This window comes from Salmo trutta, chromosome 18 (genome assembly GCF_901001165.1).
Source record: "Salmo trutta chromosome 18, fSalTru1.1, whole genome shotgun sequence".
NCBI classification, from domain to species: Eukaryota; Metazoa; Chordata; class Actinopteri; order Salmoniformes; family Salmonidae; genus Salmo; species Salmo trutta.
Window position 1 is genome coordinate 34,436,004 of NC_042974.1, and position 61,161 is coordinate 34,497,164.

General features: G+C 43.0%; 2 protein-coding genes across 3 annotated transcripts; one reads left to right on the forward strand and one right to left on the reverse strand.

The window, feature by feature from the left end:
* The first annotated feature begins 3,067 nt into the window (after positions 1-3,067).
* Positions 3,068-32,471, forward strand: LOC115153220 (tumor necrosis factor receptor superfamily member 6). Its single transcript, XM_029698430.1, has 9 exons — positions 3,068-3,207; positions 5,494-5,638; positions 5,889-6,023; positions 19,049-19,166; positions 26,735-26,808; positions 26,942-27,037; positions 27,238-27,281; positions 28,043-28,061; positions 29,826-32,471. Exons 1-9 carry the CDS (start codon positions 3,169-3,171, stop codon positions 30,131-30,133), a joined length of 978 nt encoding a protein of 325 aa, XP_029554290.1. The 5' UTR covers positions 3,068-3,168; the 3' UTR covers positions 30,134-32,471.
* A 4,378-nt stretch (positions 32,472-36,849) lies between these two features.
* Positions 36,850-47,553, reverse strand: LOC115153221 (glutathione S-transferase omega-1). 2 transcript variants are annotated; one of them, XM_029698431.1, is made up of 7 exons: positions 47,405-47,553; positions 47,256-47,311; positions 46,422-46,530; positions 46,068-46,290; positions 44,337-44,438; positions 37,844-37,950; positions 36,850-37,401 (listed from the first exon to the last, which is right to left on the reverse strand). In XM_029698431.1, the coding sequence occupies exons 2-7, from the start codon at positions 47,281-47,283 to the stop codon at positions 37,251-37,253; spliced, it is 720 nt and encodes a 239-aa protein (XP_029554291.1). In that variant the 5' UTR covers positions 47,284-47,311; positions 47,405-47,553; the 3' UTR covers positions 36,850-37,250. The 2 variants fall into 2 exon arrangements, with proteins under 2 accessions (XP_029554291.1, XP_029554292.1); XM_029698432.1 differs by having other exon boundaries at positions 47,256-47,307; positions 47,405-47,543.
* Positions 47,554-61,161: the final 13,608 nt, after the last annotated feature.

Below are 61,161 nucleotides of genomic sequence, written 5' to 3' on the forward strand. Positions count from 1 at the left end.
GTTCCAGATTGTGTTCGCTCTGATGTTCTTCAGTGGGGCCATTCTACCCACCTCAGCTGTCACCCTGGTATGAACTGGACCCTCGCCTTCCTGCGTCTGCGCTTTTGGTGGCCTACCATGGAGAGGGATGTCAGGGAGTTTGTGTCAGCCTGTTCGATTTGTGCCCGGAACAAAACCTCCACTAAACCCACTTCTGGTCTGCTCCACCCTCTTCCCATACCCAGTCGCCCCTGGTCACACATAGCTCTGGACTTCGTCACTGGCCTTCCCCCATCTAACAGTAACTCCATCATTCTCACCATTTATGACAGGTTTTCAAAAAAATGTCTCACTTCACTCCCCTCTCCAAGCTCCCGTCCTCCAGCCTGCTTACCCTGTCCCAACCCCTCTCGCTCCAGCCTCAGCCTCCGCACCTGGTTTCCTGCAACCCACCCAAGCTTCCCCTGGCCTGCACTCCATCTTCCCCGTGTTTCAATAAATACCTTGATTACTTCATCCCAATCTCCTCGTCTGAGTCTGCTCTTTGGGTCCCCTGTTCCACTCTGCTTAACAGTACTATCCAAATGATATGTCTGTGTAGGCTATAGGCCTACCTAAAGGTACTCATTCATGGTGAATATGTAGTAGCTACAGCAAACACACATACGCACAGCTTGTGCTTAAAGCTGATGATGAGATGCTACAATTAATCTAACCTTGTAGCCATGATGTCACTGTCAATTGACAAAATTAATATCAGATGTCCGCCTTCATCAGGGAGAGTGTGGTGAAGTGCCAAGGGCAGATACATTATTATCCAATAGATGTGGTTGCTTGAAAATATTACAAATATTTCCTTACAGAAATGTATATAGATATTTGATTACAAATGTTCATCAGCTGCACAGGTAGGCCCATAAGAACAGACATTGTAGGCTAGCACAAAGCTGTCTGCACTTCCAATAATCAGTGAAACTACAAAAAAGCTGAAATTTGATACTCTTGGATAAAACAATCAAATCCCACAGGATGTCTGCTTGAAGGAAGTTCCAGCCCAAAATTATATTTTAAGAGAATTTAACAAGCCTTTTTGTGGAAATGATGAAGCCCTCGTTGACCACTTTGCAGAGATCAAACATATGCTTCGTTTTTTTATGCTTGTAATTTTCTTTACGTACCAGGAGACATTGAAAGAATTCACTGCAACATACCTAGATGATTGTATAGCTGATCTTAGTTCATAGCTTTATGGGAAACCCCCTCCCCAGAGGCATTCAATCAGACAACCATTGTGTCCATTTGTTCAATACTATTTCTATGAGAATAATTGAAGATTCTACCTCTTTTCTGATTCAATAGCTTGTCCTTTGATGCTGATGGAGACTCCAAGTATCCACTGCTGGCCATCAAGTATCTCAATTAACTGCTGAATATAAAGTAATCCAGAGGTCTAACAGAGGGACATAGCACAGCTGCCCCAGGTGTGCATTGAAGTGCACCGCTGTGCACTTATCATGTCTACTCTGTATTTCAAACCTGACTGATCACTCTTGGAATATCCATTATTTCAGTATCCTTTCAGTGATCCCACACATTGTACACTTTCCACAAATAGCCTCCACTCCCTCCTGTCACATCTATCTGAATGGGACTCACAGGAAACCAATGTGAATGAGCACATTTCCTCTCACCCACTCTCTCTCACGCTCACTGTCTATCTATCTGCTTTCCCTTTCACAAAAATGGCAATAAGCGATTGAAGGGCAGGGGTGATATCATGTAGCTCAGTTTTTTATTTATACTGAACAAAAATATAAACGGAAACATGTAAAGTGTTGGTCCCATGTTTCATGAGCTGAAAGAAAAGATCCCAGAATTGTTCCATTAGCACAAACTTTCTCTCAAATTTTGTGCACAAATTTGTTTTCATCCTTGTTAGTGAGCATTTCTCCTTTGCCAAGATAATCCATTCACCTGACAGGTGTGGCATATCAAGAAGCTGACTAAACAGCATGATCATTACATCTCTACTGTGATAGCATGTGATATAGTGATTAGAGTCATGGCTACAGTAAATGCACATGCATACTGCACATCTCTAATAGAGATAGTGTGGTGACTCTGATTGATGTGACAATCAATGCTGTGCATCACCAGTAGGGATTACTCCATACATATAGTATGCAGACTATTGGTCTGTAGGGATCACTGGATTGCATCAACCTTTATTAATGTATGGACAGGGTTGATGATAACTGTTATTATTGCTATAGGACCAGGAGTTTTTCCTTACCACCTGATTTGAAGAAAGTCTCTGGGCCATATGGGTCACTGATGAGTGTCACTACAATGAAATGCAGACAACACACTGGTTTTTAATATGTTTTGTTTAACCTTTATTTAACTAGGCAAGTCAGTTAAGAACAAATGCTTATTCTTAATTAGAATGACGGCCTACCCCGGCCAGAACCGGACGACGCTGGGACAATTGTGCGCCACCCTATGGCACTCCCAATCACAGCCGGATGTGATGCAGCCTGGATTTGAACCAGAGACTGCAGTGACGCATGCCTCTTGCACTGAGATGCAGTTCCTAGAAGTCCTTACCGTTTTTGAAGATCACCAAGCAATGATCTCTATTGCACTGCATGATAGAACGAGAACTTGACACTATAATATGAAACAATCTGCCTCGGAGCTTGGAGTGTTTGGAAAATGACCATTACACACATCAAGTCCTGACGGATCGCTGCAATAACGGACCCCAGAAAGGTTGTAGAAAGAGGAGCAACTCAGGCGGGCCCGCGCAAAGGCCATTCGCTCCCCCTAGTGGTACATGGAGAGATAGGCCTGTCTCATAGAACAATGACGAATACAATACATGTACAGTATCTAATAAACTTACTCCAACAACTCATTGTATGTATCTCATAAGATAACCATTTTCAATTGTGAAAGACATTTTTACTGGATGTTTTTCTTGAATAAAACGGTTGGAATAAAACCCGCACGCATTGCCGGTTTGGCATTGCTTGTCTATGCGCCCTACAAACATGCAGCAATTTGACGGTCATTGTGCAATTGTGGCCAACGTACTGTCTGTAATTCCTCCAAACCTCAAACAGAGGGCAGATTTTCAAACATCACACAGGGCGCAGCAATCTCTTCTTGGAGGCATCAATTCGGAAAATGAACAAATATACTTTTTTATATATCCTGTGCATTTTGGTGAGTTGACTATCAACATCTTATTGTTGACATACTTTGTATAGGTTAAACTCAGATATTTTATTATTGTCAGAACTTGGGCTAGCTAAACTAACTTTCCCATATTTGTCAAGTCAGTCTCAACTCTGCTCTGGTATATTGCATGGATGAAATACAGTATATATATCTACCAAACACGATGTATAAATATCTGATATTTTTTATTTAATCGACAGGTAAAAGTTCCTAAACTGTCTGTGCTGAAGTAGTTTCACTTTTGATTTTGACTTGTTGGGACTTGCCACTCCAGCCTTGTCTCATAGACTAGATGTAAACATAGCAACGCAAAAGTTGCGTATTCGAATCTCATCAAGGGCACCTTCAGCATTTTAACTAAATAGCAACTATGCAACTACTTACTACTTTTGTAGCTACTCTGTAACTACAAAATGCACTATATCAGTTGTATTTCTGTATTTTGAAAGTTGTATATCTTGAAAGCTTGATTGCTGACATGCAAAACATTTTGTGACTATATCAACAATGGACTAATGAAACAAATACCAGATTTGGCTGGAGATTTCCTTTATGTGCAATATGCAGAAATCTCTCTGCCCATTCCTGGTTGCTAAAAGCCTAATAGTTTGCCTAATTTCTGTTTATGTCACAAAACAAGCAAGTATAGTGTAAAGAATCATTGTATTTTATTTAAGCTGGTGTAAGCACTACAACTCCTTACACCATGGCAACCCTGCCTCCCTACAGGCTATGGGTATTGATCATATCCCGGCCTCTATTAGAAAAGGGGACCATCTTAAACAGTTAAACCAAAGGGAAAGTTTTTGGATTTACAAACTACAGGCCACTAAATACCCGGGTTTAAATGAAGATATGGATTTCTCACCCTTCCTGTAGGGTTGTGGTGGGTCCATTTGCTGTCATCTAGTGGACATTTTGCTCAATTGCCCTCAGCTATGTTTAGACTCTTGTTGTTCATGTTTTGCTATGTTCTAGTGTACTATGGAATATATTGCTTTCTTATTCTTGACACTTCTCCCAGCCATATTTAAGGTTAGAACTACCTTTCTAAGTGTTCTGATACTTCTAGCTTGGAGTTACATTTTTATGATAACATAGCTACAGTATTTCACTTTAAAGTGTGTATAGTATTGCTTACTAGGTGTGTCCAATCAATTTTATCACTCCCTCTTCAAATTAGGGTTAATTGGAAAAGCTGTTAAAAAGAGAACATTGTATTATTTCTTTGTACTCCCTGACGAAGGCCATGCAGCCGAAACGCGTCGGATTTTTAAAAACATTGTTTCTATTGAAGATGCCATACTAATAAAGGCATTTTAATCAATTATATGAAGAGTGCCTTGGTCCTCCTTTCTTTTTGATTTTATTTAAGCTGTTTGAAGCTGGTGTACAAAACCAAAAGGAAAAGACGCAAAAACAAAACTTATAAATGGGAAGCATAGAAGTAGTGCACATAGAACAGATACTGCTTCTTAGACTTGCTTTCAATGAGAATGACAGATCTATAACTCATATTTCTACGTGAATTAGGTCAGGTCGCCCAAAAAGTTACATATTGCAGCTTTAACCCTAACCTTAACCCCTAACCCTAGTCCCTAGCCTAGCTAACTTCAGCCACCTAGCTAACGTAAGTGTTAGCCACCTAGTTAACATAAAAACAAATCAAATTTGATTTGTCACATGCACCGAATACAACCTTACCGTGAAATTCTTACTTACAAGCCCTTAATCAACAATGCAGTTTAAAAAAAATAGAATTCAGAAAATATTTACAAAATAACTATAATGAGGCTAAATACAGGGGGTACCGAGTCAATGTGCAGGGGTACAGGTTAGTCAAGGTAATTTGTGCATGTAGGTAGTGGTAAATTGACTATGTATAGATAATAAACAGTTACTAGCAGCATGGTAAAAACAACATATCAGACATATGGCACATTTTTTACATACTGTAAGAATTGTAATTCATAACATGTTACACGAAATGGATGATGGACATCCACAAATTAATACAGGTTTACCTTTACTATGTTACACTTACCACACATAAGCACTTTTCCTTAATAATAATTATTGACCTTCCAATGTCTCATACTTATATCACTGATAAGTCTCACGCACGCACGCACACACACACACACACACACACACACACACACACACACACACACACACACACACACACACACACACACACACACGCAGCTACTGTAACTGCCTACTGCTGTCTGTTTTAATAACACTCCATAATGTAATTGCATTTAACAGTGTACCGTTCGTTTAACTACACCATTGAAAGCAGAGCGGAGTTCCCAAGACATCTTAATCACTAGCAAATTGCGCACCAAAAGGCAGAGTTGTCAAGATGGCACTTACCAGCATGAGGGAATGGCATGCTGTCTCTGTGCGGCTGGTAAGCATCTAATGTTTAACATTATCTGTACTAAACTATCTCACATTAGCATTCTTTTGGTCACCACCATGACAGCTCAATACCATAATAATTGTGCAAGCACATTTACATTGGAGTGAGAACTGAAATGTTGATTAATTAACAAGCACTGTTCTAGTCAACTCCTGTAAATTGCATTAATAAAATTAATGTATGCTATGTAGGCCTATGTCTTTCCCTCTGATTATGTCTTGGTACTCTATGTGTCCAGGCCAACATCTGGAGAGCCACTGCAGTGTGAGCCCAGAGGATGGAACCTGTGTTATCTGTGAGGAAGATAGGACCTACAACAGTGACCCCAACTCCCTGGACTCCTGTGAGCCCTGCACTTCCTGTGACCCTAAAGGTAGGCCTACACACACAACAGGTAGAACTGACACCTTATAGGTAGGCCTACCTACTGTAGCAAATTAGGTTCTCTGTTGTTTTCGTAACGGGGTCGCCAAACAACCTATGGGAACTCTTTTCCCTTCATGCGATATGATCGCGATGCCTAATATCAAAGATGTTTACAGTCACGCCTCACCCTTACTGACCTGTCACTATAGAACGCAGTGTGGCGTGGCATGCTGTCTTTTGTTCTCTGTCTTTTCTTCAAATCGAATGAAATCAAATGATATTTGTCACATGCGCTGAATACAACAGGTGTAGACCTTACAGTGAAATGCTTACAAGCCCTTAACCAACAATGCAGTTTGAAGAAAAATAAGTGTTAAGTAAAAAATAGATAACTAAAACATTGAAAATAAAAAGTAACAAATATAATTAAACAGCAGCAGTAAAATAACAATAGCTAGGCCATATACAGGGGATACCGGTACAGAGTCAATGTGCAGAGGCATCAGTTAGTCAAGGTAATTGAGGTAATATGTACATGTAGTTAGAGTTAAAGTGACTATGCATAGATTATAAACAGAGAGTAGCAGCAGCATAAAAGAGGGGTCTGGGTAGCCCTTTGATTAGCTGTTCAGGAGTCTTATGGCTTGGGGGTAGAAGCTGTGAAGAAGCCTTTTGGACCTAGACTTGGTGCTCTGGTACCGCTTGCCGTGCGGTAGCAGAGAGAACAGTCTCTGACGGGTCGCTGGAGTCTTTGACAATGTTTGGGGCCTTCTTCTTACATCGCCTGGTATAGAGGTCCTAGATGGCAGGAAGCTTGGCCCCAGTGATGTACTGGGCCGTACGCACTACCCTCTGTAGTGCCTTACGATCGGAGGCCGAGCAGTTGCCATACCAGGTGTGATGTAACCAGTCAGGATGCTCTTGATCGTGCAGCTGTTGAACCTTTTGAGGATCTGAGGACCCATGCCAAATATTTTCAGTCTCCTGAGGAGGAATAGGCTTTATCGTGCCCTCTTCACGACTGTCTTGGTGTGTTTGGGCCATGATAGTTTGTTGGTGATGTGGACACCAAGGAACTTGAAGCTCTCAACCTGCTCCACTAGAGCCCAGTCGATTAGAATGGGGGCGTGCTCGCTCCTCCTTTTCCTGAATCCACAATCATCTCCTATGTCTGTATCACGTTGAGGGAGAGGTTGTTATCCTGGCACCATATGGCCAGGTCTCTGACCTCCTCCCTATAGTCTGTCTCATCGTTGTCGGTGATCAGGCCTACCACTGTTGTGTCATAGGCAAACTTGACGATGGCGTTGGAGTCGTGCCTGGCCATGCAGTCATGAGTGAACAGGGAGTACAGGAGGGGACTGAGCATACATCCCTGAGGGACCCCCGTCTTGAGGACCAGCATGGCGGATGTGTTGTTCCCTACCCTTACCACCTGGGGGCAGCCCGTCAGGAAGTCCAGGATCCAGTTGTAGTGGGAGGTGTTTAGTCCTAGGGTCTTTAGCTTAGTGATGAGCTTTGAGGGCACTATGGTGTTGAACGCTGAGCTGTAGTCAATAACATTCTCACATAGCTGTTCCTTTTGTCCAGGTGAGAAAGGGTAGTGTTGAGTGCAATAGAGATTGCATCATCTGTGGATCTGTTGGGGTGGTATACAAATTGGAGTGGGTCTAGGGTTTCTGGGATAATGGTGCTGATGTGAGCCATGACCAACCTTTCAAAGCACTTCATGGTTACAGACGTGAGTGCTACGGGTCTATAGTCATTTAGGCAGGTTATCTTAGTGTTCTTGGGCACAGGGACTATGGTGGTCTGCTTGAAACATGTTGGTATTACAGACTGTCAGGGACAGGTTGAAAATGTCAGTGAAGACACTTGCCAGTTGGTCAGCGCATACTCGTAGTATGTCCTGGTAATCCGTCTGGCCCTGCGGCCTTGTGAATGTTGACCTGTTTAAAGGTCTTACTCTCTCATTGGCTATGGAGAGCGTGATCACACAGTCGTCCGGAACAGCTGACGCTCTCATGCATGTTTCAGTGTTACTTTCCTCGAAGCGAGCATAGAAGTAATTTAGCTTGTGTGCTCCCCTTTGTAGTCTGTAATAGTTTGCAAGCCCTGCCACATCCTACAAGTTAAGTTTCCCAGCATTAAGGTCCCTGCTGCCTCTGGATGAACGTTTGCTTATGGCCGCATACAGCTCATTGAGTGCGGTCTTAGTGCCAGCATCGGTTTGTGGTCATAAATAGACGGCTACGAAGAATATAGATGAAAATTCTCTTGGTAAATAGTGTGGTTTACAGCTTATCATGAGATACTCTACCTCAGGTGAGCAAAACCTTCCTTAGATTTCGTGCACCAGCTGTTGTTTACAAATATACATAGAGTGCCACCCCTTGTCTTACCAGAGGCCACTGTTCTATCCTGCCGAAAAAGTGTAAAACATGCCAGTTTTATATTATTCATGTTGTCTTTCAGCCACAACTCGGTGAAACATAAGATATTAGTTTTTAATATCCCGTTGGTAGGATATACGTGATCGTAGTTAGTTTATTTTATTATCCATTGATTGTATGGTTCAATCTCACATTTGTGTTTTACATTATGAGATTCTGAAAGTTTGCATGACCACTGTGCTCAGAACATGTGTGATAGACAAAATGTAATAGAATTCTAAAGTTGGTTAGCTGGTCCGTACTCAAAAAGGTGATTAAAAGTTTCATTTGAGTATTTATTTCATTCAGGGATAGGTAGATTGACAAAAGTGTCATTTTAAGCCTTTGTCAGTGTTATTCTTGTTTCCTCTGAAGGTGTGCTTCTTTATTGTGGGCTCGTTAAGGGTAAAGACCGACAGGTGCGTTCATTTGCACGCTCCTGGAACAGACTCATGTCAATAATGCATGTCAAATATACTATAAAAAGATTGCTATTAATCCCCTTCAGATTACTTCTTTACGGAATTACGATTCTTCAACAAGTCGAGGAGGTGCTGTGAGTAGTTGATTTTAATATAATCTTCTTCCCTTCTCTCGTTATTGTGCCCATACTAGCTAACTTGTATTGCTTATTGTCAGGATTTTTGAAATTGTATTTATTTAACCTTTATTTAACTAGGCAAGTCAGTTAAGAACAAATTCTTATTTACAATGACGGCCTACCCCGGCCAAATCCGGACAACGCTGGGCCAATTGTGCACCACCCTATGGGACTCCCAATCATGGCCGGATGTGATACAGTCTGGATTTGAACCAGGGACTGTAGTGACGCCTCTTGCACTGAGATGCAGTGGCTTAGACCGCTGCGTCACTCGGGAGCATCCATCCATCCGTTGTGTGTTAGCTAGCTAATTAGCCCTCGGGTCTATCCTGTTACCGCCGAAGTTAGCTCGTAGCTAGCTAAATAAGCCACACATAGCTACCTTAATTAGCTTGTTGTTGGCAACTGTTGTTGGCACTTGTTTGCCCGCGGTGTCATGCCAGTCTTCACTTGACTGGCACGTCAGCCCGTTGATCTGGCGTTACCACTCGCTCACTTGGAGTTTTGCTGGGATCACAGAGCCCAGCAATGCTGTGGGCTATCAGTCCTCGCTTGACCGAGACTGACAGTCCATACTTGACTGTGCCAGTTAGATAACTTTATATAGAAGGGAGTTTCAAGCCGGGACCTTGATACATATTTAGGACAGAGTCTCGACTCCAAAGCATAATGGATCGGAGTTGACGGTAAGTGTAACTATTCTCTCGCTGATGCCAAGGCAATCGAAGCAGACACCGAGACACACCTAGACAAAAATCTATTAATTTTATTAATAACCTTTACTTGGAACAAACTTTCTCTTGTGTGGAAATACATTCTTAGCAGACTGATTTAGTGCTGTACACAGTTGTCATTCCACCGGTGTCAACAGTGTGAGAAACAACTCGCAGTCTCGGATGAGCAAAAAACTTTATTTACTTGGGAGCTGAACCACACTGATCAATGAGCATTGTTAGGTTCTAATTTTTAGAGTAAATAACTCACGGACACTAGAGAAGCTTAACCAAGTATAATTCTTCCCAAAGGGTCGATACAGCTGTAATTCAGACACAGACATGGCTTCCACCATGGTAGTATTCGTACCTCACTTTGGGTGGAGTCTCCTCCTTGCATCATTATTGCTAAGCAGGGAGCTAAGTGATATGGGCCTTCAACGGTTTCTCCCCTTATCAGTACTGTCACATGCAATCGTGTTCCCTGCACTCAGCCCCTCCCAAGCTTCATTATTGCACCCCTCATGTCTCTTTTGTAACTAATGTTCCCAGAATCCAACAGCATAGACCTTCCTTTGCAGATTGTTCCAAGCGCTCCAGGTAGCCTAGCAGTTAAGAGTGTTAGGCCAGTAACCTAAAGGTCACTGGTTGAAATCCCCATGCTGGCACTGTGGAAAAAGTTGCCATTCTGCCTTTGAGCAAGGCAGTTAACCAACAACAACTGCTCCCTGTCAATTAAGGCAGCCCCCTGCACCTCACTGATTCAGAGGGGTTGGGTTAAATGCTGAAGAAACCTTTCAGTTCAATGCATTCTGTTGTGCAACTGACTAGGTTTTCCCTAATGATGGGTCTCACTCCCTTTGTGATACACCATCCAATAAACACCATTGCCAAGGCACAAATCTTGACTCACTTAGATGTTCAAGGAGATTAAGTCACTGGACAGTTGAATGGCAACCGAGTCTGCCCTCATCCTGGCCAGGCTTCCCCTGCCGGTATCAACCCCTACCTCTGAACATAGTGTGGTTTTTGAATCGGATGACACTGATGTACTGTCCACAAGAGCCTGGGGGGACTATGTACAAAATGGGGGGACTATGTACAAAAAGTACTGTAATTTATAAAATGTACTTTGACTTGTTTAACACTTTGTTGGTTACTACATGATTCCATATGTGTTGTTTCATAGTTTTGATGTCTTCACTATTATTCTTTAATGTAGAAAATAGTAAAAATAAAGAAAAACCCTTGATTGAGTAGGCGTGTCCAAACTTTTGACTGGTACTGTATATCAAATGTATTTATAAAGCCCTTTTTACATCAGCCGATGTCGCAAAGTGCTATACAGAAACCCAGCCCAAAACCCCAAACAGCAAGCAATGCAGATGTAGAAGCACGGTGGCTAGGAAAAACTCCCTAGAAAGGCCAGAACCTAGGAAGAAACCTAAAGAGGAACCAGGATCTGAGGGGTGGCCAGTCCTCTTCTGGCTGTGCCAGGTGGAGATTATAACAGTGCATGGCCAAGATGTTCAAACGTTTATAGATGACCAGCAGGGTCAAATAATAATAATCACAGTGGTTTTAGTGGGTGAAACTGGTCAGCAACTCACGAGTAAATGTCAGTTGGCTTTTCATAGCGGAGCATTCAAAGTTAGAGACAGCAGGTGCGGTAGAGAGAGAGAGTCGAAAACAACAGGCCTGGGACAAGGTAGCACGTCCAGTGAACAGGTCAGGGTTCCATAGCCACAGGCAGAACAGTTGAAACTGGAGCAGCAGCACGACCCGGTGGACTGGGGACAGCAAGGTCCCATGTCTCAGGTCCTCCGGGAGGGAAGGGAGAGATAGAGAGAGAGAATTAGAGGGAGCATACTTAAATTCACACAGGACACTGGATAAGACAGGAGAAATACTCCAGATATAACAGACTGACCCTAGCCCCCCGACACAGAGAATCCCGTGGAGAGAGGGGAACTGGCCAGGCAGAGGCGGTTCGTCGCTCCAGTGCCTTTCCATTAACCTTCACACCCCTGGGCCAGACTACACTCAATCATTGGACCTACTGAAGAGATGCGTCTTCAATAAAGACTTAAAGTTCGAGACCGAGTCTGCGTCTCTCACATACAGTGAGGGAAAAAAGTATTTGATCCCCTGCTGATTTTGTACATTTGCCCACTGACAAAGAAATGATCAGTCTATAATTTTAATGGTAGGCTTATTTGAACAGTGAGAGACAGAATAACAACAAGAAAAAATCCAGAAAAATGCATGTCAAAAATGTTATAAATTGATTTGCATTTTAATGAGGGAAATAAGTATTTGACCCCCTCTCAATCAGAAAGATTTCTGGCTCCCAGGTGTCTTTTATACAGGTAACGAGCTGAGATTAGGAGCACACTCTTAAAGGGAGTGCACCTAATCTCAGTTTGTTACCCTGTATAAAAGACACCTGTCCACAGAAGCAATCAATCAATCAGATTCCAAACTCTCCACCATGGCCAAGACCAAAGAGCGCTCCAAGGATGTCAGGGACAAGATTGTAGCCCTACACAAGGCTTGAATGGGCTACAAGACCAACGCCAAGCAGCTTGGAGAAGATGACAACAGTTGGTGCAATTATTCGCAAATGGAAGAAACACAAAAGAACTGTCAATCTCCCTCGGCCTGGGGCTCCATGCAAGATCTCACCTCGTGCAGTTGCAATGATCATGAGAACGGTGAGGAATCAGCCCAGAACTACACAGGAAGATCTTGTCAATGATCTCAAGGCAGCTGGGACCATAGTCACCAAGAAAACATTTGGTAACACACTACGCCGTGAAGGACTGAAATCCTGCAGCGCCCGCAAGGTCCCCCTGCTCAAGAAAGCACATATACATGCCCGTCTGAAGTTTGCCAATGAACATCTGAATGATTCAGAGGACAACTGGGTGAAAGTGTTGTGGTCAGATGAGACCAAAATGGAACTCTTTGGCATTAACTCAACTCGCCGTGTTTGGAGGAGGAGGAATGCTGCCTATGACCCCAATAACACCATACCCACCGTCAAACATGGAGGTGGAAACATTATGCTTTGGGGGTGTTTTTCTGCTAAGGGGACAGGACAACTTCACCACATCAAAGGGACGATGGACAGGGCCATGTACCGTCAAATCTTGGGTGAGAACCTCCTTCCCTCAGCCAGGGCATTGAAAATGGGTCGTGGTTGGGTATTCCTGCATGACAATGACCCAAAACACACGGCCAAGGCAACAAAGGAGTGGCTCAAGAAGAAGCACATTAAGGTCCTGGAGGGGCCTAGCCAGTTTCCAGACCTTAATCCCATAGAAAATATGTGGAGGGAGCTGAAGGTTTGAGTTGCTAAACGTCAGCCTCGAAACCTTAATGACTTGGAGAAGATCTGCAAAGAGGAGTGGGACAAAATCCCTCCTGAGATGTGTGCAAACCTGGTGGCCAACTACAAAAAATGTCTGACCTCTGTGATTGCCAACAAGGGTTTTGCCACCAAGTACTAAGTCATGTTTTGCAGAGGGGTCAAGTACTTATTTCCCTCATTAAAATGCAAATCAATTTATAACATTTTTGACATGCGTTTTTTGTTGTTGTTATTCTGTCTCTCACTGTTCAAATAAACCAACCATTAAAATTATAGACTGAACATTTCTTTGTCAGTGGGCAAATGTACAAAATCATCAGGGGATCAAATACTTTTTTCCCTCACTGTAGGCAGACCATTCCATAAAAATGTAGCTTTATAGGAGAAAGCCCTGCCTCCTGTCACACCCTGATCTGTTTCACCTGTCCTTTTGATTGTCTCCACCCCCTCCAGGTGTCGCTTATATTCCCTGGTGTATTCATCCCTGTGTTTCCTGTCTCTCTGTGCCAGTTTGTCTTGTATGTCTTGCGTGTTTTCCCGTACTCCTGCTTATATTCTCTTTTTGCTAGTCCTCCCGGTTTTGACCCTTGCCTGTTTTCTGGACTCCGTACCCGCCTGCCTGCCCTGACCTCGAGCCTGCCTGCCACTCTGTACCACCTGGACTCTGAACTGGTTTTGACTTTTTTCCTGTCCACGACCATTCTCTTGCCTTCCCCTTTTGGACTGATTTAATAAGTATCAAAGACTCAAACCATCTGCATCTGGGTCTTGCCTTGTGACCTTATACCTCCAGCTGTTTGCTTAGAAATTCTAGGGACAATAAGGAGGCCTGCGTCTTGTGACTGTAGCGTACGTGTAGGTATGTACAGCAGGACCAAAACGGCGAGATGGGTAGGAGCAAACCCATGTAGTTCTGTCCTTGAGCTGTCCTTGTCTATTGATGTTCTGTATTATGTTATTCTGTATTTTGTTTCATGTTTTGTGTGGATCCCAGGAAGAGTAGCTGCTGCTTTTGCAACAGCTAATGGGGATCCTATTAAAATAACAAATACCATGTAGTGCATTGTAGGTTAGCAGTAAAACCTTGAAATCAGTACTAGCCTTAAAACCTGTTGGGGCTAGGGGGCAGTATTTGCACGGCCGGATAAAAAATGTACCCAATTTAATCTGGTTACTACTCCTGCCCAGTAACGAGAATATGCATATAATTAGTAGATTTGGATAGAAAACACTCTAAAGTTTCTAAAACTGTTTGAATGGTGTCTGTGAGTATAACAGAACTCATATGGCAGGCCAAAACCTGAGAAGATTCCATGCAGGAAGTGGAAATCTGATTTGTGGAATCACCTTCAACACTTTGCCTATGAAGCACACCGTGAGTTAGGATTAATTTAGCACTTCCTAAGGCTTCCACTAGATGTCAACAGTCTTTACAAAGTGGTTTGAGTCTTCTCCGGTAGAAACTGACCAAACGAGAGGCCTGGAAAGTTGGTCATAAGGGGAGGGCCATTACTACTATGACGCGGGCGCCCGTGGGTACCCTCTCGTTCTGAAACATTTAGTAAGACAATGCAATCGTCCGCCTTGAATATTATTGAAGGTCTGATTGAAATCGGGCCCTAAAGATTTATGTTATACAACGTTTGACATGTTTGAACGAACGTAAATATATATTTTTTGCACATTCGTGACGACAAGTCCCGCGCGCCTCGTACATTATGAGTAGCCTTCGGAACGTGCTAACAAGGAGCTATTGGGACATAAATTATTAACTTTTTCGAACAAAACTACATTTGTTGTGGACCTGGGATTCCTGAAATTGCCTTCTGATGAAGATAATCAAAGGTAAGTGAATATTTACAATAGTATATTTGATTTTAGATGGTTCCAAGATGGCGCTAACATGTATCGCCTAGCCTATTTTTCTGAGCATACCACGTCGTTTATTGCAAAGTGTGATTTCCCAGTAAAGTTATTTTTAAATCTGGCAATGCGGTTGCATTCACGAGATGTTAATCTATAATTCTTTGAATGACAATATTACATTTTAACAATGTTTTCAAATAGTAATTTTGTAAATTGTAGCGCTGATTCACCGGATGCATTTGAGGGAAAATATTTTCTGAACGTCACGCGCCGATGTAAAATGCTCTTTTTATATATAAATATGAACTTTATTGAACAAAAAATGCATGTATTGTGTAACATGATGTCCTAGGAGTGTCATCTGATGAAGATTGTCAAAGGTTAGTGCTGCATTTAGCTGTGTTTTGGGTATTTGTGAGGCATCTAGTTGCTTTGAAAATGGCAGTGTGATTTTTTTTTGGCAGGGTACTCTCCTGACATAATCTAATGTTTGCTTTTGCTGTAAAGACGCAAACGTCCCACCTTGCCCAGACAGGTTAAGGAGGTGTTTATCTTTGAAATGGTGTAAAATAGTTGATTGTTTGAGAAATTGAAATTATTTGATTTTTGCTATCTTGTCAAGCAATCCCATTACCGGGATGAGAACGGGAAGGGGTCCCATAGAGGTTAAGACATATGCATAACCTTGGGAGCAAAAGCTCCATGTGGAATGTAACATCACTTCGGAGTCACCAGACACAAATGCCAAACAGGAAGGATGTACTGATAATGTGTGGAGATCCCCAAGGCCATGAACAGGGCAGTCTTATAGGAAAGGACCTTCAGGTCCACAGACTCCAATGGTTCAAACGAAGGCTCACACAGAGCGTCCAGGACCAAAGCCAGGTCCAGAGCCGACACCTTTCAGGAACCGCACCACCAGAGACTGAGACCCTGGGGTAGAGCTGTCAACCCCTACATGACACACCACATAAACTTTTAATGTGTAAAAAATAATGCCCTGCTAAAAAAGCTTTTGCGAGAACATCAAAATGTCCACCAGGGAGCTCTGAAAAGGAGAAAGCCCTTTAATCTGACACCAACCCTCAATCGCACGCCACTTATATGTATACAACCCTCTCATAGAGGGTGCACGCGCCAACTGTATAGTCGTAATCACGTTTGAGGGTAAACCCCAAACCATCAAATTCAACCATTCAGGGGCCAAATCCAGATCCCATTTCTGCGATCAAGGGTGCCAAATTCTCCCATGCACCTGGGACAATAGATCCCAACAACACAGAACCCTCCATGGGCCCCGCCCAACCGGGGAACCACCAGAATCAACAACAGACCCTCCTGACGGAGCCTCTCCATGGTGGCCTGATTCAGGTCCAACCATAGGAAACACATAGAGCAGAGTACGAGGCCACTTATACGCCGAAGCATCCATTCCCAATGGAGCGCCCAGACCCCTCATTGAGACGACAATGCACGTTTTCTAGCAATGCGTAAAGATCTACGTCGGCCCTTTTGAACCGGTCCTATATCTGGGCAACCACAAGGGTTGCAGTCCCCACTCGGTAGAGATAGGACCCCCTGGAAGTAGAGCCACACACACATTGAGAGATCCTGGAGGATACGTTGCCCCAAGCAACAGAAAATGTGCACTGCTTCATACGAGCAGATAACGGGCCAAATTTACGATCAAGAGATTGCGTCCACCCTCTGCTTGTTGGTATATGCCACCATGTCCTGTCTTTGGACCTTACCAACACATGCTGGCCCTCCAACATCGAAAGGAAACACCTCAGCGCAATCAAAACAGTCAGTATCTCTAGGTAACTGATATGTGGCACCCTTTGCGCTGTTGACCAAAACACCAGAATGGACGCTTCATCCAGGATCACCCTGCGGGACACTACCCCAACCCTGAGAACCCCCTGCAACTGCAGTTACGGGTCTCTGCAAGGAGTCAACATGCTTAGGCACAACAGAATACCTTGAGCAACCAATGGCAGTGGCCATTGTCATCCTTGTTTTCATATCCACCACTCTTGACAACTGTGTGTCTAGATGTGGGAAAGGAACTGTGCTTATTATGCCCACACATGGACGATACCACACACTTGATAAACCTGAACACAGAGAAACATGGGTAGAAGCAATGTGCTCTCGTGGTACCACCTTTCAGATAACCGGCCTGCACCGGGTTCGGGGACTTCAGCAACCAGTAACTTGCCCCCATCGACCGAGCCACTTGGGAGCACTGTTGCTATAGCAAATAGCCAGGATAGTAAACCGGGAAAGACGCAACACAAAATCAGCCACCACAAGGATTTCATAGAGAAACTCTAAAACCGGCTTCTCCGCCTCCACGGTCTTATTCAGCTCCTACAGCAAATCGATATTGTACGTATGCAGCATTTTGACCACATTCAACGACTGGGTCGCCACACCCTCAGCCTGGTACACTTTGTGCAGCTGATTCCAAGAACCTGCACTATTTATTCGGAAGCACCATGCTTGGATTAGCTCCCTTGTTAGCTTCTGGAGCTAAGTAACTTGCCAGCTTTCCATCCACCGGCGGTGTGCCAACGAACCCCGCCTCCTCCATACCATCTACGTACGTTCATGAGCTCACCATAACCTGCTAGCACCAGCCTGGATGAATGAGAGAAATCCCAGGTTACCTTTAGTTCATCTGCAAAATATTTAAACAGGGGTAAGCAAATTTTCACCGCTGAAGGGACAGGAGGTAAATACCTTCCCCCAAACTGAGGGGGAGAAGATGGACAATCCATCCCCAGGTGATCTGCCGCCGTACGACACAGCTCCATCAAAGACACATTAACCCCCAATGGTTCACTCTCCCCCTCAGAATCCAATGCCGGGGCTTCAGGCTGCCCTGGACTGATGTCATCCGATTCACACTCTGAAAAACCTTGAGCCTACCAGAGATAGCATATCATCCCCGGAATCTGGACTTTGAACATTGCCAGAGAAACCGGAATTAGCTTCACTCGGCTAAGATGACATCCTTATCAACTCCAAACACTGCTGGTGCTCTCTCCCGGGCTCTCTCCCGGCCTCAAACAACCACATTTACTAGGTCGCCTCACCAGATGATTTTGAAACCCCTAGGGTATGATCAGAGGTTCAAAGTTGGCCAGTTAGCATTTTTTTTAACTCTTTGTCACAAGCGTCGTTAAAGACAGACCAAGGCGCAGCGGGTATAGTGCTCATTCTTACTTGTTTATTTAAATAGAACACTTAAACAAAGAAAAAACAAACGCCAGCAAACAGTTCCGTAAGGTTCACAGACTATAACGGAAAATAACCACCCACAAAACCCAAAGGAAAACAGGCTGCCTAAGTATGGCTTCCAATCAGAGGCAACGAAAGACACCTGCCTCTGATTGGAAACCACACTCGGCCAAACCTGGAAAACTAAACATAGAAAATGAAAACTAGAACCAAAATCCCCTAGACACACAAAACAAACACCCCCTGCCACGCCCTGACCATACTACAATGACAAAAGACCCCTTTACTGGTCAGGACGTGACAGTACCCCCCCCCCCCACATCAAAACAAAAAACCCAACAAAACAACCCCAAAACCTAAAGGGAGGGAAGGGAGGGTGGCCACCGTGGCTACACCCCCCCGCCACTTCCCAATCCTCCCACTACGGAGGTGGCTCTGGCTCTGGGCGTAGCTCCCGTTCAGAAGACTCTGGGGTGCGCGGCATCGCTGGAGGCCCTGGGCTGAGAGGCGTTGCTGGAGGCCCCGGGCTGAGGATCTAAGTAATAGACAGTATGTCACGCCATACCGCCTTTTATAGTGACAGGTCACGTGGGTACACTAAGGGTGTGGAGTGAGGTCACGTGGGTACACTAAGGGTGTGGCGTGACTGTAAACATCTTTGATATTAAGCATATCAATCACATCATGTGAAGTAGTTCCCATAGGTCATTTGGCAACCCGTTACACTACTCAGAGAAATAAGGTTACATCAGTAACCCGACCTTGCCAATGTACTGCCACTGTGGTGTTTGTCCTTCGTAGCCAATCTGGAGGTGGAGGACAGATGCACCCGCTTCAAGGACTCAGTATGTCGATGCCAGCAGGGCCACTACTGTAACAAGGGGAAGGATCACTGCAGGGCCTGCTACCCATGTACCACGTAAGTTCAAGATACTTTAACCAAATAACTATCAAAATATATTGGTTTATAGTTTTCTAAAGGTTAAAGACACATTGTTAAATCGGTAACATTTTACTGTAGGTGTCCTTATTCATGCATTCATCATGAAGTCTTTATAACAGCTACATAAACATATAAGCTGTCATAAGTAGTTTTAAATACACTGAACAAAAACATAAACGCAACATGTAAAGTGTTGTTCCCGTATTTAGTGAGCTGAAATAGAAGATCCCAAAAATGTTCCATATGCTCAAAAAGCTTATTTCTCTGATTTTGTGCACACATTTGTTTACATCCCTGTTGGGCATTTCTCCTTCGCCAAACTAATCCATCCACCTGACAGGTGTGGCATATCAAGAAGCTGATTGAACAGCATGATCATTACACAGGTGCACCTTGTGCTGGGGACAATAAAAGGCAACTCTAAAATGTGCAGTTATGGCTCACAACACAATGCCATAGATGTCTCAAGTATTGGGGGAGTATGCAATTGGCTGACTGCAGGAACGTCCACCAGGACTGTTGCCAGAGAATTGAATGTTAATTTCTCTACCATAACGTTGTTATAGAGAATTTCACAGTATGTCCAACAGGCCTCACAACTGCAGACTACGTGTATGGCGTAATGTTGGCGAGCTGTTTGCTGATGTAAGCAAAGTTCCCCATGGTGGCGGTTGGGTTATGGTATGGGCAGGCATAAGCTACGACAATGAACACAATTGCATTTTATTGATGACAATTTTAATGCACAGAGATACCGTGACGAGAACCTGAGGCCCATTGTCGTGCCATTCATCCGCCGCCATCACCTCATGTTTTAGCATGATAATGCACGGCCCTATGTCGGAAGGATCTGTGCACAATTCCGGGAAGCTGAAAATGTCCCAATTCTTCCATGGACTGCATACTCACCAGACATGTCACCAATTGATCATGTTTGGGATGCTCTGGGTCGACGTGTACGACACCGTGTTCCAGTTCCCACCAATATCCAACAACTTCTCACAGTCATTGAATATGAGTGGGACAACATTCCACAGACCACAATCAACAGCCTGATCAACTCTATGTGAAGGAGATGTGTCGCGCTGCATGAGGCAAATGGTGGTCACACCAGATACTGACTGGTTTTCTGATTCACGCCCCTACCTTTTTTTAAGGTATCTGTGACCAACAGATGCGTATCTGTATTTCCAGGCATGTGAAAACCATAGATTAGGGCCTAATTAATTAATTTCAGTGGACTGATATCCTTATATGAACTGTTACTCAGTCAAATCTTTGAAATTGTTGCATGTTGCGTTTATTTTTGTTCAGGATAGTTATGAGTAATGGCATAAGATGTTATAAAACTAGTTATAATTGGTGTTATAGATGACTGTTCATCCTGTTGTCATATGCTCTAATGTCAACTGTTAATAACAACTACTATTACACTGCATGACAATTTATGTCATATGTTATTACATGCTACATAAGTGTCTACATACCATATGTTGTAACTGGACTTTATATGGGGCTTTCTATAAATAATGGGGCCGATGTGTGACATTGTGATCCACATTTCTAAATGGTTGAAACAAAAATAAATTTGATTTTCATGCAGTTCCACATGTACTTAGAGGAATAAAAGTGAATATATGCAAATTGCCCCATAACTCCACCTATACAACCACATAGGCCTAGCTCTATACATCATTTAAGCAGGGTTCATACGGACATTGGCAAGTCAAATTCAAGGACTTTCAGGTGCTTAATTGTAATTTTCAAGGACCTCAATGTTGTACAATTGTTAAATTTATATATGGCCTAATATATGCCCCCCCCCAAAAAAGCATGCAAAAAGATTTTTTTTTTTTAAAGTAGGCCATTACCACTTTAAAAATAGCGATTATTTTAAGCCTTGTTAATTATTATTAGATTCTTAAATATGTGAGAATAATGTGGACATTGCCTGATTAAATGGATGCATGCATGGGGATTGTTGTGGCCGACGCAGGAACACATAAGAAATCTATGAATAGCAGTAGCATTAAGCTCCTAATTTGAAACACCATTTCTGTTTTTATCATGAGAAAGTGACCAAATATATGATATAGCGACGGCTTACATTACCATAAATGCAAGGACAGAAAAGTGTCACCCGATTTTGGACAAATCCATCAAGACACCAACCATGATAAAGGATTAAACATAGGTTTTAAATCAACTTGTGAATTTGATTGAATATAGCTATGATCCCTCCTTATATCTTAATGTAATGACATGAACACATTTGGAAGTGTAGGAAGTTGTCCAGTTTAGGAAATCCTCACTGGGACCCTAGTTTATAGAAAGACCCATATAATTTCCGAAACTCTGTGTCACATTATTACGGTGAACGGAATGATGGGTGTCATAACCATGCCATTATAGAGTGTGCACAGACACCTTAAGTAAAGTGACATTAATTTGAGGTGTTATAAAACAGTTATGAAGGTGCTTATACTATCACAAAACCATTCAGGATCTCCAAGAAACATGGATACATACGTAGTTAGGATTTTATATATATATATATATATTTTTTTGTATTATTATTTTTTTTACAACAAATGAAACAAACTGCTCTGGGGCAGAACATGATTTGTGACAGCTCTGAAAAAAGGAAGTTGTGCAGGCAACTGTAACAATGTGTAACGGCCGTCATACTTAGTGGACCAAGGCGCAGCGGGTTGAGTGCTCATCTTAACTTTATTTGAACACGTAACAAAGAAAACAAGAAAACGATCGAACGAACAGTGTTGCAGGCTAACACACAGCAGTACAACAACAACTTCCCACGAAGGGACAGGTGAAAACAGGGTATGACTCTCAATCAGCAACAACGATGTACAGCTGTTCCTGATTGAGAGCCATACCAGGCCAACAAAGAAATACACAACATAGAAAAACATAGAAATACAAAACAAGAACATTACCCAAAAACCCCGGAACACATAAATCAAACCCTCCTCTTACATAAATACATATCCCATTAAACCCCGAACCACATAAAACAAATACCCCCTGCCACGTCCTGACCAAACTACAATAACCAATAACCCCTTATACTGGTCAGGACGTGACACAATGACATAAATGGGTAGTTATTCAGGAAGCTAGCGCTCTAAGTAATTGCAACATATAGCTCTCTGGACAACCTGGTCTCAAAGCATTTCATATTATTCTGTAAGTAAATCCTAGACACTCAATTTAGTACAATATGTTACGTTTTACATGGTATTTTATTAATTTGTGGATGTCCATCACCCATTTCGTATGATATGTTATAAATTACAATTCCTATTATATGTTACAAATTTGCAAAACATACAATATGTTACGCATTTGCAAAAAGAGGAGACGAAAGGGTGGTAGGGAGGTAGGGAAGGAAAGAAAGCTGGAAATGAGGAAAGGAATCGAGGAAAGGAATCGAGGAAAAGAGGAAATGAATATAGAAAAGGAGGGAAAGAAACAGAGCTAGGAAACGAGGAAAGGGAGTGAGGAAATGAATCTAAGAAAGAAAATTAGGAGTTCACGTGAATGTGGTAGGGATTAATATTGTCCAATAGAAAGGAATGGAAGAAGGAAAGGGAGCTAGAAAAGGAAGAAAGGAAAAGGAGCAAGGAAGGGTGGAAAGGAATCTATAAATGAAAAGGAGGAGTTCACATGTGTGGTAGAGATTAACCACAGCCAGTAGAGAGGAAAGGAAAGGATGAGAAGTTCACATTCCCCCTCAAGCCGATACCATGACGGCCCTCAAAGAACTACACTGGACTTTATGCAAACTGGAAACCACATATCCTGAGGCTGCATTTATTATAGCTGGGGATTTTAACAAAGCAAATTTGAGGAAAACGCTACCGAAGTTCTATCAACACATTGAATGTAGTACTCGCGCTGCTAAAACACTCGTCCACTGCTACTCCAACTTGCGTGATGCCTACACGGCCCTCACCCACCCTTCCTTCGGCAAATCTGATCACGACTCCATTTTGCTCCTCCCTTCATATTGCCAGAAATTGAAACAGGACATACCCGTGCTAAGGACTATTCAATGCTAGTCTGACCAATCCGAATCCACGCTTCAAGATTGTCTTGATCACGCAGACTGGGATATGTTCCGTGTAGCCTCCAAGAATAACATTGACGAATACACTGATATGGTGACTGAGTTTATCAGGAAGTGTATTGGAGATGTTGTACCCACTGTGACTATTAAAACCTACTCAAACCAGAAACCGTGGATCGATGGCAGCATTCGCGCAAAACTGGAAGCACGAACCACCGCATTTAACCATGGCAAAGTGACTGAGAATATGGCCGACTACAAACAGTGTAGTTATTCCCTCCGTAAGGCAATCAAACAGGCAAAACGTCAGTATAGAGACAAAGTGGATTCGCAATTCAACGGCTCAGACACGAGACGTATGTTTGTAGACACTGCCACAATCACAGACTACAAAGGGAAAACCAGCCACGTCGTGGTCACCGATGGTGTTGTGTTCGAACAAGCTAAACACTTTCTTTGCCCGCTTTGAGAATAACACAGTGCCACCGACGTGGTCTGCTACCAAGGACTGTGTGCTCTCCTTCTCCGTGGCCGACGTGAGTAAGACATTTAAGCGTGTTAACTCTCGCAAGGCTGCCGGCCCAGACGGCATCCCTAACCGCATCCTCAGAGCATGCACAGACCAGCTGGCTGGAGTGTTTACGGACATATTCAATCTCTCCCTATCCCAGTTTGCTGTCCCCACATGCTTCAAGATGTCCACCATTGTTCCTGTACCCAAAAATGCAAAGGTAAATGAACTCAATTACTATCGCCCCACAGCAATCATGCATGCCATCATGAAGTGCTTTGAGAGACTAGTCAAGGATCATATCACCTCTACCTTACACCATAGACCGACTTCAATTTGCTTACCGCCCCAATAGATCCTGGTGTCGGGAAAAAAACCTCTCACTCAACGTCAACAAAACAAAGCAGCTGATCATGGACTTCAGGAAACAACAGAGGGAGCACGCCCCTATCCACATCGACGGGACCGCAGTGGAAAAGGTGGAAAGCTTCAAGTTCCTCGGCGTCTACCCACACAGACAGTGTAGTGAAGAAGGCTTGACACCTAAAACCCTCACAAACTTTTACAGATGCACGATTGATAGTATCCTGTCGGGCTGTATCACCGCCTGGTATGTCAACTGCACCGCTCGCATTCTGCAGGGCTCTCGAGGGTGGTGAGGTCTGCCCAACACGTCACTGGGGACAAACTACCTGCCCTCCAGGACACCTACAGCACCTGATGTCACAGGATGGCCAAAAAGATCATCAAGGACAACAACCACCCGAGCCACTGCCTGTTCATCCCGCTATCATCCAGAAGGCGAGGTCAGTACAGGTGCATCAAAGCTGTGACCGAGAGACTGAGAAACAGCTTCTATCTCAAGGCCAATAGCCATCAGTAGGTACCTTAGAGGCTGCTGCCCTATATACGAAGACTTGAAATCACTGGCCAGTTAAATAAGGGAACACTGGTCACTTTAAATGTTTACATATTTTGCATTACTCATCTCATATGTATATACTGTATTCTATTCTACTGTATCTTAGTGGCTGACGCTCCGACATTGCTCGTCCAAAAATGTATATATTCTTAATTCCATTCCTTTACTTTGGATTTGTGTTTATTGTGTGTATTGTTGTGAAATGTTTTGATATTACTTGTTAGATATTACTGCACTCTTAGAGCTAGAAACACAAGCATTTCGCTACACCCGCAATAACATCTGCTAAACATGTGTACTGTTTGTGACCAATCAAATTTCATTTGATTTGACACTACACTGACACTCCAACACACCCACACACACACACTACATACGCTCACACACAAAAAAAACACACACACATGCATATTCATGCCACACTCACACATAGGCACACTTCACTTACACTGCTGCTACTCTGTTTATTATATATCCTGATGGCCTATTTACTTTTACCCCTACCTACATGTACATATTACCTCAATTACCTAGTACTCCTGCACATTGACTCGGTACTGGTACTCCTTGTGTATAGCCTTGTTATTGTTATTTTATTGTGTTACTATTTGCTTTATTTTTTCATAATATACTGTACATTGTTACTGTAGCCTGCACATCTTCCTTTCTTCACAGCTTTCACAATTCCTTTTGTGATTTTGTTGTAGAATTATATTTGCTTCCATTTAGTTTCAAAATTGTTGTGCTTTTTGGCAAGTTGTTGTTATTATAATAATGTTTTTTAAAATCTGGATATGGTCCAATTTGTACAACTCAGCAGTTTGTCTTGTCTAAATAAAAAAATCCTAAGTGCTCCAATATACAAGTTTCTTGGCGATCCTAAATGGTTTTGTGATACTCTCAACTCTGTGGTATTAAGGCATTCATTACTGTTTTATAACACCTCAAATTAATATCACTTTACTTAACGCTGGAATCTTTAATGGTGAAACTGCCATGTCCATTTGCGACATTACAACAATAAAGAAGTTACAGATTTTTTTTCCTTTGGACATCATTGCACGTGCGATAAAACATCAGAAATTTACCGTTTTTTTTATCATGTACCTTCTCAACTCTGCTTTGTCGACTAAACAAAAACAATAACATTGGCGGTGGGGCAGACAGTGGCGCTGTTTCCACTACTGAGGATTCCATTTTTAAGGTGTTTGTGCACACTCTCTAATGGCATATGACATGGTTATGACACCCATCATTCCATTCAATGTAATAATGTGACACAGAGTTTGGTAAATGATTTAACGCATGGTCATAACATCTGGAATGTAGACACTTATGTAGCATGTAATAACATATGACATAAGTTGTTAGGCAGACTGTGTAATAGCTGTTGTTATTAACAGTTGACATTAGACCATATGACAACAGGATGAACAGTTGTCTATAAAGTTTAAAGTATACTTCCCAGTCGAAACAGGGACATTTGAGCTTAGTCGAAGTTTGGTTGCCACGGTCTACGCGTGATTGGTCAACCATAGGGATTCTTTAATGAAGTGTTGTCATTCAATGACCTACAACTAGCAAATGTTTTCATTTGAGAAATACTGCACCAAACATCTTAATTTGATGTCAAATTGCCTGATTAAGACCTCCTTGGCCAAAAAAGTTTTTTATAATCTTATGCCGTTACTCATAACTGTTTAAAATGTATGACATATGACAAATATTGTAATGTGTTATATCAGTGTTTCTTAATCCAGGTCCTGGGGACCCAAAGAGGTGCAAATGTTTGTTTTTGCCTAGGCACTACACACCTGATTCAAATCATTAAAGCTTGATGCAGAGTTGATCATTTTAATCAGCTGTAGTATTAAGGCAAAAACAAAAATGTGCACCCCTTTGGGTCCCCAAGACCAGGATTAAGATAGACATGATAAAGAATGCATGAATTAGGCACCTACAGTAAAGTTAGGGCACCTACAGTAAAGTGCTATCATCAAATCTTTTCATTTCTCTTGAAGATGCAGGGAAGAGGGTATCAAGGTAGCCTGTACCGCCACCAACAACACCATATGCCATGCCTTCAAAGAACAAGGTTTGGGAATTGAGCAAAACCATAACATTTCAATGCATTACAATGATTTGGAAGATGTGCTTTCACTTACAGTATGAATGTTATAAGGTTGTTTTTTATCTAAACATTAGGCTTTTATTTTCCTTTCTTGCAGGAAGCAATTTGGCAGTAGTATTGGTCCTGACTACTGTTCTTCTTGTCGCTTTGATTGTGATCTTTTGCCTGTGGAAAAATAATAAATATTGTTTTGGTAAGTGTTTGGTCATTCTGCCAGTTGTAGGCAATGCTAAATCACCAAAAGGGGGCAGAAGAGGTTCTTCTCTAATTTAGCTAGTAAGGTGTTTGAAGAGCACAGAAGTCTGGCTTGTTGAAAAGCTCCCTTTCCAAAAAATATCTGGTTTTGAGTCGTCCTTGAAATAGCATTGACATGTCTCCAATTTCCTTTGTTAGGGCCAAATGGGGGTTTGACAGAACTGCCCAACCGGAGTTCAGAGGTAAATATATTCAATTTATACAAGGGGTGGGTCTGAACCTGAATGGTTAAAAGCACATTCCAGTCGGTGTCTATTCCACAAGTTATCACCGGCTAAATCTATGACATTAAAATGCCTATTTACTCTGTTCCATCTGACATTTTTATGGATATATACAAAGAAATATAAATTGAAAAAAGGTCAAACGAAACGAAGTGCAGCTAGTTTGCAGTCTTCCCAGCTTCAGTTTGAAGTGATTGTGTTAGCTGTGTCGTTGACTAGCTCCTCTGAACAACATTGTCCTAATGAGAGCACATTTTCTATGCCAGGCGAAATCGTGCCTCGTTAACTCATGGATGTATCCTCATAGAAAACAGCTTAAATAAATGCAAATGCAGCTGTCTGCACTGTTTGTCGTGACTGTAAATTAACCGTAGTTGGCTAGCTAGCAAGCAAGTGAAAAGAATGTTGCCAGCCAGTATGGCAATGGAACATTTGAAACAAACGACCAGCCGGCTTGGGTAGTAACCCTACATTTGTGTAGGGACTATATATGGTGGACTTCGTCTTGGGCCTAAAAACACCCGTGCCAATATATCCTCCAAACACCAGCTTCTTGAAAGTGTCACAGTACTCCACTCTGTCCCTGACTACAGCCACCGCTTAAAACACAGGCATGCATCTCTAGTGCTACATCACTGTTACATATCATGTCACCTATTATAATTAGTGAGTTAAATATCAATGATGAATGTGTTTTACATGTTTTTTTGTTGTTGCAGGAAATGCAGCCACTGAGAGGTAAGAACATCATCAATGTTACTACTGATGTGTGCCATGCGTGCTAATATGAACCTTATGTACAGTATCTCACAAAACTGAGTACACCCCTCACATTTTTGTAAATATTTGAGTATATCTTTTCATGTGACAACACTGAAGAAATGACACTTTGCTACAATGTAAAATAGTGAGTGTACAGCTTGTATAACAGTGTAAATTTGCTGTCCCCTCAAAATAACTCAACACACAGCCATTAATGTCTAAACCGCTGGCAACAAAGTGAGTACACCCCTAAGTGAAAATGTCCAAATTGGGCCCAATTAGCCATTTTCCCTCCCCGGTATCATGTGCCTCGTTAGTGTTACAAGGTCTCAGGTGTGAATGGGGAGTAGGTGTGTTAAATTTGGTGTCATCGCTCTCACACTCCCTCATACTGACTGGTCACTGGAAGTTCAACATGGCACCTCATGGCAAAGAACTCTCTGAGGATCTGAAAAAAAGAATTGTTGCTCTACATAAAGATGGCCTTGGCTATAAGAAGATTGCCAAGACCCTGAATCTGAGCTGCAGCACGGTGGCCAAGACCATACAGCAGTTTAACAGGACAGGTTCCACTCAGAACAGGCCTCGCCATGGTCGACCAAAGAAGTTGAGTGCACGTGCTCAGCGTCATATCCAGAGGTTGTCTTTGGGAAATAGACGTATGAGTGCTGCCAGCATTGCTGCAGAGGTTGAAGGGGTGGGGGGTCAGCCTGTCAGTGCTCAGACCATACGCCGCACACTGCATCAAATTGGTCTGCATGGCTGTCGTCCCAGAAGGAAGCCTCTTCTAAAGATGATGCACAAGAAAGCCCGCAAACAGTTTGCTGAAGACAAGCAGACTAAGGACATAGATTACTGGAACCATGTCCTGTGGTCTGATGAGACCAAGAAACTTATTTGGTTCAGATGGTGTCAAGCGTGTGTGACGGCAACCAGGTGAGGAGTACAAAGACAAGTGTGACTTGCCTACAGTCAAGCATGGTGGTGGGAGTGTCATGGTCTGGGGCTGCATGAGTGCTGCCGGCACTGGGGAGCTACAGTTCATTGAGGGAAACATGAATGCCAACATGTACTGTGACATACTGAAGCAGAGCATGATCCCCTCTCTTTGGAGACTGGGCCACTGGGCAGTATTCCAACATGATAACGACCCCAAACACACCTCCATGACGACCACTGCCTTGCTAAAGAAGCCGAGGGTAAAGGTGATGGACTGGCCAAGCATGTCTCCAGACCTAAACCCTATTGAGCATCTGTGGGGCATCCTCAAACGGAAGGTGGATGAGTGCAAGGTCTCTAACATCCACCAGTTCCGTGATGTCATCATGGAGGAGTGGAAGAGGACCCCAGTGGCAACCTGTGAAGCTCTGGTGAACTCCATGCCCAAGAGGGTTAAGGCAGTGCTGGAAAATGATGGTGGCCACACAAAATATTAACACTTTGGGCTCAATTTGGATATTTTCACTTAGGGGTGTACTCACTTTTGTTGCCAGCGGTTTAGACATTAATGGCTGTGTGTTTTGTTATTTTGAGGGGACAGCAAATTGACACTGTTATACAAGCCGTACACTCACTACTTTACATTGTAGCAAAGTGTCATTTCTTCAGTGTTGTCATTTGAAAAGATATACTCAAATATTTACAAAAATGTGAGCGGTGTACTCACTTTTGTGAGATACTGTATGTTATTTCCAACTAAGAATTACCCATAATCCCTCATTCTTCTTTGGTTGGTTTCAGGTGTTGATCTTAGGCCACACCTCCCAGACATCGCTAAGACCTTGGGGTGGAAGGACATGAAACAGGTGGCCGAGGGCAGTGGGATGACACATACCGACATAGAATCCCACCAGCTGAACTTTCCCAATGACTCCCAGGAGCAATGCTCCAGCCTACTGAGGGCCTGGGTGGAGAAGGAGGGGATGACCACAGCCTCTGAGACACTGGTCCAGACTCTACGCCACATGAAGAAAAAGGTCAAGGCAGAGGATATCATGGCTATCATCAGCAACAAGGAGGATGGCATCACAGGGAAAAACCCAGGATAGATGCAGTGCCTTAGAAGCACAAGCATTTCGCTACACTTGCATTAACATCTGCTAACCATGTTTATGTGACCAATACAATTTTAGTAGTACTGTTCATGCCAGTCAAGATGCCAGTATAGCTGGGTTTAACAGTCTCTTGAGGTTCAGTTTCATCAGTAACAGGTAAGACCTCTGTTGTTGCAGGGACGAACTCACCCGAGTCCTGATGAGATAAAGCCATCAGCAGCTTCATCCTGTGCTGTGACTCCTTGAGCTGTTGCATTCAGTAATTGGTCTACATTTGTGCGCCAGATCATGTTGGGGCCTACATTCACAGTGTAGGTCAAGGGTCCTGTCTTTGACACAATCTCGCCAGCTTGCCATTTCTGGTTTGGGCTCTTTTAGTTTCTGGCAATAACTTCCTGTCCAATGTCAAAGGTTCTGAGTTGCGTTTGTTTTTGTTTTGGGGAACACTGTTACTGTTGAATGTGTCAGCAGGTTTGCAGGTAGCAAACGGAAATAAAATTACATTGTACATTAGAATAGTTAAATCCTTCTCTCTTTCCCAAGCCAAACGTATCCCTCTCTACCTCCCCAGTTTCTCTCCCCTTTACACCAACCAAGCCAAGCTTCTCTCAACCTCCCATCCTTGTCCACCCAAGCCAAGCTTGGCCTTATTTCTCATTCTTGGCCATCCTTTCCCACCCAAGCCAAGCTTGTCCCAACCGCCCATATTTTCCCACTCTCTCTTCCTTTCAGACACACAAACATTCACACACACACACACACACACACACACACACACACACACACACACACACACACACACACACACACACACACACACACACACACACACACACACACACACACACACACACACACACACACATATAGAAGTTATTGACATGCATGCTATATCATCCCATTTGAATTGTCTTCAGTGTCCATGTAGCCCATTGGCTTCGGATACTTCTATCATTAATTCACCGAGCAGAACAGTTACTTGGGAAAGTCTAGTGTAGATTGTTTTGGGGGGAGGGGGAATTAATATTGTCTCAATTTATGATAAACTGGTTTTAGGCATCATTGTATCTAGCCTACATTGTGCTTATCGCTTTTTCCCCGCTTCATTCTCTTCTCAGTAAATGGGACTCTCCTTGTTGAACTGGAAAGGTTTCTTGCAGCTTGATTTGGGCTTCGTCGGTGCTTGTGAATTCCATCCTTTACCTTCCCTTCCATACCCACAGCACTGCTGGGAAGCGGAGCTGAGGTTTAATCCCTTTTTCCTCCAGTGACTGTCTGATCGGGATGTAATCCAATGCGTCTTTTTCTCAGCTTTGCAGATAGGTCCTGGAAGAATTGAATAGTCTGGCCGTGGATTTTAATTCAGTTCAACCATTTATCTATAACATGACACCTCAACACATACCCAATACACCACATCTCCTCACCTCCTACTTAAATTGTCACCATTATGAGCAACAGTCGTGAGAAGGAACTTTGAGCCACTAGGTGACCCTGCTGGGTCAGGGTGTCACCCAGTAATAGTTCTGAACCTCTTACTGGTGGTTCTTTTGGTGTTGCTTTACTCAACTGTAACTGATCTGTGTGCCTTTTCCAGATGACGTCCTCTGCATTCTGGACAGTGTAGTACACATGACCAGTCTGAGAAATGAGTTTAGCATGAACCCACTTTGGTCCGCTGAGGTAGTTTCTTGGGACTCGAGCTGTAGACACTAACTTGTGATGCGCATCCACGGGCACAAGAAACATTCTGTCTTTGAATGGACCTGCAAAGTTGATGTGTGTGTGTGTTGCCACGCCTCCTCCGACCAATCCCACAAATGAAGAGGTGCAAGTTGAGGTATGTTGCGAACCTTCTGACAAGGATTTTTTTTTAGCTTTTTCCTCGATGCTTATCAAAAAGACGTCATGAAAAATATGTGTTAATCTGGTTGTGATCTGGATATAAGACGTCCCGACCAGATTTCAACTCGAAAAATACGTCTTTATCATGTTGTATGCCCACTGGGTGGTGTATGGTTGTAGGCAGTTTATATTTGTCATGCAGCCAACTATTGTAATTTTGCAAAGGTCTTTGTTGAATTGTTTTCCATTGAGTCAATGTATTTTGTTTATACCCATGTAAGTCATATGATGTATACTGTACCGGTAGTCATAAAGATGAGCCCTATTTTATTGAAAAATACAACAACTATAGCCTTTAACAGTATTTGACAACACCACTTCACATCTCTTGTATTCTTAGACATGTGCGCCAAATTATGGAAAATAGCCAAATAAAGTCAGTCATGGGAGAATAAAAAAAAAATGTTGACAGGGTATAGGCCTACAATGTTTGTCTCCATTATGTTTTTCCTGGCTCTACAACTTTCATACCTTTTAGTCTGAGGGAGACTTCAAGGAACAGACTAAATCCACCATTAATTAACAACTTTCATTAGTCAAGATGACACAACTTCATGGCATATAGGCAGTTGTATCAATGGTAGGCTACATTGCAGTTTACAGGGGAAGTGCCAAATAGTTGTTCAACATCTCAAAGGCTAACAGTTTATTTGGCATTTCACTGTACATGCTTGTAATTTTGAAAGGGTGCTTACATCCATTCCCTTTATTTTGTGGTTCCTTCCTATCTACTGTAAACACAACCAAAATGTTTATTGAAGAAATTACAAGAGTCAAAGTTACATGAACTGTGCAGCTATTTATCCCTTTCAGGATACATCATCTGACCTAATACCCCACTACAATAGTGATTATCTTTGACTATCATTGACACTAAGTAAAATGAATTGGGCATTTGCCAAATCAGTTTGTAAGGCTTTTCCTTTAATTGTTTACTGGAAGCAAATTCTTAATAGATACAATGCAATCAGTGCTATGTTTGGTTATCGGAGAAGGTTGCATTCCCTCAAAAACACATTTTCAAAAGGTTATCTTACTTCCTTCCATGGCACACAGTTCAATATTGTGTCAACAGTGAGTTACTCTGCTCTCTTTCTATTTGGAGGGGCAGACTGCTGCCTCAAGAGGGTTCACAGAGTTAACACATGGTTGTGTTTCATGGTTCTACTGGATCACCTTGCAATGCACAGCAAAAAGTACACAATAGCAATACCCAACAGCAACTTGTTTGAAGACGTAAAACAGCTCTCAAGCTGAATAGCTATGATATCCAATATAGAAGTTGCAATGACATTTCATTACATATTTTTTATCTAATTGTTCTTCAGGTGTTGGGCTGAGGCATTGTCAGAGTCGACGAGATGCTGGCGTGAAGGGTGACACTGTGGTTTGGTCTCCTCCCTGAGTACTAGGGAGCCAGGATGCAGGGGGCCATAGTGCGGGTGTTTGTGGGAGTGGCAGCGGCCATCTTGAACCACCCGCTGCTGTTCCACCAGGAGATGACCACTCTCCTAGAGCAGGACGATGTGCTGCTGGCCCCCATGAGGAGAGGCATCTTCTTCTCTATCGAGGTGTGTCGGCAGACATGGAAACCACTACGCTGATGATGAGGATGGGTTTGTTGAGGGTGGACCCACCAGTTCCAAGACCCTCATGCTCGATAAGGGAGTCCTAATCAGCTTCTGTGAGAGATCAATCCACACCTCAGCCCATGAGAACTGGAGGTTGCAGGAATTTAAGGGCTTCACTGAAGACCTGCTGAAGTCCCTGAGAAGTTTGTGTGACAGGTAGGCTGACATGGAGGTGGGTATTTTCGGGCATTGGGAGGATGTTTGAGTTGTGGAGGGTGAGCAAGCCCCTGATGTGGGTTCTCATTGTCCTTTTCACCCCACCGGAAGAGTACTCCTTCCAGCTGTGGTGCAGCCCCACCAGTGATGTGCCCCTGCACATGCAGGGCTGTGGCAGGATCAAGGTGACATGGATTGGGTAGAATGAGGACGGCTGTCTCTGTGGCTCTGCCAACCTGGGTGAAAACATGCTATGCTTGTTGCATAGCAAAAATTAAAAGCCCATAGCTGACCACGTCCCGTACTTCTGTGCTCCAAGAACACGCCTTCTATGGCCAGGGACCAGGTCATGAAATGGTTCCTGATCTCTGTGACAAAAGCCTGGGGACAGATTTTTCACAAGTACGAGTTTGAGTACACTTCAGATCAGATAAAATGTTATTGGTCACATACACATGGTTAGAAGATGTTATTGCGAGTGTAGCGAAATGCTTGTGCTTCTAGTTCCAACAGTGCAGTAATATCTAAAAAGAAATCTAACAATTCCACAACAACTACCTAATACACACATATCTAACGGATGGAATAAGAATATATACATATCAATATATGGATGAGCGATGACCGAACGGCATAGGCAAGATGCAATAGATGGTATGAAAATACAGTATTTACAAATGGGATGAGTAATGCAAGATATGTAAACATTATTAAAGTGGCATTATTAAAGTGACTAGTGATCTATTTATTAAAGTGGCCAATGATTTCAAGTCTGTATGTAGGCAGCAGCCTCTCTGAGGTAGTGAAGGCTGTTTAACAATCAAACAAGACTTGAGATAGAAGATGTTTTTCAGTGTCTGACCAAACAGGTCAGGGACAAAGTTGTGGACAAGTACACATCAGGGTTGGGTTATAAAACAATATTAGAAACTTTGAACATCCCACAGAGCACCATTAAATCCATTATTAAAAAACTGAAAGAATATGGCACCACAACAAACCTGCCAAGAGACTCACGGACTAGGCAAGGAGGACATTAATCAGAGGCAACAAAGAGACCAAAGATAACCCTGAAAGCAAAGCTCCACAGCAGAGATTGGAATATCTGTCTATTGGACCACTTTAAGCTGTACAGTCCACAGAGCTGGGCTTTACAGAAGAGTGTCCAGAAAAAAGCCATTGCTTAAAGAAAAAAATAAGCAAACACATTTGGTGTTAGCCAAAAGGCATGCGGGAGTCTCCCCAAAACATATGGAAGAAGGTACTCTGGTTAGATGAGACTAAAATTGAGCTTTTTTTGCCATCAAGGAAAACGCTAGGTCTGGTGCAAACCCAACACCTCTCATCACCCCGGGAACATCATCCCCACAGTGCAGCATGGTGGCGGCAGCAGCATCATGCTGTGGGGATGTTTTTCATCGGCAGGGACTGGGAAACTGGTCAGGTTTGAAGGAATGATGGATGGCGCTAAATACAGGGAAATTCTTGAGGGAAACCTGTTTCAGTCTTCAGAGATTTGAGACTGGGATAGAGGTTCACCTTCCAGCAGGACAATGACCCTAAGCATACTGCTAAAGCAACACTCGAGTGGTTTAAGGGGAAACATTTAAATGTCTTGGAATAGCCTAGTCAAAGTCCAGACCTCAATCCAATTGAGAATCTGTGGTATGACTTAAAGATTGCTGTACACCAGTGAAAGCCATCCAACTTGAAGGAGCTGGAGCAGTTTTGCCTTGAAGAATGGGCAAAAATCCCAGTTGCTTGATGTGCCAAGCTTATAGAGACATACCCCAAGAGACTTGCAGCTGTAATTGCTGCAAAAGGTGGCTCTACAAAGTATTTACTTTGGGGGGGGGGGTTAATAGTTATGCATGCTCAAGTTCAGTTTTTTTGTCTTATTGTTTGTTTCAAATAAAACAAATATTTTCCATCTTGAAAGTGGTAGGCATTTCACAAGCCACTATACATATGAGATGAGCAAAGCAAGATTTGTATACATTATTGACTAAGATACCGTATAATAGTATAGAATAGAGTATATACATATGAGATGAGTAATGCTCGATATGTAAACGTTATTAAAATTACTAGTGTTCCATTCCTTAAAGTGACAGTGATTTCTAGTCTATGCCTATAGGCAGCAGCCTCTAATGTGCTAGTGATGACTGTTTAACAGCCTGATGGCCTTGAGATAGCTGTTTTTCAGTCTCTCGGTCCCAGCTTTGATGCGCCTGTACTGACCTCACCATCTGGATGATAGCGGGGTGAACAGGCAGTGGCTCATGTCCTTGATGATCTTTTTGGCCTTCCTGTGACATCGGTGCTGTAAGTGTCCTGGAGGGCGGGTAGTTTGCCCCTGATAATACGTTGGGCAGACCGCACCACCCTCTGGAGAGCTTTGCGATTGCAGGCAGTTAAGCTGCTGTACCAGGCAGTGATACAACCCGACAGGATGCTTTCAAGTGTGCATCTGTAAAAGTTTGTGAGGGTTTTAGGTGAGAAGCCAAATTTCTTTAATGGATGAGTGGAATACACATTAGAATGTGTATACAACAATATTTGTAATTTTCTGTTAAATTAAGTTGTACAGGTTTTGTATTACCAGTACCTCTCATTTTAGTCCTCATTTGGACTTATCTTCCAAGAGTCCTTAAACATTAAAATACGAGCATATGGTAACTTGCCTATTTTAACACAGTGTACTTTTAGCATTGCTGCATGTTGCATTTGCAGTGTTTATTCATAAATCTTGAAGGCAGTCTTGGCAATTTGTATGATAGATAAATCACAACGCAAGTAATTAAGTCTACGTGACATTACAGATTTAGCTACTTGACAGGCAAGACAGTGGCATTCGTAATTCCACAAAGCGATTATGTTACTCCACCCTCTATTCACAGACATGTCCAAGTACAGTATAGGTTCATGTCAGGACTAGTGGTGAAAAGAAAATAATGGAGATGACTATCATATAAACGATTTAACTTCCAGATTTCAGCACACCAATATAAAAATATCAGATTATAGTTGTGCAGTCTTTATTACATAAAGATATTCATATAGTTTACATGTAAAAAAAACTGTGTGGACAATGCATAATTGAAATCAACCATAAGACATTCAAATAGTTCCATCAACATTTGTTATGATCTATCATCACTTGTTCCAAACTTCATAATCATTCTACATTGTATTGTGTCCATTCAAAACACTGGTAATCAGACAACACATGTTCCATATGAAAAATAAACAGAAAATATTTTAACTTTGTAGACAGAAATAACCTTTCAGAAAAGTTTATGAGATGCACAACTGTATTGACATGTACATCTAATGCCCCAATTACCTTAGCAGGAATATAAAATGAGAGTAATTTAAAAATCAGGAAACTGGACGGCCAAGGGTTAAGTGCCACATATCTACAGGCCATAGTCATAATTGGGTTTCCCATCTGCGTAGGTCTTGTAAAATGCCTTGTAGGTCTCAGTGGGGAACATGGTGGCTTTGACAGTTTGATCCTCAGACATATGCTCTGTCCACTTCTTCAGTTCAGGGGTACCACCCAGACAGCTGGAAATTAGAGATGAGACATTTATTTGCATTTTGGAAATGAGGCTAATGAGTCCGTGTCACTCAAAGTGCACTTTGGTTGTGAACCAAACTAAATCTCACAAGCAAGAGGACTAATCGATCTCATAAACCCTATATGAGATGCAATAATGTGGAGGACTTTGTTGACAGCTATTCTTACACTAGGGCCAGTAGTCACAAAGTGTCTCAGAGTAAGAGTGCTGATCTTGGATCAATTTGGGATTTTTTAAATCATAATGAATAAGATTATGTGGACAGGGAGGACATGATCCTAGATTAGCACTCCTTCTCTGAGACGCTTTGGGAATACGTGCCTAGGTCTCAAGAGTGTTCCACAACTCCCACATAGCTATGGATTTCTAAGGTTGAGATGCCTTAAATTGAAAGAAAAAATTATATTTAATTTAGAATGGATACATACTGCTTCAACTCAAAGTTCTCCAGCCTCTCAAACCACGGCCACATCATGTAATCGATCATCGTGATTGCATTTCCACCAAAGAACTTGGACTTCTTATTGACTAGATCCTGAAAACAAAAGTTCAGTATTTTAGAGACATGAATAATGCCATCTTATTGTAAACTATTAAGATAATAAATTGACTTAAACTTTCAAAACATTTAAATCTGAATGTAATCAAGGTAAATTCCTAAAACAGTAGCAATATGTTGTTAATGTTTATATCTAGCAGGGTTTCTGCTAGCCGGTAATAGCTGGCTTTTGGCAGTAAAAAAAAATAAAGCCTATAAATAAAATTGTCACCAGATAACCGGGAGAAGAAAAATCCCATTGCAAAATAAGGCTTTTTAGCCTATTCATTGATGGAAATGCATTTTCCCAGTCATGGTTTCATTTGCATAAGTTAGTAGAATTAAATTGGCGTGTGTGTGTGTGTGTGTATTCTTTATGTATCTTATTTATCACACGCGCACAGCATACAGACAGATGCTGAGTGGAAAATCTGTCAGAGAGCTTTTATAAGCCCAATCATTGCGCAACAATATTTTACAAATATTTTTGGCCATGATTAAAAAGAGCTGCTTTTTATTTCTCAACTGATAATTGAAGCGTGCTTCCAATTCACCATTCAAATGCTTAGGCAACAGTAGGCAGGCTTAAGTGCATCACACACACCACTTCGCAATGAGCTGGAGGCAGTGGGCATTTTGAAAACATGTAGCTACTTCATTGTTTGAAACCTGAACATTTTACTACATATTAGGGCTGACCCCAATTAGTCGACTGGTCGTTAGGCTGTTGGGTCGACTGAGATTGTTTTAGTCGAGCAGTAATAAATATATATATTTCAGTGAACTAATTCATGAATGTGTTCATACAGGATGTACCGCCCAAACTCACTTCCTTGACAACAGCTCTATACTGCTCCATGAAGCGCAATAAGTATGAATGCCCTGACTTCTGCTGAGGCCATATCACCGTAAATGCTGCATGGCCAATGCAGATGTCAAATTGGCCATGCACCCAGATCTCCCGCCAACTTGTGCACATTCACTGTTTCATAACTTCATTGTGTGAATTGTTTGTTTGATTGTTAGTTCATATCAATTCACCATTACATTTACCGTTAATTCCTATAATTTGTCATCTGCAATGTTTGTTGCTTATGGTAATTATTTTAATGCATTCAATATTATTATTACAGTCTTCCCGTTCTCATGGTCTGAGTGGAGACATGAGTGCACAACCTATCCTACACTTGTGAGAAACAAGTTTGTTTATTTCATTCCATTTACGAGTTGTCAAATTTAGTCATTGTCTTTTGTTTGGAGCGCTCCTGTCAATGTTGAGTAAGGATGTGCACACATCTCTCCCTTTCGATAACCCCTCAGCATGAAAGAAAAAAATGGCATTCTCTGATCCAGTGGAAATGTCATAAAATAGGCTTAGCTGATTACTTATCAGTTCTTGACTTGGACTGAAATAGGAACCGGTACTCATTTTGGGTGCTGGTACTGTTTATATTTAGGTGCAGGAGTTCCACAATACTTTTAAGCTAATATTCTATAAGAGGAACAGGAGCTCAAGCAGTAGAAAACTTGAGTTGCCGATACTAAGCTCCAGTGAGCTCCTGCCCAAGTCAAGCACTGCTTCCTATCCCTTGTGCAAATAGCCTACAACTGTGTCTGTCTCAAGCTCACTGGCAGGGAAACTTGAGGGACCAGAATATTTTATACAAATGTTGCTAGCGCAAATGTCAGGGCTGGACCAAACTTAAGTCGATACAATGTTTCAAGTTCGTTGCTGACAGGCCATGTGTAGCCAATGTGATTTAAAAATAAAATGTCCTATAAATCAGGATATTTTCTACCTGCAGGCTGAAATATTATTTGTTAGCTTTATGTAGGCTATTTCTACATGGTTGGCAATGGCAATAGAAGTAATTTTTTTAGGTTGGTATCACTTTCATTTAGATTTGAATAGAATTTTGACTAAAACCAGATGACAATGATTGAGATATGAAGACGTTATTATAACTTAAAATGTTTCTCACAAGACTGTACCATATTAAAACCATAACTGGCACGCAGATCAGTAGAAATGGTAAGAAATTGGCATTCAACATGAGAAAGGTTGCCGACTCCTCGTGTAGCCTATTACCGGCAACTTCAAGAGAGTAATGGCAGAATCTGCGAAAACAAGCAGGAGGAAAATAGTTGGTCAGGTTAAGTTTTTCCCCCCCTTCTGGTTATCTACATCTCTGGCGCCCTCATGAGGCCTTTGCCTTATTTCATCAAACCATAAGCTTTAAGCCTCAGACAAGCTCAATGCTTATAGTTGACATTATTAAAAAACACATAGGGTGTGTCTCTATATGGAGAAAAAAACATTTAAAAATGTCAACCAATTGATTGGTCAAAAAACAGAAGACTTTCGGTTAACCAATATTTTTTGTCGGAACAGCGCTACTACATATGAGGCATGTTTTACCTTGCTTCAAAGTAGCCTATGCCAAATCCGACCACATGCAGAGGCAATTATTTTATAAAGACCAGTAGCCTCTCTCGTCACATGCGCCAAATACAGGTGTGAAATGTTTAATTACAAGCCCTCAACCAACAATGCAGTTCAAGAAAGAGTACATTTTTTATTTATTTAGTAAATATTTTCTTAACAAGAAAATTACATAACAATGAGGCTAAATACAGGGGTACTGGTACTGAGTCAATGTGCAGGGGTACAGGTTAGTGGAGGTAATTTGTAAAGTGACTGCATAGTATAACAAACAGCGAGTAGCAGCAGTGTAAGGGCGGGGGGTGAATGTAAATAGTCTGGGCAGCCATTTCATTAAATTGTTCAGCATTCTTACGGCTTGGGGATAGAAGCTGTTAAGGAGCCTTTTGGTCCTAGACTTGGCGCTCCGGTACCGCTTGCCATACCATAGCAGACAGAACAGTCTATGACTTGGGTGACTGGAGTCTGACACATTTTTGGGCCTTCCCCTGACACCGCCTAGTATATAGGTACTGGATGCCAGGAAGCTTGGACCCAGTGATGTACTGGGCTGTACGCATTACCCTCTGTAGCGCCTTACGGTTAGATGCCGAGCAGTTGCCATACCGGGCGGTGGTGCACCCAATCATGATGCTCTCAATAGTCCAACTGTATAACTTTGAGGATCTGGGGACCCATGCCAAATCTTTGTTTCCTGAGGGGGAAAAGGTGTTGTCATGCCCTCTTCACAACTGTCTTAGTGTGTTTGAACCATTATAGTTTGTTGGTGATGTGGACACCAAGGACTTAAACTCTCGACCCGCTCCCCTACAGCCCGTCAATGTTAATGGGGGCCTGTTCAGTCCTCCTTTTCCTATAGTCCACGATCAGCTCCTTTGTCTTGCTCACATTGAGGGAGGTTGTTGTCCTGGCACTATACTGCCAGGTCTCTGACCTCCTCCCTATAGGCTGTCTCATCGTTGTGATGATCAGGCCTACCACTGTTGCGTCGTCAGCAAACTTAATGATGGTGTTGGAGTCATGCTTGACCACGCAGTCGTGGGTGAACAGGAAGTACAGGAGGGGACTAAGCACACATCCCTGAGGGGCCCCAGTGTTGAGGATCACCGTGGGAGATGTGTTGTTGCCTACCCTTACCACCTGGGGGTGGCCCGACAGGAAGTCCAGGATCCAGTTGCAGAGGGAGGTGTTTAGTCTCAGGGTCCTTAGCTTAGTGATGAACTTTGTGGGCACTATGGTGTGGAACGCTGAGCTCTAGTCAATGAACAGCATTCTCACATAGGGGTTCCTTTTGTCCAGGTGGGAAAGGGCAGTGTAGAGTGCGATCATCTGTGGATCTGTTGGGGCAGTATGCAAATTGGAGTGGGTCTAGAGTTTCCAGCATGATGGTGTTTATGTGAGCCATGACCAGCCTTTCAAAGCATTTCACGGCTATCGACGTGAGTGCTAAGGGTGGTAATCATTTAGGCAGGTTACCTTAGCTTTCTTGGGCACAGGGACTATGGTGGTCTGTTTGCAACATGTAGGTTTTACAGACTCAGTCAGGGAGAGGTTGAAAATGTCAGTCAAGACCCTTGCCAGTTGGTCACCGCATGCTTTGAGTACACCTCCTGGTAATCCGACTGGCCCCCCGGCTTTGTTGACTTGTTTAAAGGTCTTGCTCACATTTGCTATGGAAAGCGTGATCACACAGTTGTCTGGAACAGCTGGTGCCCTCATGCATGCTTCAGTATTGCTTGCCTCGAAGCGAACATAAAAAGGTATTTAGCTCGTCTGGTAGGCTCACGTCACTGGGCAGCTCGCGGCTGGGTTTCCCTTTGTAGTCCGTCATAATTTTCAATCCCTGCCACATCCGAGGAGCGTCAGAGCCGGTGTAGGATTCAATCTTAGTCCTGTATTGACGCTTTGCCTGTTTGATGATTCGTCTGAGGGCATAGAGGGATTTCTTATAAGCATCCAGATTAGTATCCCACTCCTAAAAGCGGCAGCTCTAGCCCTTAGCTCAATGCTGATGTTGCCTGTATCCATTGCTTCTGGTAAGATTTGCTAAATGGAGGGCGAGCTTTGTTTTCATCTGTGTGTGGAGTATAGGTGTTCTAGAGTTGTTCTTCCTTTGATTGTACGTGACATGCTAGTAGAAATTAGGTAAAACTGATTTAAGTCCTGGCCACTAGGAGGGCTGCTTCTTGATGAGAATGATCTTGCTTATGTCCTTATACAGCTCATTGAGTGAGTTCTTAGTGCCAGCATCTGTTTGTGGTGGTGAATAGACTGCTACAAATAATATAGATGATAACTCTTGGTAGATAGTGTGGTCTACAGCTTATCATGAGGTATTCGTAGATTGTCTGGTTTGTTTTCCAATGACTGCACATTGGCCAATAATATGGATGGTAGTGGTGGTTTACCTACTTGTCTGCAAATTTTTACAAGGCACTCCACCCTCCTTCCTCTCTGTATTTTCTTCACAGATGACGGGTATTTGCCCTTGTCTTGACAAAGCAGTATATCCTTCGCGTCAGACTCATGAAATATATATAATATATATAATCTAGCCTAGGCCTACTGGTTGTGTGAATTTGCGATCTGTTCCACAGTCAGTTTGGGCTATTTCTTTCTTGGCAAGCTGACTAACAGAATAGGTAAAATGTTCTACTATCGGGGATAGTAGATTGACCTAGGCGGCGTGTCCATAAGGCTAGGGGAAGCTAAGCTTTCCCTAAGTAAATTGAATTAAGATTGCCAAAATTATATAACCTAATTAGCATACTCCAAACTATACAGAAATAAATACAAATCATTCAAAAATAGGCTACTAAAGCATGATTTGGCCACAGAGGATCATTAGCTTCCCCTAGCCTAGTTGTGGATTGTTTTAAAATCGTATTGACTACAGTCGGAAGGAAAGGCAGGTTGCAAATTAGGCAGTGTGCACACAGTAAATACCAAATAATTGTTGAGTTGCGACTGTCAGTGAAAAATAGAGAGGCCCAACCAGGCATATCGCAATATTTCAAAATTCAATCGCGGGAAAACACAGTTTGGAAAGCAAATGGCTATTGCTGTATAGAGAAGACAATGAAAAAAAAAAATACTTGGATTTTAACTATTAATTCTCAACCGAATTGAGCGAACAACAGTAGACCTATAGCAGTGGTGTCAAACTCATTCCATGGAGGGCTTAGTGTCTGATGGTTTTGGGTCTTTCCTTTCAATTAAGACCTAGACAACCAGGTGAGGGGAGTTCCTTACGAATTCTTGACCTTAATTCCTCAATCAAGTACAAGGGAGGAGAGAAAACCCGCAGACACTCGGCCGTTGGTGGAATGCGTTTGACACATGACCTATATAGCCTATCTTATTGGCACCAGCAGAGAGCGTCAGCCATATCCCCAGTGAGTGCGCACATTCACTCTATCATTGTTGGGTCAGTGCCACTTAAGAAAAGTTTGTTTTTGGACAAAAACTCCTTCCTCCAGTTTGTCAGTGTCAGCAGAGTAGGCTACCCTGCAATTTGTTGTATTAAAAAAGATTCTGCTAATGTCTCCAGTCATATGAAGTGTAGTAGAATTGCATGAAATGTGTTTTTCCCGTGCAATGAAAACATCTGATATAGCCTATAGCCCAGGCCTCTACTCATCACATTAGGCTATTTTACATAAGTCTGCAACTACAATGACACATGGAATTTTTACAGTGAAGATTTGCTTCCCCAAACATGAAACTCACGCGCTGCCTATGTATAGGCTAGTTATTTTGAGGTTCATTACTCATCTTGTTGGCTGAGGAAAAGTAAATGTGGACAGTAATTCTAATGTCTTCAAAGAGTGCAGTAAGGACACACGTCACGTTTCTCAAATGTCCAGTAAATTAAAATGCTGCTGATCAAATGTCCAGTGCCACATTATCATAACGGAAACACTGGTCTGTATTGACTTACTTCATTCAATTTCACAAATTTCTCTTTCAGCTCCGCTTCCAGCACTGAAATGTCTTCTCCATTTTTTTTCCCCAATGGTATCTTGTAGAAATATGGTGTTATCTGTAAAAAATATATTTAGAATAAGGTAAATGTATTTGCAATCAAAACTGTACTGTTGGTAAAGTATCTGAGTCTATATCTAAGTTCAAAAGCAAAAGACAAAGCACAAAAAAATAAGCTATTATTATGTAGTGAAGTTACGGAGACATACAGTGCATTCGTAAAGTATTCAGACCCTCGACTTTTTCCACATTTTGTTACGTTACAGCCTTATTCTAAAATGTATCAAAATAAATCCACAATCTACACACACACAAAATACCCCATAATAACAAAGCGAAAACAATTGTTTCTACAACTAGGAGTCCACCTGTGGTAAATTCAATTGATTGGACATGATTTGGAAAGTCACACACCTGTCTTTGTAAGGTCCCACATTCAACAGCGCATGTCAGAGCAAAAACCAAGCCATGAGGTCAGAGGAATTTTACGTAGAGCTCCGAGACAGGATTGTGTCGAGGCACAGATCTGGGGAAAGGTACCAAAACATTTCTGCAGCATTGAAGGTCCCCAAGAACACAGTGGCCTCCATCATTCTTAAATGGAAGAAGTTTGGAACCACCAAGACTCTTCCTAGAGCTGGCCACACTGTGCAATCGGGGGAGAAGAGCCTTGGTTAGGGAGGTGACCAAGAACCCGATGGTCACTCTGACAGCGCTCCAGAGTTCCTCTGCAGAGATGGGAGAACCTTCCAGAAGTACAACAATCTCTGCAGCAGTCCACCAATCAGGCGTTTAGTGTGGCCAGACGGAAGCCATTCTTCAGTAAAAGGTACAACAGCCTTTTTTAAGTTTGCCAAAAGGCACCTAAAGCACTCAGACCATGAGAGACAAGATTCTCTGGTTTGATGAAACCAAGATTAAACTCATTGGCCTGAATGCCAAGTGACACGTGTGGAGGAAAACTGGCACAGTCCCTTCGGTGAAGCATGGTGGTGACAGCATCATGCTGCAGGGATTTTTTTCAGCGGCAGGGACTGGGAGACTAGTCAGGATTGAGGGAAAGATGAACAGAGCAAAGTACAGAGAGATCCTTGATGAAAACCTGTTCCAGAGCGCTCAGAACCTCAGACTGGGGCAAACGTTCACCTTCCAACAGGACAACGGCCCTAAGCACACAGCCAAGACAATGCAGGAGTGGCTTCGGGGCAAGCCTCTTAACGTCCTTGAGCGGTCCAGCAAGAGCCCGGACTTGAACCCAATCGATCATCTCTGGAGAGATCTAGCTGTGCAGTGACGCTCCCCATCCAACCTGACAGAGCTTGAGAGGATCTGCAGAGAAGAATAGGAGAAACTCCCCAAATACATGTGTGCCAAGCTTGTAGCATCATACCCAAGAAGACTCAAGGCAGTAATCACTGCCAAAGGTTCTTCAACACAGTACTGAGTAAAGGGTCTGAATATTTATATAAATGTGATATCAGATTATTTAATACATTTGCAAAAATTTCAAAAAATCTGTTTTTGCTTTGTCATTATGGGGTATTGTGTGTAGATTGATGAGAAAAAAAGTGTGCTGAAATTTTACAATAAGGCTGTAATGTAACAAAATGTGGAAAAAGTCAAGGGAATACTTTCATGGTTTGCTTTACAGAGTGTAAAATATTATTGTATTGAGAGCTGAGCATACCTTGGAGAAATTCTCCAGCATCATTTTCTGTTGGGCCTTCTGAAAAGGATCAGCTGGGAGCAGCTTTTTGTCTGTGTAAACCTCATCCAGGTAGTCACAGGTGATTGGTGACTCGTAGATCACCTGACCACTCGAAGTCTCCAATGTCGGAACCAGGCCAAGAGGGTTCTTCTTAAGGAACCACTCAGGTTTGTCTTTCAAATTAATGTTGACAGTGTCATGCCTAAGGCAAAATTAAAAGTTACTTGATAATTATTAATATAATCTTAGTGAAATTTATGGAGGCTATTGTATAAAATGACAGTAACACAACACAAACTCCTTAAAATTGTGTTGGTACTGGAAGCAACTTACTTGATCCCCTTGGCATGAAGCACTAGTCTGGTTCTGTGGGCAAAGGGGCAGAACCTCATACTGTAGAGCCTGATTTGACCTTTGGCAACCAGGCCAGGAGCAGAGCTTCCTGTTTAATAAAAGGAAATCATGTCCACTCACTAAACCCAATAAAGAGCTAAGATTAGTTTTGCAGATTCCTTACTTCTGTTGATTGCCAAGCAGGCAGTGAATGTTTATTCAGCATATGGTTCTACTCTTTCCCACTTGATCCTGGCTGTAATCAGATATGGTCATGTATTTACATGATCTTGTGAATAGTGTTTAAAGCCCTTGAGTGATACTGTGAACCAAGAGCCCTTATAATCCAGTGATTTTTTTTTGTAGAACTAAGAGTACTAGGCTACAGGAAGCACATCACGATCATGGTGACTTTGCAAAATGCCAGGACCAAATCAGGTCATACGTCAAGATATCTTGTAAAGTAAACAGCCCCTCCTTAACCAGAAGTAGATGGCCTATTACAATTCTTCCCAAAGGAAAACGCTAAGTTGTCATGACTGTGCAAAATATCATTTGAACCAAGCTTCCATTCCCCCTGAAATATGAAATCGTCAACTCTGTCCCCTTGAGATGGGACAAAGTTGAACATGTGCTCTTTATGACAGAATATACTATTTTAATAAATAGTTATTTTGACAAAAGTACACTACCCATAAGGCACTCTATTCATAGAACGACCAATATACAGAGTCAACGACAAGAAAGGGTAGAAAACACAGCTAACGTTAGCTCCAACGAATAGCCTAGCCATGACCAACACATGACAAATATATCTTAGAAAGTCTTTCTTACCTTTAGCAAAACATTTTTCAGAGGCCATGGCAGATGAGCAATTATTCAGTCTCTAACTGAAACAAAGGGACACATTCATGCACGTCTTGTATACAAACATAAAATGCAAACACTCTTTGTTCACATGTTTTGTACAATTTAATACTTACCAAGGTATTTTCTTCAGTAACGTTCTATTCTGGTATTATTTTGTTAGGTTTTCGAAGTCTGTGTAGATTTGACAAGTCGAGTAACTGACTTCCCTGTGCGTGTCGAATTTAGAACTCGTTTCTGCCTCTTCTGCTTTTTCTTATTCTGTGAATTTTATATGGCGGTTGGCAACCAATTTTAAGGTGCATTACCGCCACCAACTGGACTGGAGTGTGGACCAGAGACAGGGAAGGTCTAAATCCTACCCAATATTCTCATCTCCCAAAGGAAACAAATACATAAATACTGTACATCCCCTGAAGATTTCTCCAGCAGTTCACTTAATATTGGCTCTTCAACCCCATTACGCAATTGTAATAACAATTTCTCCCTTTCCCTCCCATATTGCTTGCACTGAAAAATGGTGCTCCACTGTCTCCATCTCCTCCTGACAATGATCACACCTCCCAATCAGATGTTTTTCCACCAATTTCAATTTGCTATTGCTACTTGTGTCCCAGTCTCAGCCTTGTGACCTCCCTGCCGCCATCTTTTCCAGGGGTCTTCAATTTCCCACAACTTGGCATTTGTTTTTAACCATTTAAAAGAAAAAAATCATCAACCCCTTGGCTTCTGCTTTACTGATGGACAATTCCATCGCAGCATTAGGATGTTTAAGAGCCTGCTTGGCGATAACATCCACCTCCTCATTCCCCTCTACTTGTTAGGATGAGCAGCACAGGGGAACCCAAGAGCTGACTCAGACCAGGAAACAGGGATGAATGAACCAAAATATTTATTGTAACACAGAGAGATGAAGTGCAGATCCAGGGAAGCTCAGATGAGTTGTAGGAAACCATATGTGGAGGCTGAGGTTGGAGTGAGCTAGGTTGGGACAGGGTGAACAGGTCCAGAGGGGAATCCAAGGGAGTGATGGTGAGTTGAATCCAGAACAGGGTAGCAAGATGTGGAACAGGAGACAGGAACCAGAGTCAGTGCTGCAAAACTGCAATGAGAGGAGTAACAGCATCAGGCAAGGAAACAGGCACAGCAGGATCTTAAATAATAACAAATAGCTAGCCGCATGACTGACTGAACGGCAATTACAATCTGGCAGAGTGGAAGTGGCAGGACTGAGTATTTGTAGAGGTCTTGATTATGGAACGGGTTGCAGCTGGTGAGGATCCGCTCTAGCTCCAGCACACCTGTCTCCAACCACACAATCACACACAAACAGAAAGGGAGGGGGAGAGTGAGAGAGTGTACTAGAGGAGTGGCTGCAGGTCAAGGAGACACCGAATGTCCACTAGGGGGTGTGGCAGGAGCAGATGTGACACTACTCCCACATGAGCTGGTATCCAGAGGAACATCACAATTGCCCCCTTCTGTCTCACCCTATACAAGCACTGCAATACCTTTTACAATACATCCTGTCTGGTCCAAGACAAAAATGTATTTAAGCTCATCAGTGCTGCACCGGAGTCAGAGCAGATGACTACCCTGTCTGGTCTCAGCTCCAATTTAGAAATCAACCAATGGTTTCAGCGCATGTAAGGGGTAGGTGTAGAAAGGAAGTTGTAGTAGCTAGTTGTTAGGGCAGGGTTTCTCAACAACTAGAACAACATTAACGTTACAGCTGTTATGAATTTGGCTACCAGCTACAGTAACTACGAGCTACACTCTTAGATTATAATTTTTTTAAACAAGGGGTTGTTCGGCTGTCTCCATAGGAGAACCCTTTTTAGTTTTATGTAGAAGGTTCAAGGTTCAAGGTAGAACCCTTTCGGGTTCCATGTAGGCCAACACATGGCGTTATTATTCATTTTACGTTGTTTGTCATAGCGCCATCTGGCGGCTGGTTGGGCTAGTTTCCATGTAGAATCCTCTGTGGAAAGGGTTCTACATGGAACCAAAAAGGGTTCTTCAAAGGGTTCTCGTATGGTGACAGACGAAGAACCCTTTTAGGTTCTAGATTGCACCTTTTTTTCTAAGAGTGTATGCCAGCTTAGAAGGAGGCTTAGCCCCTTACTGATGAGGAGCCTTGTTTCTTTGGTGGGCTCAGGGTTTGACAAGCCAAATTGTTGAATTTGTTGACAAGAAAACAGCCTGCTACATCTGTGGGGATTACATAGTTTTCCTGAATATGGAGAAGAAAATTACTCATGACCAAATATGACACAATACCAACAACATTCAGATAACCTATCACAATACATCTGTCTATTGTGCCATGGTTGTCTCCCAGAGAACAGAAAGTTCCTCTGACCAGGAAGTGGTCCATTTGACCCCAGAGGAGGAGGTAGAGGGTCACCCTATGGGCCAAGTATACCAAGACGGACTGTTGCGCATCCTCGAGATCTCCAGTCTGGTACGACCTTGTTTCACTTCACTCATGTTCAATATTACATGCAGCTTTATATGACTCAGATTTTTTTTAATAAACATAAAAACATTATTGTATTATACATGTAGTATTGTTCTTAAGAGACAGAATCTTAAAAGACCAAATCTGTGAGAACAAAGGAATGATAACGCATTAGGTTTATGTTATAACCGCTCATAACACTATTAACCTGAGTATGTTGTAACTGTCATGTACAATGTTCAAATGGTAAGGGAGAGGTGAGGACACTCTCCCTTACCTCAGGCAGCCAGACCATGATCACCACTGGCCTGAAAGATGGCTCTCTGTTCTGTATTTGACTCAGGTAAAGCAACGGGGTCAAGTCTGAATGCAATGCAGTGTTGAACACCAGAGAGCACTGTAGTTCATGGAGATGTGAAATTTGACACCAACTTGACTTATTAACATTGGGAGATTGTTAGATAATTATAGAACATTTCACAATTTCTACTATTACAAGGACAACCTTTCTCTTGTTATAATGCATTGGACTACTTTTATTTTTACATTTTTATCTATGTATTTCTCTGTCTCCATGAAGGCTGAAAATGACCGTTGCTGGCAAATCTCAGGAGAGTGTGATGACATCAGAGAAGCCAATTCTCAGTATGATGGCTGCCTGGGACCCAGAGGCCCTGTCCCCTCCTGTGTCAGCAAACCTACACAGTGCAGAGGTACCCTAGGTTTCCATTCATATAGATTTTACTTACATCATACAGACTCACTTACATCGAGCTGCACCAGCTAAATACACCCTAGTTGAGGCTACACAGGGCTTGTCCGTGTAATTAGTGTAATGAAGATAATTTCAGATCAATCAAATCTTCTGTAGTCACGTTTGTTTTATTATTTGTTTGTCCTCACCTCCTGTCTATAGGCCAGTGATAAGCGACAGATAGTTGATGTGACCGAGCAGGTGTCAACAAGCTAGAAGCGTTTGGTAACACTGCTGATGTCCCTTCACCTAAGAGCTACCCTGTTGTCACAGAACTTTAGCGTATTTAGGGTTTACTGTGTTTTGTATCTCAAAGTCAAGTGTCAAGTCCTATTGACATATGTGTGAACAAAGTTTAATCCAATTCAAAGACTGGTTGTGAGACTTTGTACTCCAGTACTGGTGTGGAAAACATTGGTGATGCCCTTGACATTTAACAAATACTTCAATAACTGAATCACAAAGCAGCTGTGTTGCTGTTGGCACATTTTTCCTTGGTGATTGCGACATCTCGATAAACTTTATCCGTTATAGTGTGCCTTGCCCAGAATTGTAGCAAGGCAGATAACATTTTGGAAGAAATGTTGGGTACTGTGTCACACAACATTATTTGAATATAACACAGAACTGATATCAACGGTGTGTCATTTATTGTGTTGTGGGTTTATAATACTTTCTTGTTCTGTCACAGGTTCCAATGAAAGTGGCGCCCCTCCTCGGTCGGGCGGCGTTCGGCGGTCGTCGTCGCCGGCCTATTAGCTGCCACCGATCGTTGTTTCTGTGTCGTTTAGTTTTGTCTGTCTGCTCCGCACCTGTTTTGTGTATGTCATTAGTGGGGACTTATTTAATGTGTGTTTTCAGTTGTTTTTTTGTGCGGGATTGTTTATTGTCTACGTTGTGTTACTGACAGTTTTGTCGAGGGATTTACCGGGCTGCGCTCCTTGCCTTTTTGCGCCTTGGAATTATATTTTGTGTTTTATGGGCGCAGTTAAAAATACGTGAACTTTGTATAGCGCCCTGTGCTTTTCGGCGTTTGTGTGTGTCAGTTGTATTAAAGGACACTCACCTCCAGCACCTCTGTCTCCTGCATTTGATTCCGCCTATCCGCCAGTCCAAATCAGACGTGACATGTTCACAATTAGTAACATAACATGGAAACAGCCACAGTTGGGTAATGTTCAGCCACTGTGCCATTACATGCTTTATTGTTGTTGTTTTTTTAATTATTTGTGTGCACTTCAGGTGCAAGGTGATGTGTTTTCTGCATTCCATTCAAGTCCCATCATGTTGAGTAGTAAAGGATTTAGTTGGGTTGTGTAACGAGTGTTGTAATGATTGGACCAAGGTGCAGCGGGAACGTGTATACTCATCTTCTTTAATTGGTTAAAAGAAGGAAAAACAAACAAAACACGTATACAACCACAACGAACGACACTAACAGTCCTGTCAAGTGCACAGACACTAAACAAGGAAGTACTACCCACAAATCCCATGACAAAAACACCCCTCTTAAATAAGACCTTCAATTAGAAGCAATGAAGAGCAGCTGCTTCCAATTGAAGGTCAACCCCATCAACTAAACATAGAAATAGAAAGACTAAGCTAGAACATAGAAATATACTAACATAGAACATTAACCAAAGCCCTGGAACACTAAACAAACACCCCTCTACATAAACACATAGCCCAACAAACCCAACCACATAAAACAAACACCCCCTGCCACGTCCTGACCAAACAACAATAACAAATAACCCCTTTACTGGTCAGAACGTGACAGTACCCCCCCCCCCCCCCCCCCAAAGGTGCAGACCCCGGATGCACCTAAACAAAAAACACAAAAATACCCCCCCCCCCAAAAAATAAAAATAAATAAATCCCAAACTAAAGGGTGGGAAGGGAGGGTGCTACACACCCCCCTCCCCAACCCACCTACTATGGAGGTGGATCAGGCTCCGGCCTTACTCCCCAACCTAACCTGTCCACCCCCGCTAAATACCCATTAAATATTACCCCTCCTGAAGTCTCTGGACTATGGCACATCGCTGAAGACCACGGGCTGATGTGCGTTGCTGGAGACCTCAGGCTGATGCGCGTCGCTGGAGACCTCGGGCTGAAGGACGACTCTGGCTGCGCCGATTCCGGACTGTAGGGCGACTCTGGCTGCTCCGATTCCGGACTGTAGGGCGACACTGGCTGCTCCCATTCCGGACTGTAGGGCGACACTGGCTGCTCCCATTCCGGACTGTAGGGCGACTCTCTCGGTTCCGGACTGTGGGGCGTCTCTCTCGGCTCCGGACTGTGGGCCGTCTCTCTCGGACACACTGGACGAGGCACTGTCGCCGGACACTCTGGACAAGGCACTGTCGCCGGACATTCTGGACGGGGACTGCGCACTGAAGGCCTGATGCGTGGGGCTGGCTTAGGAAGCGCCAGCCTAGGGACACGCACCACAGGGCTAGTGCGAGGAGCAGGAGCGGGACGAGCTGGACTGGGCTGACGCACTGGAGGCCTGGTGCGTGGGGCTGGTAGTGGAGGTACCAGACTGGAGACACGCACCCCAAGGCTAGTGCGAGGAGCGGGAACAGGACGTACTAGACTGGGCTGACGCACTAGAGGCCTGGTGCATGGTGCTGGCTTTAGAGGCGCAAGCCTAGAGACACGCACCTCAGGGCTAGTACGAGGAGCAGGAACTGGATACACCGGGCCATGAGTAAGCACTGGAGGTCTGGAGCGCACCTCCTGCACAACCCGTCCTGGCTGGATGGTAATAGCAGCCCTGCACGAGCGGAGTGCTGGCACAGGGCGAACTGGGCTGTGCAGAGGCCTGATGGTTGCCGTGCATAGAGCAGGCGTAGGTTAGCCTGGGCCTAGGAGGCGCACCGGTGGCCAGATGTGCTGCGCAGGCATCCTCCTTCCAGGCTGGATGCGCACTCTAGCACGGCACTTGCGAGGGGCTGGGATCGCTCGCACTGGACTGTGCGTGCGCATGGGCGAGATTGTGCGCACTTCTGCATACTCCGTCGCTCTCCACTCCATACGTTCCCCATAATAAGCACGGGGAGTTGGCTTAGGGCTCACCCTTGGCCCAGCCAAACTACCCGTGTGCCCCCCCCAAAAAAAATTATTGGGGGTGGCTCTCGTACTTGCCCCTCGGCGGGTATAATGCCTCATAACGTCGTCGCTCCGCCTTGGCTGACTCTATTTCCTCCAGTGGGCGATGGTATTCACCAGCCTGGTGCCATGGTCCAGCCCCGTCCAGAATTTCCTCCCATGTCCATGATTCCCCATAGTCCATATAATTCCTCTGCTGCTCCTTACCCCGCTGCTTGGTCCGTTTGTGGTGGGAAGTTCTGTAACGGTCGTCGTATGAAGTGGACCAAGGTGCAGCGGGAACGTGTATACTCATCTTCTTTAATTGGTTAAAAGAAGGAAAAACAAACAAAACACGTATACAAACACAACGGACGACACTAACAGTGCTGTCAAGTGCACAGACACCAAACAAGGATGTACTACCCACAAATCCCATGACAAAAACACCCCTCTTAAATAAGACCTTCAATTAGAAGCAATGAAGAGCAGCTGCTTCCAATTGAAGGTCAGCCCCATCAACTAAACATAGAAATAGAAAGACTAAACTAGAACATAGAAATATACTAACATAGAACATTAACCAAAACCCGGAACACTCTAAACAAACACCCCTCTACATAAACACGTAGCCCAACAAACCCCGAACCACATAAAACAAACACCCCCTGCCATGTCCAAACTACAATAACAAATAACCCATTTACTGGTCAGAACGTGACAGGTTGTCACAGTTGTCGAAAGGATTAGACCAAGGTGCAGCGTGTATGATGCTCATCTTAGACTTTTTAATGAATGCACTTCAAAACAACAAAATAACAAACGCTCAACAGTTCCGTCAGGTATAACAACTAAACGGAAAATAACCACCCACAAAACCCAAAGGTAAACAGGCTGCCTAAGTATGGCTTCCAATCAGAGACAACGAAAGACACCTGCCTCTGATTGGAAACCATACTCGGCCAAACATGGAAAACGAAACATAGAAATAGAAAACTAGAACAAATTCCCCTAGAACCAAAAAACCCCAAAACACACAAAACAACGCAATGACCATTCTACTATGGCAAATTACCCTTTTCACTGGTCAGGACGTGACATGGGAGTAATTTGATATCTGATGTAATGTGAAATATATGATAACCATCATACAGTTCAGGTGAATCATTGTTGACAGATATACTGGCAAAACAATGTACTGTTTTTCAGGTAGTCCTGATAAATATATCCACTAATATGCTTACAGTATACGGATACTAAACAGAATGAAGCCAACACCAGTAGGTCACCAGGGTAAAACACACACAAACACACAGGTCTGAAATGAGATTGAGCTGGAGAACCTAGCCAAGTGCTACCTGCGTGGCATCCTCAAGAGAATGCTGGGATTCCATGAAGGTCAAAGGGCAAGCTATAACTTGAGAGTCACAACCAAAAGGAAATCATTTTCAAAGGTGCTACACCATGAAGGAGCGAACTAGCAGGAGCTGGATGAACATCATAGAATGGAGAGTATGAAGAAGATTGAATGAGCTGACAGCAATATGAGTTAGAATGTGATGTATGTCCCTTTAGTCACAGTGCAATTGCTAGAGATTTTGCACATTCTGCACTCCTTCATTGGCAATTGCCCAATGCTATATGTTTTGTTTTTTACATGCCACTCATCTTCTTTCGAAACACCCCAGCTACAGCAGGAGATTTTAGAGACGAAGAGCAGGATCACGGCCGGAGCAGAGGAAAGACGTGAGAAGGAGAGTGCTGCCTTCACAGGTAGCCTCAGTGCCCAGCATGGAGGCTCAAACCCCTACCTCTACAATGACCTCTCACCTTCACGTACATTCTAGGATGTCATATACAAAGTGAAAACACAGATTTTGACGGGGTGCACAAGCAGAAGGAGATCAACTGAATGAAGGATAAGATCCGACGGATCATAGAGATCATATCAGAGCTGGACCTGAAGAGGAAGCCCAGCCAGTCTGACAACGAGCGGCCAGGGAGGGCACAGTCTGTGGAGGACTGAATTTTTTTTTTTTTTTTTTTGTTATTGACCCACTTTAATGCATATCATGAAGATCATGTCAGAGCTGGACCTGAAGAGGAAGCTGTGGGAGCCCAGCCGGTCTGACAACAAGGGGCCAGGGAGGGCACAGTCTGTGGAGGACTGAACATTTTTTGTGTTATTGACCCACTTTAATGGTTTGGATTTCCACCAAATCACAAGTTACTTCACATCAAATTATGATTGGTGACTCCCCGTCTCCATATTCAATTTTAAAAGTACTGCGATGGAAATGTTTATGATTGTGCTTTTCTACCAATTTCTGTGTTCTATTCATGTGCTTTCTAATAACCAATTTCTGTGTTCATGTAAGTGACTGATTGAACGAATCCTCACTATCTGCAATTTGACAGTACGCCCAGAACCTTGTTTTGAGAAAGGGATATCTCAGGTTCAAGGTCTCAGCTTAGAGAGAAGAAGCCACGTGAGGTATTGGTCTGTCACATGCATGACCCAGTATTGGTTGGTCACATGAAGGAAACAAACATTAATGTTGAATTAACTATGAATGGTGAATGAGCTAAATCATGCAAATATAACTTGTCTGTATATAAGAGAACAAACTGGACTGCCCCGGGTAGAGCTCCTGATCGACATGTGTACTTGGTTTCATTGAGGTAGTTGGAACCTCACCCCAAAACAGAGAAAGAAAGAGGAGAAGGAGAACACAAAGAAACAAAAACGGCTGGCGGCCAAAGTACTGTGTCACTTGCTTCCTACCTTCTCCCAAATTAATCTTTCCCATCTCCCACTTATTTAATGTTCATTCTAACAGGACATTCTAACAGCTAATTAACCATTACTAACACAGTCAAGGTCTTACTCACTCACTGATAAATTGTGAAAACTGTGAGCTGTTTTCTCAATACAAATCCAGTGTGAATTGATGTTGATATTATTTTCTTGGGCACCCATTGAAACTGACATTCTGGTTACTATATGTCTTCCTTAGTGACAATATCAGCGAGAGGGCTCTGGATGAAATGGTGGGTGGAGTGCTCAACCTAAAAAAATCATCTTGATAATGGTATGGTGGTGGTCAACATGAAATATTAATGAATTTTAAATATGGATATGACTATGAATTGAATACCCAATATTAATTAACATTCAATAAATGTACAGTTAACATGATAAACATGTATTAGACTGGATTGTCCTGAAGGAAAAAGTCATTTGAAGTAAACATATTGTAGAGATGTATTTGAATGTGTTTTCTGACCCTGTGCTTTTTAACATGCAGGAGGTGCCTCAGCCTGAGTTAATTGTATCCAAACAAGACATTCAGGGGAAAGAGGAAGATAAAAATGTATAAAGAGTATGAAAAGAAAGCCAAAGAACTAAACGACGAACAGGAGGAGTACAGAAAGGTGTGATTTATTTGTGAAAACATCTGCTTTTAAATTTTGTATTCAAAATAAATATACCATCATAATAGGACCCTGACCTGATATACTTTACATGTTCAGTTGTCATTGTCTTGTTCCAGACTCTGGAAGCTGAAATAAAGAAGCTACAGACTTCCATATCATAGACACTATTTGGGGGTTTTATGAAACCTTGACCAAGTTTTTTGAAAGGAAGGTGAAATCTGATATGGTTATATGCCAGGTAAGACAGTACAGACATAATTAGATCAAGTTGTATTTAATGAAACAAATATACAGTACATGTCATCGCTATGTTGTTGTTTAAGAAGGACTCAAGATTGTCAATCTAGGAGGCTCTCTTTCTGTATTGAAAAAAAACAAGGGTCTACAAGTATCAGAACTCAGGATAAGACCCAGATGCAGACAGCTAGAGCCAAAGATGTTTATTGCCCAAACAGGGGGCAGGAAAAAGTCAGGTCAAAGGCAGGCAGAGGTCCGTAATCCAGGGCAGAGTCAATAAGGTACAGAACAGCAAGCAGGCTCGGGGTCAGGACAGGCAGAAATTCGTAAACGGGTCAGAGTCAGGCAGGTACAGAACGGCAGGCAGTTATACCTGTGTTCTCAGTTTGTCTGTTGCCAGTTCATCTTGTCTTGTCAGCTGTAACCAGCGTGTTTTTCCCGTCTCCCTGCTTTCTCAAGTTCTGTTTCCTAGTTTCCCCAGTTCTGACCATTCTGCCTGCCCTGACCCCGAGCCTGCCTACCGTTCTGTACCTGCCTGACTCTGACCCGTTTACGAACCTCTGCCTGGGGATAATGAGGAAGATGGGTGACACCTGGAGGGGGTGGAGACAAGCACAAAGACAGGTGAAACAGATCAGGGTGTGACAACAAGGGGAGATGTCATGACACTATTTGTTAAGTATCTTTCTCATGGAGAATGTATTCACAATTGTTTAGTTAGATACTATTTTATGTTAGCTCTGCCTATCTGTAATATACAATACCTTCAGAAAGTAAACCTTGACTTATTCCACATTTTCTTGTGTTTCAGCCTGAATTAAAAAATGATTAAATTGATTTTTATCTCACCCATCTATACCCCATAATGACCCCATGACAAAGTGAAAACACGTTCGAATTATTTTCTAATTTAATTAATTGAAAATATCAGTAAAATATCAGTATTCACACCCGAGTCAATAGGGGTGTGACTCAGGGGTGTGAGTCTTTCTGGGTATGTCTCTAACATGCTGACCACACCGACGCGAGCGATGCAAAATAAATGTACACATACATGTTATTCAATCATTGCACCCACACTGCTCGCAACACGTCTGCGTAGCCAGGCGCTAAAATGGTTCGATTTGTGATGCTTGATGCGCTGCAAGTCCTGCCTCTCCCATCGCTTCATTGGTTTTTAGGAGCATATACCCACATGCCATCTTCTCATTGGTTTTTAGGAGCATACAGTGCCTTGCAAAAGTATTCACCCCCTTGGCATTTTTCCTATTTTGTTGCATTACAACCTGTAATTTAAATAGATTTTTATTTGGATTTAATGGAATGGACATATACAACATAGGCCAAATTGGTGAGGTGTGTCACGCCCTGACCTAACAGAGACGGTTTATTTCTCTATTTTGTTAGGTCAGGGTGTGGGATGGGCATTCTATGTTTTGTATTTCTTTGTTTTGGGCCGAGTATGGTTCCTAATCAGAGGCAGCTGTCTTATCGTTGTCTCTGATTAGGAATCATACTTAGGCAGCCGTTTCCCACCTGTGTTTGTGGGTAGTTGTTTTCTGTTTAGTTTTTCTGTACCTGACAGAACTGTTGGCTTGTTTTCGTTTTGTTATTTTGTTCAAGTGTTTCATAGTGAAATAAAATCATGAACACTCACCACGCTGCGCTTTGGTCCCCTCTCTACGACAGCCATTACAGAACTACCCACCACAACTGGATCAAGCAGCGTGCCCGGGAGGAGATGGATTCCTGGTCTCTGGAGGAGTTGCGAGAGAGGATAGACTGGACTTGGGGGCAAGTATTGGAGAGATACAGAAGTCTGCCGGGGAAGCAGGAGAGGGAGCCCCCAAAAGTATTTTTGGGGGGGGCACACGGGTAGATTGGCGGAGTCAGGGTTGAGACCGGAGCCAACTCCCCGTGCTTATCGTGGTGAGCATGTGCCTGCTCCTCGCACTCTCCCTCCAGTGCGCCTCCACAGCCCAGTACGTCCTGTGCCTGCTCCACGTACCAGGCTGTCAGTACATTTCCTCAGTCTGGTGAGACCCGTTCCGGCTCCACGTACGAAGCCTCCAGTGATGATCCATGGTCCGAAGCCTCCAGTGATGATCCATGGCACGAAGCCTCCAGTCATGATCCATGGCACGAAGCCTCCAGTGATAATCCATGGCACGAAGCCTCCAGTGATGATCCATGGCATGGAGCCTCCAGTGATGATCCATGGCACAAAGCCTCCAGTGATAATCTATGACACGAAGCCTCCAGTGATGATCCATGGCACGAAGCCTCCAGTGATGATCCATGGCACAAAGCCTCCAGTGATGATCCATGGCACGGAGCCTCCAGTGATGATCCATGGCACGAAGCCTCCAGTGATAATCTATGGCACGAAGCCTCCAGTGATGATCCATGGCACGAAGCCTCCAGTGATGATCCATGGCCCGGAGCCTGTAGGGATGATCCATGGCACGAAGCCTCCAGTGATAATCCATGGCCCGGAGCCTCAAGTGAAAATGCATGGCAATAAGCCTGTAGGGATAATCCATGGCACGAAGCCTCCTGTGATAATCCATGGCCCGGAGCCTCAAGTGAAAATGCATGGCAATAAGCCTGTAGGAATAATCCATGGCGAGAAGCATGTAGGGATTATCCATGGCCCGGAGCCTGTAGAGATGATCCATGGCACAAAGCCTGCAGTGATGATCCATGGCACGCCGCCTCCAAAAAAATGAAAAAAATAAAACTTTTTTTTTGTTTTGAAAAGTGGTGTGTGCAAGTCACATAATTAGTTAAATAAAGTCCACCTGTGTGGAATCTAAGTGTCACATGATCTGTTACATGATCTCAGTATATATACACCTGTTCTGAACGACCCCAGAGTCTGCAACACCACTAAGCAAGGGGCACCACCAAGCAAGCGGCACCATGAAGACCAAGGAGCACTCCAAACAGGTCAGGGACAAAGTTGTGGAGAAGTACAGATCAGGGTTGGGTTATAAAAAAATATTAGAAACTTTGAACATCCCATGGGGCACCATTAAATCCATTATTAAAAAATGGAAAGAATATGGCACCACAACAAACCTGCCAAGAGAGGGCGACCCACCAAAACTCATGGACCAGGCAAGGAGGGTATTAATCAGAGGCAACAAAGAGACCAAAGATAAGCCTGAAGGAGCTGCAAAGCTCCACAGCGAAGACTGGACTAAAATTGAGCTTTTTGGCCAACAAGGAAAACGCTATGTCTGGTCTGGTCAAACCCAACACCTCTCATCACCCCGAGAACCCAATCCCCACAGTGAAGCATGGTGGTGGCAGCATCATGCTGTGGGGATGTTTTTCATCGGCAGGGACTGGGAAACTGGTCAGAATTGAAGGAATGATGGATGGTGCTAAATACAGGGAAATTCTTGAGGGAAACTTTTTTCAGTCTTGAAGAGATTTGAGACTGGGACGGAGGTTCACCTTCCAGCAGGAGAATGGCCCTAAGCATACTGCTAAAGCAACACTCCAGTGGTTTAAGGGGAAACATTTAAATGGTTTTGAATGGCCTAGTCAAAGACCAGACCTCAATCCAATTGAGAATCTGTGGTATGACAGAAAGATTGCTGTACACCAGCGGAACACATCCAACTTGAAGGAGCTGGAGCAGTTTTTCCTTGAAGAATGGGAAAAAAATCCCAGTGGCTAGATGTGCCAAGCTTATAGAGACATACCCCAAGAGACTTGCAGCTGTAATTGCTGCAAAAGGTGGCTCTACAAAGTATTGACTTTGTGGGGGTGAATAGTTATGCAAGCTCAAGTTTTCAGTTTTTTTGTCTTATTTCTTGTTTGTTTCACCCCCCAATTTTTTTTGCATCTTCAAAGGGGTAAGCATGTTGTGTAAATCAAAT

Coding starts and splice junctions, on each gene's coding strand:
- LOC115153220 (XM_029698430.1), top strand. CDS start 3,169: ATGAACAAATATACTTTTTTATATATCCTGTGCATTTTG. Junction 19,167..26,734: donor GCCTGCTACCCATGTACCAC/GTAAGTTCAAGA, acceptor TTTCTCTTGAAG/ATGCAGGGAAGAGGGTATCA. Junction 27,038..27,237: donor AAATAATAAATATTGTTTTG/GTAAGTGTTTGG, acceptor TTCCTTTGTTAG/GGCCAAATGGGGGTTTGACA.
- LOC115153221 (XM_029698431.1), bottom strand. CDS start 47,283: ATGGCCTCTGAAAAATGTTTTGCTAAAG. Junction 37,951..44,336: donor AATTTGTGAAATTGAATGAA/GTAAGTCAATAC, acceptor TTTTGTTTTCAG/GATCTAGTCAATAAGAAGTC. Junction 37,402..37,843: donor GAGAACTTTGAGTTGAAGCA/GTATGTATCCAT, acceptor TCTAATTTCCAG/CTGTCTGGGTGGTACCCCTG.